Here is a 72,089-nt window from a genome sequence, read left to right on the forward strand (position 1 = left end):
TCAGCCCAGGCTACGGTTGGCCTTCTGGACTGCAGGCATACATTGTTGGCTCATGTTGAGCTCCCCATCCGGGGCGCTCCTTAGCGGAGTGGAGTGTGGATCGGCGGGGCGGGCGGTGGGGGAAGGTCTTAGTGGGGCGTGGCGCCGCTTAGAGGTGCAAAGCGGAGCAGGACGGGCGTGCCTTAGCGTGGTGGGGCGTGGATTAGCGCGGAGGAGCTCGCGGAGGGGGCGAGGCTGGCGGGGTGGAGCGATCGTGGCGGGGCGTGGCGGGCGCGGGGTTTTAGGGAGGCGCTGGCGGTTGCCGCTACGGGCCATGGAGGACGTGGCGTGGGTGGCGGCGCAGGCGGTTGCGGCGTGGGTGGCGCTGGTGCTCGCCCTCATCGTGGTACCCTCGGCGCTGGGCGTCTCCCTGGGCATCTCCGAGGCGTACATGTGGGTCCTGGTGAAGACGCTGGAGGTATGCGGGGCCGCCGCCCGTGCCGGGGCGGGGATCGGTCCTCTGTCCCGGCCCCAGGGCAGCGGGCGGGGATTCCGGGGTCCCAGTGCGAGGGGATGGGGGGGCCTCATCGCTGCTGGCAGCCGCCTCGTACGGGGAGGAGCAGCACCCGGTCCTTCTGGGGCTGGAAGGGAAGCCGGGTGAGGAGTGGCTGGAGTGGCTTGGTCTGTTGAGTCTGGAGAAAGGAGATCTCATCGCTGTTTGCAGTTTCCTTGCAAGGGGAGGGGCAGGACCTGATGCCTCATCCCTGGAGGTGTTCAAGACCGGGTTGGATGGGGCCCCGAGCAGCCTGACTTGGTGGGAGGTATCCCTGCCCGTGGCAGGGGTGTGGAACTGGGTGGTCTTTAAGGCCCCTTCCAATCCAGACCCTTCTAGGATTCTATTATATCTCTCTTGGGTTTAGAGGAGAAGCTGTATGAGGAGTGGCCGAAGTCACTTGGTCTGTTCAGCCTGGAGGAGACTGAGGGGAGACCTCACCGCAGTCTGCAGCTTCCTCACAAGGAAGGGACTGATCACTTCTCTCTGGTGACCATTGATAGGACCTGAGGGAACCGCAGGAAGATGTGCCACTGAAGGGTTAGGCTGGATATTAGGAAAAGGTTCTTCACCCTGAGGGTGGTGAAGCATGGGAACAGCTCCCCAGGGAAGCAGCCATGGCACCAAACCTGACAATATTCAAGCAGCTTTTGGACAAGGCCCTCAGACACAGTGTGAATGCTGGGATGTCCTGTGCAGGGACGGGAGCTGGATTTGATCCTTGTGGGTCCCTTCCAACACAAGACATTCTGTGATTCTGTGGCCTTTCCCGCCCCAGAGGCACTGCCTGGGGAAGCCTCTGTCCCCGTGGCCTGTCTGGGGAAGGGAGGGCGTTCTGTCCAGTCTGGTACCATCTGTAGGTTCGGGCTTCAAGCCCTTAGGCAGAAGCCTAAGAATGTGAGTTTAGTGGTACTGATACAAGTACTTACTGTTACGAGAAGTGGACTATTTTAAGCTGAAGTAGAGTTAAGTTCACCCAAGTAACTGTACTTTTTTGAAAGTTATACAAAATGTCTCTCTGATAGTGTGCTTTTTTTTAATACCATGTTTTTTCAAACAGTGTTTTCCCACACTTTATAATCCCCTCTGTTTGCAGTCTCTCCCCATCTCAAATGCAAGGTCAGACAGAGCTGGAGCCAGGACTGAATTAGCAAGAGTTTTGACTGTTGTGAAGTTCATAATAGTATTAGCATTAGTCCTTAGTAAGTAATAGAATATACATAAGACTTCTGGGGAAGACTTATACATATGCATGTAAGTGGGAAATATATTCTGTAACTAGCTTTTTTTTTTTGTACATCATTAATGCAGGTCACTTCACATTGCCCAGGCCTGATAAAGGATGCTTGCTTTCCAAAACTCCAAAATGAGTCTTGGAGAGTTTATTTGCTGGCGTTTTCGGTATCAATACTGTGGTCTCTGAATTGTGCTCCTTGAACCTGCAGTAGTGCAAGATAAACCTTGTTACCCGAGGCTGTACCATGTCCTGGGTGCGGTTGTCTCTGCTTAGTGCCAGCTGTTCCCCACCTGAGGGAAGTGGTGCGGGGTCATGCTCTGGGAGTGTGGAAATGCCTGGCAGCATGCCTGTCACCTGCAACGTCACGTGCAAGGAGTGCTGGTGCTCAGGGATGTGGGCTACCAATGTGTCCAATGTGTCCAGCACCTTGGCTGCCATCTTCCCCCAAATTCTATGGGAAGTTGATTTTCTCACAAAGGACCCACTTTCTGGACAGGACGTAGTTTGTGTGTGTGAAAATATTCTCTTTAAACCTCATAGTGGTGGTGAGGAAGAGTCTTTTGAAATGGCTGTTGGAAATGATCTAGTTTAAATCTTTATTATGTTTTTTCTGAAGAGGAGAGGAGCTACAGAATCACTGAATGTTTGGAGTTGGAGGGGACCCACAAGGATCATTGAGTCCAGCTCTTGTCCCTGCATAGATCAACCCCAGCATTCATACCATGTGTCTGAGGGCCTTGTCCAAATCCTTCTTGAATGATGTCAGTCTTGGTGCCATGACTACTTTCCTTGGGACTCTGTTCCGGTGCTCCGCCACCTTCTCAGTGAAGGACCATTTCCTAACATCCAACCTAAACCTCTCCTTGCCATTCCCTTGGGTCCTATCATTGGTCACCAGAGAGGAGAGATCAGTGCCTGCTCCTTCTCCTCCCCTTGTGAGGAAGTTGTAGACTGCGATGAGGTCTCTCCGTAGTCTTCTTCTCCAGGCTGAACAGCTGAAGTAATGTTAGCTGATCCTCATATGACTTCCCTCTAAAACCCTTCACCAACAAAACAGTTGTGAGGAGGAAAAGTAAAATAATACAAGACATAGTCTGTAGCAATGCAGTATACATCCGTATGTGACTATAGAAAGTAAGTCTTGTCTAATTTCATCTTGTTTTATGGGGTTTTCAGTCACACCTTGCTCGTGTACTTCATTGCCTTCAAGATCCTGGGTGCTTGGCTAATAAAAATGGCATCTGTTAATTACATCTTTAGTTAAAATATTTTAAGATGTTTGGTGAGAGTGAGCCCTCTTGAAGTACTTCCTAGGGCCTTGAATGGTATGAAGACAGCTGTTAAGAGTAGGAGATGTAGTTCTTGCTGGAAAGAAAGTTTTTGCATAGCAGAAGCTGAGGAGGTAAAGGTCACAGTGGCCAGAGGGAGAAATCCAGATGGCCTAGTAAGATAGTCTTGTTTGGATGAGTTGCCTTCATCTGTGATTAAGTGCAGCTTACATTCTTTATTCCTAGATTGTTAATCATCATTTTTAGTGTCATGAAATGTTGTGATAAGAAGTGACTCGAAATGTCTTGGGCAGAAGTATGGAGAAGCAGCTGATGGCATTTCATGCGTGGTGACTTGTTAGGCATCAGAAGACCTCTTACTCTTAGCCTAAGGGAGGAAATAATGACTTATTTTGAGACTTGCCATTACTTTTACATTAAATACTTTTTGGAATTATATGCCATTTGTTATGTTAAATATATATTATGTTGATACATAATTATATTACATATAAACATTATAGATGTGTAAGTAAAAGTCAGTGACAAATAGTGAAGTGTTATGAGAAGTCTGGTAAATTGGACTTGCTGCAGGAGAGTAGGGAAGCTCAAGCCACCAGGGTAATCCACTTATCTCAACTTGGACTTGCTTTGCCTGTGAATTCTTTATGCTCTCAGAATACCTGCATTGGGAGAATCTCTGAAAGAAAGTGTTTTGTTGTGAAATGTCTCCTGTTCCTTGGCTCACAAGTCTGTCTTGGCCAGTGGCCTGGCAGAGTCAGGCTAGTAGTCTGCTAGCGAGTTACGTCAGCAATGGAAAGAGCTAAATACATAGCTGCTAGCCTTGTGCCTGGAGTCTCAAACATCCTGGCCTGTTGAATTGAGTGTGCAGGCCTTCTGCTGAGAAGCAGTAGTCTGTTTCATGGCTAAGTTGAGTTATAGGGCACTGCAGTTTCTGATGGCTGAGACCTTTCCCAGCACTGTAGTTAATTCTAATGTCTTTCAGGCCTTGATCTCCCAGGCAGTTCCCCCTGTCACTTTGCAGGATGGCACTACTGCTTATGCTTTTTTTGCCTCTTTGATAGGCTAGATTGCAGTAACTGTCTGCAAAGTGGTGGCTGTTGATGCACCCCAGGTGAATACCAAGCTGCTCTCTGGCTTTGCCTGTTTATATGTCACAAGTTTACACAGTGAGGGAATACAATGACCATGTGGTTTGTTTTCTACCTAGCATATGTAGTAACATATGTAACATATGTGCTTATTAAAGCTAATCTCTTGTGAGGGTCCAAGTCTGTCAATTTGGGCACCCTAGTCAAGGACTAAGTAGATGAAGCATCTGCAGTTCTCTATGGCATGTGTGCTGGTTCACTGTCATGTCAGAAAAAACAAGGCATATAAAAACGAGTCTGTGGTCAGTTGTCGTCTAGGCTGCGACATGGAGAGAGAGAGTTGAGGATGATACTGGACTTCTACTTGAATTATTTCCTGCCAATAAAAATAAATCTGTTCCTGTTTGTTTCAGGAGGACAGAAGCTTGATCCCAGTGCTGCAAGCAAGGCCCAAGAAAAGGGAGGGAAAAATTTCTTTTAAGAACAAAGTGTTCTTGTACTTTGACTAGCAGACGTTACTGACAATGAAGATCAGTTGGTGCACAATAGCTTTTTCTCTATGCTGGGCTGCCTCAGCTAGGCACACACTTCTAAGCAAAAGGCAGGACGTGTGGACAGCGGTGGTGAGGATGTGATTCTGCTGTGTTGCGTTGTGGGTTACATTTGACCCTGAGGTACTGCACTGGGGATGACCAGCTGTACATATTTTTTCATATGTGATTGTATTTTTTTCCTATATGGTAAAGCAAAAACGAGCAGAAAAGCTTGAGCCAGCTATAGTAGTATGCAGTACAGCAGTCAGACTACTTGCTATTAGAAAACCTGCTCTAACCATCATATATGTATTCCTTGAAGTACATTTACCTCTGAATTGCTTTACCAAACTAAGCAAACTTTTAGGAAACGGCTCACTTTCTTCTGCCTGTGGCTTCCCTTTCTGTGTTAACAGAAGGATCTCTGCCCCATTCTGAGCGTGTATTTTTTAAATGTAGGATTACTGCTACAACAGCATTTCCAGCAGCTGTTTGCTCCTGTGAGCAGCTAGTCTGGGCTAGTGACCTGCCAGGCTATGCTTGTGAAATTACTTGCTACAGGTGTTTTTTGTATTCCTGAAATGGTGGGGACTGCTTCTTGTGATCATCAGCTTTTCTCCTTGTTTGTTTTTAAAAATTTAAACATTAAATGTTTAGATATTTAAACAGCTATGTTCTAGTTTTAAATTTAGTGTGTCTTTACCCCTTGGTCTCACTTTTCATCTGTCTTAAAGCTAATAAAAGAGGCAACAGACTACTGAGTTGGGGTTGATAAGGCAAGGCACCTGCAAGCATGCCCTTTGAGCTGTCTTGCCCAAGCAGTGGAGAAATCCGGCCTTGCAGAAAGTGGTTTATCTTTCATTAGGGCCCATAGAGCAGCCAGTACCACAGAGCAGTCTGTTTCTCTGTTTCCATCAGTTTGTAGAAAACCTGGAGGACTAGTTTAGACTGGATGCCTGGCAGTAGTGAGGAGCCCCTTGAGTGCTGATATCTGCCTGAAAAAATGTGGTTCACCTTGTTAAGATCTAGTTCCGATACTCTTTTTCAGTCTACTGTTTCATTTGGGAGGTGCTTAACTCAGACAATTGGGTTGTCTTGTCGGCAGCGCTCTGGCCTAGACTGCCACGCTTGCTCTTTATAATGGCGAAACTCTTCTTGTCTCTTTAAACTGTGTGCTGTGTGTTACTTGTGAAGTATTAAGAAATGACGTAACCTGAGGGAAGTGAAGTTATTGGGTCACACTTGTGTTAAGAAACAGCCTGGCTTCAAGATAACATTGCTTTATTGTGTATTTTGGGCTAATAGTTTGTTGATGGCTTCAGGCAGTTTGAATGCACACCATGTCCCCTGCCCCCCATCTCTTGAGACTCTTGTGGGGCCTGCAGTCAGAATGGAAAGCATTTCTTGTGTGGTTGGTTTTGTTGTTTGTGCTATAATGCACAGCAGATGCTTGAAGTCATAGGTGATTCTCCACATCCTGTAACTGATCCATCTGGGTTTAACAGCAGCCTCTTCTAATAGAAGCAATTTCTAACAGCTTATTATGCTCTCCTGCCAGGTGCATACTTTTGCTAGCCAAGGGTGTACATTATTTAGTAGCTAGGATGTGAAGCCAAAGGTACTTGTACTTCCTTTACAGATGATCCTGGCAATGTAAATGGACATGAACTTGCGAATATTATACCTGTGGGGGAAAAACAACCTTTCAGTGCTTGTGGTCAAACTGTAAGTGGTGGCTGGGCACAGTAGGTTGGATAGGCTATGATGTCCTGTCCCATGTACGCCGGGCTGCAGCTTCTTCCCATTAACCAGCATCAAGATTGCATGTGGTGCTGGATATAAGGGCAAGGAGGGCAAGAGGAGAATGTGTAAGCTAATAAATACGTGAATCATTGTGGGTTTCTGACTGTTTCTTCTTCCTTAACTTGCTGGCCTCTGAAGCCAGCTTTGCTGACCAATGTTGTTGCACAGAGTCAGTGAAGGATTCTGTGTAATTAGTATACTTCAACGACTGCTGGGCAGAGGGGAAATGGAAAGCTCTGAAGTGAGGGAGTAACTCTGAAGACTGCCAGCTCAGATGTTAACAAGAAGTATGTCTTGGAGATGTGACTGATGTTTATGATGCACCCTTGTTTACACGGCTTGGACTGGCTTTTGGAATAGTTTTTTTAGCAAATCTGCTGCAGTATCTTAAAGTAAAGCCCTGGGCTGTCTCAACCTAGATCCCAGTCCTGTCAAGGCCATTACAGATTTGATAATCAAGCTTCCTTGCACATCAGTAAGGTTGGGAGAGCTGAGGATTGCCCTCTGCTGGGATTGCATCACTGATTAATGCAGCATCTTTCTGGTCAACAGTCCTGATCTGAAACTTCTCTCAAATGAACAGCATACGAATACAGGGATTTCTGATACTGTTCATAAGCAAATGCTGTTTAAAAAATAATAAAAGTAGCTGTATTCTTAGCATACGTTAAAGTAACAGAGTGTGAAGCTGTTGTAAAAGAAGCTGTTTGGTATTTCTGTTACTGATGCCCTGGTGTTTCCCTGTAAAGCTTGCCTCCTTGTTCTTTTGGATACCTGTCCACCACAACTTGCATGCAGAAGAATTTGGAAAGCTGCTTGGAGGCAGTGACAAGGATGTTCTGTGAGAATGTGGAAAAGATGGCAGATCACAGAGGACCTTCTGACCTCACTTAGAAATGGTTGCTTGTCTTGGCCATAGTTTTTCTTCTCCTCTTCACACAAAACTCAGTCACTGGCATGCAGATTTTGCTGTGTTAAACAATGTAGTGTTGTGTGGGAGTTAGTATGAAATCTCACTGTGGTCGTTGAGGTTTGGAGGGCCTCCAAGGAGGAGTGCTCACAAACTAGCATATCAGCTTTTGCTCTGAACATGATCTGACAGTGCCCTTAAGTAGAGGAACACCAGTGATTTAGCACCATAAGACTGCATGCTTCAGTCATTGCCAGTAATTCTCTTTTGAATAATCATCGAGCATTGCAATTAAACCAGAGGTGCTCTAAAGGTGATAAACTGGGTGAAAAGCAAGCTTCATCATTTAGGGAAATGGGAAGTCCCTGGAGCATTCCTGATAACTCGTGAGTGATCCTAACAAAGTGTCTCTAGATTTGCTTTCATGAAGCAACATATCAAGCTTGGCTTTGAAGGTAGTTGCCTATCTGGAGATAAGATTTTTTTTTTTCTCATCTCTTGTAGTAATATGTGATTTTTGCTTCTGAGGTCCACCTGAATCCCAAGTACTGCATAAGTCCTGTCGATAGGGGAATCGCTTAGTAATGCATAAGCAAAATTGATCTTTTGGCCATTTTGTGTAGGCTGTTGACTCACTGTGTGTTTGATTTAAGTTGCTGATACATTAGAAGCCTTTCCTATGAGGATGAAAACCTTGGAGGAAAGTTCTCAAGTTTTCCTTGCCTAGTGAAGCGTGATATCTTCAGACTGTATCTTATGCAATTAAAGCTCCAAGTTACTTTGTCCTGAGCCATTTGAATACCAAAATTTCGAAGTCAGACGGGTAGTGGTGTTTATGTAATTTCTGTGGTTATGCTCTTTAGTAACTTTACGTATTGGTTCAGTGGGTAGCCCCTGCTACAGAACTGTTTTTAAGCTGTCCAGGAGTGTGGTGTTTTATACTCGTTCCCTAAAACTGCTTCAGGGATCCCTACTAAAGATTTAGGTCTGCACTAAGGTACTTGAGACTGCCTGCTCAGCACTGGCTCATGAGCTGGGAGAAACCACTTTCATTTGTGTCGCTGTTATTGATAAGTGATAAATCCAAAAGACCTGCCTATCTGCTTTTTGCTCATCTTGGGAGTACAATGGAGGCCATGGCTTATAATTTTGTGTATTAGCTATCAAAAAGCATGAAATAAACACAATATTTTCCCTTCTGTGGGATGGGTCAGCTTATATTGTGATAGCTCTTTGTAATATAAAGCTAATCTTTAGTGTAGGAATGGCAATAGATGATGCAAATCCTTAGCTAGCAGGAAGGGAAATTACTCACAGTGCTGCACGTAGTATCTCTTTGGTTTTTGAAACTAGATATAAATATGCTTTTCACTTAACAGAGTTCAAATTTTGGCTTTGATGATAGTGCCTTTATTTGAGGTGCCTGAGAATAGGCAGAAGGATTAGATTAAGTGTAATAAAAATGCCTTGTTGCTGGAACATATGTTTCCATTTTGGAAATAGGGATTGATGGGGGGAAAAAAAAAGCTGATGTAGAGGATTTAAAATTGGCTTGCTGTAGGACCCGGTAAGACATGGGCCCTTATGAATGCCCCAAAGGCTCATAACCAAGATGGAGGAGCAAGGAGGCAGAGCTGGTCTCTTCCTTGCTGGTTTTATGGAGCGTATTTAAATCTCCTGTGAGATCAGGCACCAAAAGTAAAACTGCCTCAACTATTGACTTGTGGAGCACAAGTCAGCTGTTCTCTGGAATGCTCTGTGCAACCTTTGCTATGCTGGTATCATACTTGTGGTGGTATTTCCATCTCCTGGAAACGTATGGGTAAAGGGTGAAGGGAACTATCCCTGTCTCTGTCTTCCAGGTGAGTTATTGCTGCTTTCTGGAGTTAGGTGAACCTGTGGATCAAAAGTCAGACTATGGAAGCAGGAAGGTACTTTTCTGAATACGATAGATAAATGCACCTAAGCAGTAGAAACTCACTTGGGCTATGTGACCTTGTAATTTCTCTGCTTTGAGAAGAGTCCACTGCCTCCTTTGCATAGCAAAATCATAGAATACTTTGGGTTGGAAGGGACCTTAAAGGTCATCTAGTTCCAAAATGTCAAAAGATACTTCGGTACAGTAGGATATTACAAGCTTTTGAGTGTTACGAAGGCATGTCTCAATAGCCTGTGTCCTCATGCCTTGTGCTGAGGCTCCAACTTTTTGACGCTGTCTAGCATGAACTTGTAACTCGGGGATTTCTTTAACAAGCGCAACAGGAAGGGAGCGTTGCATATTCTTTCTGAACACCAAACTATTATGGCAGGTTTTGCAAAGCAAAAGGTGGCAGTGCTAGGTTTTACACACACACAGAATCACCAGGTTGGAAAGGACCCATTGGATCATCGAGTCCAACCATTCCTAGCACTCCCTAAACCATGTCCCTCAGCACTTCATCCACCCGTTCCTTAAACACCTCCAGGGAAGGCGACTCTACTACCTCCCTGGGCAGCCTGTTCCAGTACCCAATGACTCTTACTGTGAAGAATTTTTTTCTGATATCCAACCTGAACCTCCCCTGACGGAGCTTCAGGCCATTCCCTCTTGTCCTGTCCCCTGTCACTTGGGAGAAGAGGCCACCTCCCTCCTCTCCACAACCTCCTTTCAGGTAGTTGTAGAGAGTAATAAGGTCTCCCCTCAGCCTCCTCTTCTCCAGGCTAAACAACCCCAGCTCTCTCAGCCGCTCCTCGTAAGACTTGTTCTCCAGCCCTCTCACCAGCTTTGTTGCTCTTCTCTGGACACGCTCCAGAGCCTCAACATCCTTCTTTGAGAAGATTTGGAAGGTGAAAACTTATTTTCTCAGCTAGTAGGTGTATGGCTGAGATTAGTAGCCAAGTATGTTCTTACTCTTCTATGTAATAAGTGACTTAAGTGCTTACAGAGATTTTAATTTGTTAAATATGGTGTTTCAAGTCTGATCAGAAAATGATTGTGACAATGTTTTTGCTAGTCTGTCTGTACCCCCAAATCCATTTAGTAGAAGAAATGTAGAAATTGAGGTGTTGTGAATGGTTTCTTCTTTGAGCAATGTTTCGTTTTAGTATTTCCCAGAGCATTTATGGCCTCAGCACTGCTGAGGATGATGCGTAGCCGGAAAGCACTGAGTTTCTCCTACAGGTAAAACTAGTTTCTGAAGTGGATATTGCCTTAGCAGCAAGCAGAACTGAGAAAACAAGTGAAAATATCGGCAGAATAGGTTGTGGTTCAGTGAGACCTGATACAGTAAGCTGTTGTGGCTGTTCCTGGGGAGTTATATGGTGGACATGATACTGTGAGTCAGGATACTCACCTTTCAAAAGGGAACTGTGCCTCAAAATGCCCCACTGCTCTGTTGGAGGGAAGAGATAGAAACTGCATAGTTTAGCATTGGTCTGGGTTCTTTCTGTGCAAACTAGTGACTGCCGTCTGTATGCTGTTAAAACAGAGTATACTTTGATACTGCTTAAGAACTAGAGAGTAAGTTGTTAGGGTTTGAACAGGATAATATCCTGATCTTTCGATATGAGCTCATTTCTACCAAGTTACCTGTCTTAGAAACACCTATTGTAACAGTCTTCCTAGAAATAGGATTAAGTCTCGTGAGGGAGGAATTAATGTGCAAAACAGGGAGCCACAAATTCAGTCCTCTTCTGCTGAGCTTTCCATCCCTTCACAAAATTGCCATATAGGGAAAGAAAGAATTCAGGCCAGAAAAGCTACACTGTCATCATTAGCAGACTTTGGGGTGACAAAGGGGTTGTTATCATTAACCCAGTAAAAATTAAGCCTGACATAGGAGGTAGAAGGGCTACTTAAAAGCACTGTGTGGAGCAGAGTCAGTTGAAGGTCAAGTAAGCCTTTTGGCCCAAGAACAGGTTAAACCGGCTCTGGTCCATCAGTGCTAGAACTGAGAGGAAGTCTTGTGATATCCCTGTGGTTCTGCCATGAGGGCTTGCAGGAGGCTGCTGGAAACCTTTGACACTTCTAGGGAAGCAGGACTAACTTTATCACTAGAAAAGAGCAGGTTAACCCCAGTGAGCTAGTAGCCCTTCTCAAGGGCAGAGTTCTCTGCAACTGTACACAAAAGCCCGTGATTTGGCCTGTTCCTTTGCTGCTCAGAGCTTTAAAGTACCACAAAACGAGCAGCTGCAGAAGCAAGGGAAATCTGTTTTGTTTGGCTTGGAAAAATCTTGGGCGCAGTCCTCTTTGGACTGAGACTGAACTTGAATGCGACTTCCCGTCACTGCCAGTGCTGTTTAGGTTTTTAGCAGAATGAGCTGTGTTTAGGCCTCAGTTTGACTTAACACAGTTAAGACTTTTTTTTTTTTTTTTTTCCTGTAGTATGATGAAACTGCTCTGAAAGAAGAAAAGCTGAGTTGTGGTGTGTCAGCTATGTGAAAACGTGTTATATGCTCAGTAGCTGCTGCCCAGCTCAGCTCCTGGACCTTTGTGTGGCCATGATTTGGTGGCTGGTTTGCAAGTAGCAGAGCTAACAGAGGCCTCTCAGGCTCTTGGTGTCTTCGTCTGAACTGGAACTCAAGCATTTGTGAAGCACCACTTCTGCTCTCCAGAGATTGGCAAGCAGTTGGGAAATACTGACTAGCACTGAATAGGGAGTTTTTGGTGATTAAATACACTGAGGCAGTGTTTCTTTAGAGGGAACTGTGTATGGGTTTGTGGACACATCTGAGGAAACATGGGTAATGATTCTATGGCAAAGATAGTCTTTGAAAATCACAGCCTGATAAACTGTTGCTTTTTAGGTAAATTTTTTGAAGTGAATACTATATTTATTAAATTAATATTTTCTTTCTCTTCAACAGTGGGCTACTATACGGATAGAAAAAGGTGTCAAAAAGCCACAGCCAGAGATCCTAAAGACTCCTGCTGCTAATGGTAAGAGCTTGGGGTAAAGTCAAATTTATGAGGCAAATTTTCTGAAGCAGAACTGAGTCCTTTTCAAATGGAGAAGTTAGATGTGTTCATGAGAGCACTGGGGAAGAGGTGGGGTGGTTACATGCTGACTGTTACATTTAATTGTTTTGCAATGTTGACACAAGAACTGTTTCTGCAGAATGAAATGCTTATTTTCTGGCTTGTCCTGAATGGTTGAAAAATCAGGGGATTAGGAAAGGAAGGATATGAAATTACTTTGTTTTGTTAAACATAATGTGGATCTTAAGATGAAGACTGTCCTCAGCTGAGGGCTGCTTTTGAGTTGCAATATGAGCTTGATTATTGTCTTGAAATTTGTCTTTAGGTCACTGCTTGCTGGGCTGCTAGCCAACTATCTCAGTCCTAACAGCCTCAGAGTATGCTTAATAATCTGAGGAGGTTTAGTGGACAGCACTTTTCTTTCCCAAACTCAGTGTTTTTTCTGTTATAGGACTGCTGGACAGAAATGTGTGGTGTCATACTTGTTCCCTTTTTTCAGTCTGCTCCTGTTCACCTCTTGCCCCTGGGGCTTACCTCAGTATTTGCTAGACAAATGTCTTGCACTCATCTGTAGAAAGACAGCTAAAGAGTTGCTTCATATTTCTTCCTTTAGCCTGATTTTGAAATTAATTCTTTTACTAAATCTTAACCCATAATGTGTGTGTGTCATGGTAGGCTGTACTAGGTCAGAGTTGGCTGTAAGACTTTGGAGCTGTAAACACAACGAGAGCAGTCTTAGTTTAGCCACAAAACAGAAGGCTGGTTTCTGACTGCCTCGGTGTTGCTATTGATTTGCTTGTGTTTGACAGTGACTGACAGCCGTAACAGCATTTTTTGTGTGCTCCCTCATTAGGCAGCACAGCTGGGAATGGGACCAGATTGCCAGTTCGTAGACAAGTCAGTTGTTACCTGATTCTACAAATTAGTTCATGATAACGTGATACAGTAAAAGTGACTGAACTGGTGCTGTTTCATCTCCCAAGGAGTATCCTTATTAATACTGTAAACACTTGCATTGTACTGTCTGCCGGCCAGATGTGAAACAGGCTCCAGGGGTAGCAGATAGTTTCAGTTAGCACCTGTAGTAGTAAACTGAAGGTACTGCACGGCAGCTCTTAAAACAAGTTAACGTTTTTCTTATTTCATTACTGACTTGTAAAGTGGCTGAGAAAGTATGTCCTGTATCACTCAGTGTCCTGAAAGTTGTGGGGTTTTTCTTGGGGGTGGGGCAAAGGCAAGGTAAGCAATCCTTCAAAATAGTATCAGTGCGCTGATATCTGTTTCGTAGGTTGTCAGTGATGCAGCAAGATATCCTTTTTCTTCCTGTAAGGGTGATAGTGTCTTATTACTTCATGGGTCAGTGAGAGGGCAAGCGATCCAACTGTGCTGCTTTAGCCACACAATAGGAGCTTTTGTCACCCTAGGCATCTGATTATTCTGGCATGTAGTTTTTTCTTTTCTAGAAAAGAAAGGTAAAGGGAGAGAGGACCCAGCTAGAAGATCATGTTCTATGAGCTATCTTTCCATACAACTATAAGCACCTATTCTCCCTCTACATGTGACTAAGGGGTGTATAGTGCTAATATGTGCTGCAGTTCAGAAGCTGCATTGATCTGGGTGCACTGCACTTTCTAGAGCATTAATGGTAGTAAAAATGGCCTGGGATAATTCATACAGATGATTGCATGCAGGCTGTGTTCAGGCTTTCTTGTGGATGGGGATACACATTGACAGTGGTAGCCTGAAGCAAACTCTTTAATGCCCTTTTGTGTTTGAAATTAAAATTGAGGCCATTCCCCACTGTAGGTGGCTCTTACTGCAGTAGACTGGAATCTAAGTATTTCTTACTTGAGAAGGTAAAAAGAGCAAGGAGATATGGAGTCTGCGGTGCCAAGCTGTGCTCTGTATGTTGCTCTTGGGAGTTTTTTAAGCATATGACTGACTGACCTGTGATCAGGAGTCTGAGTTCCTGTGTGTGGATGAAAGTACTTGAGGGTCAGGAAAGGTGCAGGTCTAACAGTAAAGCATATAAGTTGGCATCCCCTGACGTGACAAAACATGAGTAGATGGAGAGGTTCAATTGCATAACACAGTATTTACTGAGGGAGGAGAAATTCCTGGTGATAATGAATTAAGGAGTAGCTGATTAAACAGGGTAAAGGTAAGTGTCTTTTTGTGTGTATGCATATGCTTGTTAATTGCTGAAGGGGAATGTGTAGCACCTGTTCCATCTCTTCTGACCATAGAGTCCTCACTAGGAGGTGGGTCAGGTTGGAAGGGGGCATTGCAGACACACATGAAAGGGCAAGTTTTCCTGTTACCAGACAGAGTAAAAACGATCCTCCCCAAAGACTTTAAAATCCATTGTCCCTCAGTATGAGGAACAAGAGACCATGACTGAGGAGACACCACCTTTCTCTGCAATACTAAATCTGGTGTATTTCACATCTGTTGGCAGAAATGGCATCCAGTGCGCCTGTATTGATGGCACGATAACGAATAGTTACAAGAAAAATGTTACCTGGTTTAGTTGCTGTGTGGGAAATTACCTGATGCTGTCAACTCAGGGACCTCTGTGTTAGAGTACAGTGTGTTTATGTGCTGAGCCAGGTGGTACTTCTTGTTTGAATGGATGCTTGGAGTTTAGGTGTCTATATCACTGCAGCTGATTAACCAGAACTCAGCAGTGAGTGTGAATCTTCTTCAAGTTGGTGCGTTTAAAAAATACACAAAAATGCTGTTAAGTCAGAGTTTTGAAAGTCGCATCCACTAACAAAAAAGCTTATGCAAATAATGTGACTAAGTAGATAGTGTCAAATTTGAGTCAGGTGTAATTAGCTGACTAGAGTATGTGAGCTTGGAGGCTTGGGGCTTGTGCTGTCACACTGAGTAAAGCAGTGGCTACATCTTTTTTTGATTGAAAATGATATTTTCTTTACTCCTGCATAATGCTTCCTTTTAACTGTCTTTGGCAAACTCAGCTCTGCCCATGGCTGAGGGATTAAAGGCCATTAAATGTTACTTCTGACTAAAAGAAGGGTAAGTACATCACCTCAGCAGCATGTGTTTAATTTTGTTCCTAATACCATCAGGTGCTGCTGAACTCTTGGCTCAGAGTGACTTTTCCAAAGGCTACAAGACAGCTTGCACATGGGGGTGTCCTGTGATACTGATAGCGCAGGCTGGAGAGGCAAGACATTACAGTCGTGCTATCTCAGCTGTTCCAGCAGTGTGTTAAATGTGAATATAGGGCTGGTTTCAGCCAAGAAGCAAGAGCCAGGGTAGCCAAATGCTTGGCTGATGCTGAACTAGGGGTTGAGTAAGAAGGAAGTGTCCCTAGTTATTCTTGGAACTGGAGAGAAGAGTGGTACTTGTGTGATGGGTGTTGTGGAGAGTTCTCTTGGCTGGTTTCTTGGCTACAACCTGTCTCCCACCCCAGCAGCAGCATGGAGCAGGCAGGTTGGGCTGTAACTCATAGTCTTAAATGTCTTATAGTTTGGAGATTTAAGGGACTTTTCAAGAGAAAAATTGAACTGCAAACTAAAGCTCTAGTTTGGTTTAAAAATATGACACAAGTCCATCCTGCTAAAGGTTTGATGTGATGCACATTTTGTATAATGTAGATTTGGAATGGCATGTGAACGCTTTTGTGTGCCATGCTAATGATTTGTATCTATAGGCCAGTGATAAAACAATGCACTGAGATGATCTGCTGGTGGAATTGGAAGTTGTGGCTGCCAGATTCTAAGCTAAAGGTGTTAGTTGCAGTGCGACATCTCTTATATGTTCTTCTTTAGCATTTTCCCTGGTGGTTTGTGGAACTTGGATGTTGGAGCACTTGTGTTATCCCATATGTATGCTACAATGCAATACAAAGACTTTTCCATGTCACTTGTAATTTAAACGTTGCATATGATTTGCACAGAAAATATATTCACAGAGTTTTTCTGCTGGCAAGACTTCCTTGATGTGGATTTCCACACCGTGGGATGTGTATTTGTGGGAAAGTGCCTAGTAGATTGAAACAGTTGGATGCTTCCCACTTTCCCATTTTTTTATTTCAACATGGAAGCAGAAAGATTATGCAATTAGTCAGAGTGTCTGACAGAGTGGCAACCTGAACTTGGACCTCTGTAATCCTAGTTGAGTGTCTCAGGGGATGGTTGTTCTGGTTAAATTTTTATTCTGGATTTCTTTAGTCATCAGTTTCTGGAGCCAGACCTGTTTGTCAGAAAGCAGCTACTTGATGTTTATATTTAGCTTACGCAATTTTTGCTTGCATTTGAAAGCTCTAGTGAGAAATTGGTGCTTATCAGACCATAAGTATTAAAAATGCAAAGGGAGGAGAAGAGAGGATGCTTGCTATTTGTACTGCAATTCTGAACTCTCCAGGTTTCTTTTCTGTTGCCAAGCATTATGTGGGCAGAGTTCAAAGGAAAGAACTTCGTACTGAACTAAATTATATCAAGGCACTTTAGGCACAACTTTCTTTGACTGTTTTTTGGAGGGTTTTTGTTTGTTTGATTTAAACTAAAATAAAAGTGTGGTCCTGTCTGTCCTTATGCAAAATACTTGTGAAGGTTCAGAGCTGGTCCGTACACAGATATTGGGTAGCTGTTGCAGTCTGGGGCTTTGGAATCTGGCAGAAAAGCATGTCACAGCTGCATGTGGCTGTGGGACACCAGAACGTCTGACCAGAGACAAGCCTACGAAACAGGGAAGCCTCCATGGAGGAGACTGAATGCCCCAAAATACACAGAGTACCAGGAGAAAGGAATGGAAAGGCCAAGGTCTCACTTAGTTTCTTCTAGAAGTATAAGATGGTCTTGAATAAAGTTGCCAAGTTGAGGGCTTGTCAGACGGTGGGAAAGGTTTGGCTTCTTGCTCACCTTCAGTAGCCAACAGATGTTGATGTATTTGCTGCTCAATGTGTTTGTGAGGAAGGGGAGCTAGAACTGGCCTACTGAAGAATATGCTGTGTTCAACTACCCATCTCGTCTTGCTGTCACAGGAGGGGCTCTGACAGTAAATTTGTCTCCTCAAGTAATGGAGAGCAGTGAGTGATTTGGAATGTGACTTACTGTACAGAGTTATTTCCTTATATAGTTACCCTTTTCTTTCCAAGGTATCATTGTAAGAGATGAAACACCTATGGAGAAAGAAATTGCACGTTTGCATCGAGCGGACTTTGAATTCTCTGACATATTCTACTTCTGCAGAAAAGGGTTTGAGGCCATTGTGGAAGATGAAGTGACCCAAAGGTTTTCCTCTGAAGAGCTGGTCTCCTGGAATCTCCTCACAAGGACTAATGTGAACTTCCACTACATCAGCCTAAGGCTGACTATTGTATGGGTCATTGGGGTTATAGTGCGGTACTGCCTCCTGCTGCCCTTACGGTAAGCTCATGTGTGCTGAGGGATTTTGTCAGTCTGGGAACACGTAAATGTGTGTTTTCTTGGGAAACGTCATCTTGGCTTTTTAAAACCAAAAGCAGCATTAGCAGATACAGAAGATGAGCCTGCTTAAACTCTCCTTTCAGTGGTTAAGAAGACATTCAGATTATTTTTGTCTTGCCATTTATTATGGAGAGTTAGATTGGGGCAGTGGTCATGTTTTCTGTGAGTGCTTCCCCTAGGTTGTGCATTGGCGACATAAATGTGACATGGGTGAACTCTAAAACTCCGTAAGGCTATATGCATCAGTTTATCTGAATCTGCTGCCTTTGCTACACCATGATTTTGAGCAATGTGTCAGGAAGTCTCTCTTTCTTTGGAGATGTTAAAAATCTGGCTGGATGCATTCCTGTGCAACCAGCTGTAGGTGAACCTGCTTTAGCAGGGGAGTTGGACTAGGTTGTCTCCAGAGGTCCTTTCCACCGCCAACCATCCTGCAGTTCTGTGAATTACTGAGTTAGAGAAGCAGATATGTCAGGTATCTGAGGAGTAACTGAATTCCTGCAATCCTTTTCCATTTCAAAGGGGAAAGATATTAAAATGAACAAAGCCACTCATTTTTATTTAGTGTCTGTTTTGTCTGTAGCTTTACCCTCGCTGCCATTGGGATTACCTCGATGATTGTGGGGACAACAATGGTAGGACAGCTGCCAAACAGCAGGTAGGTACTGTGTAGTGTGTAAGAGACAAACTTGCCAAGTTGCATCTGTGCAAACAGCTCAAGATTAGGACTGGACAGATTTTACAAGTGATAAACTACTGGTAGTTTACCCACAAACTTGTGGCCTTGCTTTAGTGGCATTTTGAACTTGAGCTGAGGTGGGCTTCTTGCCAGCCTTGACCCTAAGGTTGGTGATTTTCTGATGGGCTCCTCTTGCTGTAATGATAGACTCAATGGGAGTGTTGTAGGGGAGACAACAGTGCTGGGATAAAAATTACCCAGTGAGGAAATGACAGCCTTGCCCAGGTAAGTGAGACCAAGGGTATGATGTCTTAGCTGAGCTGCTGTAGGAAGTGAGTGGCAGAGCTGGTAGTATTCCTCTGTGCTCCAGAGTACCAGGCTGTAGAAAGCATAGCCCTGAGTTGTGTTGAGTAGGCTGCAGAATATTGTGTGTGTGTGTCTAGCTGCTTTTCAGAATGCTGCAGATGCCTGTGATCTCTTTCAGTATGAAAAACTATCTGAGTGAAGTGGTCCACCTCACGTGCTCCCGCATCCTTGTCAGAGCTCTATCTGGTACCATCCATTACCATAATAAGTAAGTGAGCAGATGTTATGATAGCAAAAGCATGTGTATTCTTCTGCATATGTGAGTATCCCATTTGATACAGGGCAGCTTTTTCCTGACCTGCCTTTCAACCCAAACCATTTTATGATACTGTGATTCTATGTTGACTCTCCTGAAAGCTTTGTGGAACTGAAGTGTGTGTGTAACGTGGTGTTTAGTGCACTAGCAGTCTAACAACAAATTATGTAATTGCAGGGAGAACAAACCTCGGAAGGGAGGAATTTGTGTTGCCAACCACACATCACCAATAGATGCGATCATTTTGACAAATGATGGGTGCTATGCAATGGTATGAGGAGATCCACAATGACCACAGCAGAGGGAGAGAAGGAAAGGGAGAGGTTGTGGGGTATTGGTTGTGGAATTCAGTGCTCAACTTTTACAGCAGAGATGTCTGAGCACTAGTCAGTGGGGAGAAGTATAAACTGTGTTTAAGCTGGTCTACCATGCTAGGTTTTACATCTGGTGAAATACTTGAGGTATGCTTCCTTGCATGCATCTAGATCCTTTCAAGTGAATGTATTTTAATATGTTTTGTGGGCACTAGCCAATGCTGGTTTGCAGTTTCTAGTGCTTGGGAGTTTTTTGAGGGGGATGTGGAAGAGGAAGTTCTGCTTTTCGTGTGTCTCATATACTGATGTGCCTCACTCGGCTTGCAGGTTGGCCAGGTTCACGGTGGACTAATGGGAGTGATTCAGAGAGCCACAGTCAAGGCCTGTCCTCACGTGTGGTTTGAGCGCTCGGAAATGAAAGACCGCCATCTAGTGACTAAAAGGTGAGGTGTGGGTTGGAGCCGGGGATTGCAGCACTTTTGTAACTCTATACCCGCTGGTGCCTAAGAGGCCATGCTCGGGTAGGTAATCCCTGTAGAGTCATCGAACAGAGGCCCAGAGGAGGAGTTGAAGCTTTGGAAAGACAGAAGCCCAAGAAGCTGATGAGGTTGCATTGGAAAGGAGTGGGACTTGGAACCTTAGGATCTTGAAGGGGCCAAAAGCCTAACTTGTGAAAGCATTTTCTTTTAGCAGGTGCCATATCTAGTTGTCTTATTCCAAATGACTGCTGCTTATAAATGCTAATCACAGGAATGTGAGTGATCTGTGACTCCTTATTACTGTAGGCTGCAGTGATGCAGAGTATTGCGAAACAGTAGGAGTGGAAGCAATCAGGGGATAGTAGTGGCTCGAGAGCCACTTGGAGTGAGTTGGAGTAGCGGTGTGTGGCAAACTGGCTCACTGAGGATGACACGAATGTACTTGCTTGTATGGGCCTTGATACAGTAGGCTGCTCAAAATGTCAGACTCCCAGGTCACCACAAAAGGCCTGGAAAGCTTATACAGGGTGAGATGGTTCAGACCAAAGATTCTGGTAAGGTCCAGATTGCAGCAGACTGTCACAAAACATCTCACTGGGGTAGCCATTGGTATAATAACTAACGTCTGATGAATTAAGATATACATTTTGAAAGGGTATGAAGATACTTCAAATTCTGGGACTTTCTGTTGAAGAGAAATAAGGATTAAAAAAATGGGCTTTCTGTGACACAAACTGTCTTGACTTCATTTAAAATTGTGAGCCACTAGAAATAACAAGGCTTGCTTGTTTGTGTGAGGAGCAAAAAATATAAAAGTGGGCTGCTTACTAAGGTGGTTTTCTGCAGGATGTCACCAAAGGCATACCTGTGAACACACAAGTACAATGGTGGATATTCTTCCTAATTTTTAAAGGACTTTTGGGTTAATTTTGGCAGGTTAGCTTCTTTACTGCCTCACTGGCCTCTACAGCAGGAGAGCTTTGCCTAGGTGTTTGTTATTCAGATAGTGTGAGCTGTAGGCATTTAGGAGTCCTCTCTTAAGAAATCTGCTAAGCACAGTCAGGATTGACCACTGCACAAGACTGTTTAATCTTATGTGGGCAATTTCTTGCATGTTTTGTTGATCAGAGTTAATTGAACTGACTTAATGACCTACATTTGTGGCTTCCCTGACAGTCATTAGTAAAATAACATGTAGGGAAGATGCCTTAGTGTAAAGTATCAGGCAGCTCGGTGTGGCTTGTGCAAAGATTTAGTTCTGTCAGAAACAGAAGAGCGAGTACAAATGAGTGTCCAGTAAAAGGCTATGGTTTCAAACGAATATGTTGTATGTAAAGATATTTTTTATGCATCTGCCTAGGGAAAGAATAGTGGAAAGGAGCTGGTTTTTAAGCTTTTCTTCTGTTTCCACAGACTCAGGGAACACGTGGCGGATAAAAGCAAGCTCCCGATCTTAATTTTTCCAGAAGGTAAGAAGCTGAACTGCTCCTTATCTCTTTTCAGTGGAGATATCATCCCTGTTCTCTTTTCATGGCTCTGGTGCTCAAATACATCTTCATCTCTGGCTTAGATTTTTAAGGTGCTCCTATTTTTCACCTTAAATTTGAGATTACACAAGACAGCCTGGCACTGTCCTTGGTTGTTGCGTCTCCTGACAGAAGCTATAGGCAGAAGAATGGGAAAATTTTCTTTTGCCATTTGAATATCAATTCACTGTCCTACAGCTCTAACCTTAGCCTTGTGGCTTTTGTCTGGTGTTCTGACCTATGGGAGTCATTCACAAGACAAAGAATGAAAGAGCAAGCAGGGGAGAGATGCTTAACTCTCCCTTAAAGGGCCTGCATTTGCTCCTCATTGAGTGTAAGACCTGTAAGTTGATGTAGTGTTGCTAATGTGCTAAATGTGGTAGGCTGTGTGAAATAATGACTTTTAATTTCTCTTCTGGACAGGCACCTGCATAAACAATACATCTGTGATGATGTTCAAGAAGGGGAGCTTTGAAATAGGAGGGACAATCTATCCTGTTGCAATCAAAGTAAGTGGAAACAGCTGGCTAGTGAATTTCTAAGTTCTGCTGGTTTTTTTTTTTTTCCACTGTGGTAGGAAGCTGTCTCAGCTAGCCTTTCCCAGTGCTGAAGGGAAGTGTGCAGCTTGCAGCAGACTTAGCCTTTCTGGCTGTTCAGGCAAATGGGTGACATCTGCTGCTGGTTCTGTCATGTGCAAGCAGCGCTAATAAGAACAGGCTAGTTTTTCTACAGGCTCTTTCTAAGCAAACATATCAGTTGTGAATTTTCTCTTACTCTGACGTGTTACTGAAAGCATCCATTTCGGATCTGAGACAGGCTGTGATGGTCTGTGGGCAAAGTGGTTTATCATTTCTTCTTTGTGATCCCTTACAGTATGATCCTCAGTTTGGAGATGCATTCTGGAACAGCAGCAAATTCAACATTGTGAGTTATCTGCTGCGAATAATGACCAGCTGGGCCATTGTTTGCAATGTGTGGTACCTACCACCAATGGATAGAAAGGTAATCCGGGATCTAGCTGACTGATCATTATGTAAGAACCTTTCTGCAAGTGCCTATTTTTACTTTTATTTTTCCCTCCCAAGCCCTTACTCACTCCACGTTTCCAAATCAGAGTTTTATACTGGATTTTTGTTAGTATTTACTTTGTATGATTGGACTTGGCGTTTCCTCATGCAGCTTGGTACATCAACAGTGCGTCAAATCTACAAAGGATAGCAGTAAATATAACACTATTAACAGTAGCAATGCTTTTAATACTCCATCCTGTTGGAGCAAAATTTTCCCTTAATTTCAACATGTTAGGGCAAAAATGAGCTAAATTATCCCATTGAAACATCAAGTTGCATTGGCGGGGTAAGGAATGGGTCATTTGGCAGTGAGCTAATTAGATGAGACAACAAATGAAAAGTGTTATATCTGTTTCAAATTACTTCTCTCTGCTTCGATTATGTTGAATTTGACGCTTAAAGGAAGGTGAAGATGCTGTTCAGTTTGCCAACAGAGTGAAGTCGGCCATTGCTCGCCAAGGAGGACTGACTGAACTTCCCTGGTGAGTGATGCTATCCTTGTTAGACTTCATGCATCATTTGTTGTTAGATCGAGAGGTGTTTCCTTCCTTGCCTTGTGACAGATAACATGCAACATAACTTTATTCCATTCAGTGGAAAAGGAGAGAATAACTTCGCGTGCATGTAGGTGTATATGAAAGGAAAAATAAAGACAGTCTTTGGAGCATGTAGCTCTCATGCGGTGAGTTTCATGTAAAGACTTGATGCTTTTGAAGAGGGACCCTTCACATCTGGGACTTATGCTGAGATAAGGAGCAGAAGTGAAGTTATTTGGTGAAACTGATGAACAACAAAAAATAAAACATAGGCCTTGAGGCCTTCTGCTCTTTCTCATGTCCTAACTCTGTAAGAAGTACCATGGTGCCTAGATTACATTGGACTGACTGAAGCAGAGTGAGAGCAATATTCTGGTAGAGAATTAGCAGATTCAGTTATGGGGCCCAATTGGCCCTCTGAACGATGTAAGCAAGGGACAGCTATGCTGTTGCACAAGATTGATTGCCTCTACAGTCTAGGAAAATAGCATCCCAGGTTAGCAAAGGTTTCTTTGGTAGCGACTGTATACGCACTATGGCTGAAGATAAATGTTTCAAACCTCAGTGTAGAATTCCTGAAGAAAATCCTTAATAATCTTCTGTATTAAGACTCTAGAGTTAACTGAAATAGATAGTATAATCCACAGTTCGATAACAATAGAGGTAACAATCCTGATGAGTTACTTTTCTGTCTTGCTTTGTTCCAGGGATGGAGGTCTGAAGCGAGCAAAAGTCAAAGATACTTTCAAAGAAGAACAGCAGAAAAACTACAGCAAGATGTTAGTGAGAAATGGATCGATAGGAAGTTTGTCTACGGGAGCAGAGTCAGACTGAATGGTAGTTCTTGAAAACTAATTTTGCACAACCAGCCTTAGCAGGAATAATGCTCTTCAATTAAAAAAAACCAACAAAAACTGGAGCAACAAAATCCTCATCACATGTGTGCATATTCTCTGTATGGCTGGTGCAGAGCATGCCAAGGGTAGTGTCTTTGTGTTTCTCCCTCCCTTTTCACTCCTCTTGCTCCCCTGCCCCTTCCCATCTTCACATGATGATGCACTGCAGCTCCTGGTGTTCTGGGGCTGAATGTGTGGAGAGATAAGGGACAAAAGGCAAAAAGTACTGTTTTTTCCAAGTTTGTAGGGACAAAGGGAACTAGACTGAACGTGCTGTCAGGACACTGCTTGTGAAGATACCTCTTGTTCGTGGTACTTGGAAACTTTAGATGTAACAATTTTCTTTTTCCAGTTGCTCACAGACTTTTAGTTGTAGATGACTTAACGTGTTCTAGGATGTTGTTGGAACTGTAAGGCTGACTCTTGGTTGGCTTGTGCCTGAATGTGCAAGGGGGGAAGAAAAGCAAGGGCTGCAGAGCCTGAAGGATATGAAATGACCTACCCTGATAAAAGTACAGTTCAAAGACCATGAGAAATTTGGTGGCCTTATAACATGATATCGCCTTTACTGAGAACTGCTACTTGAGTGGAGATAAGGGGCTAGTCCTCAATCTCGCTTTCCATTGCTACTGTCAAAATGACTTTCTTGAGATCTGGAGTTGTAAAGATAAAAGAGTAAGCAGCTGGATAACATAGGCTGTGATGGATGAATTTTTATGAAGGGGGTTTTCAAGACTGTCTGCAAAAAATTACTGCTGATGGCTTAAAGATCTCAAGAGAGCTGCTCCGGAAACACATTTTCTGTTGATCTGGGCTAGCGATAGCTATCACAACTATAAACATAGGAACCATAAGTCACTTGTGATACAAGATGTGGCATGTTCAAATCTGCAATATATTGCTGTCTTAATGTAAAGAGAAATAAATTCTATATTTCTAATGGGTCTTGTGTGGCATTTATATTCTTCCCTAAATGTGTGTAAATAAAAGTTCCTGACAACTTAAAATTAGGGTCATGGAAACTTCAGTCACAGTAACATAAAGGACCAATTGTAGCTGAGCTTTGTGCAAGTTTGGCTGGGGTAGAATGAATTTTCTTAATAGTAGCTTGTATGGGGCTAAATGTTGGATATTTGCTATAAACAATGTTGATAAATACAGGGATATTTTCCTTACTGCTGAAGGGAGCTTACAGAGAGTCCAGGCCTTTTCTGCTCCTCACCCCGCCCCACCAGAGAGTGGGCCAAGGGTGCACAAGGCACTGGGAGGGGGGCATAGGCAGGACAGCTGACCCCAACTGACCAAAGAGATATTCTATACCATATGATGTCATGCTCAGCATATAGAGCTGGGGAAAGAAGAAAGGGGCTGATGTTCAGAGTTCTAGCATTTGTCGTCCCATGTAACCATTACGTGTAATGGAGCCCTGCTTTCCTGGAGATGGCTGAGCACCTGCCTGCTGTTGGGAAGTCAAGAGTAAGTTACTTGTTCTGCTTTGGTTGCAGGTGTGGTGTTTGCTTTGTTTATTAAGCTGTCTTTATCTCAACCCAGGGGTTTTATCACTTTTAGTCTTATAATTCTCTTCCCCCCTCCATCCCACTGTAGGGGAGTGAATGAGCAGCTGTGTGAAGCTTAGTTGCAAGATAGAGTTAAACCATGACAACCTGATTTATAAACTGACTTTTCTCCTTCCCTCCCCGGACTTTAAGGAACACCCATGGCTTAATGTTTCTCCTGTCTAGAGTAGGAGTTGACTCATCATGCAGACTGAACTTGAAATTGGAACATGAAGTTACATCAGGGAGTCTCAACTAATCTGTAAGTAACTGGAAAACAACCATGAGCATCTAAATTTTTAAGTTCATTTGTAAGTAGTCTTTTCCTGTAGCAAAGAGATTTTCAATTTAATGCTGAAAAAAAAAAATTACCGTTCCACAACTGATAACCAAGTTTAAACATCTGCTAGATGTTAGTCTCCTAAATGAGGATTCCTGATCTGTTTTCTGTTATCCCTCAGTACCTGCACTTACACAAGGACAAATACGTCTATTCATGGCATATTATATAGGCGTGCTGTGTATCATACTTTGTTCTGGAAACCTGCTTGTGAAGTGTGTTGCAGGTATGTGACTTTGGAAAAACAGTGGGAACGGGCCCTCCAGAAAAATGCACTCAGGTGTAGTATGGTGGGCCTTTAGGAACAGAATTGTTTGGTGTCGTAAGGTTAGAGTGGTAAGAGAAGCGAGACACAGCAAGGATTTGGGGGTTATTTTTGCCTAATGTGAATCTAGTTCAATTTTGACCTGAGTTATACCGTTACTGTTGAAGTGAGCTGGTCACGTGAGCTTTGGTCTACTGAATGTGTTTGTCACAATTTATGGATGTTACGGAGTTTGAGCTTTCCTGGCTTGCACTCATGACAGGAAGTTTTATGAGGAAAACTTCCCTTTTTAAAAACATGCCCACATGTGTGCACATGCATATGCAGGTAAAATATAACTCAGATAAAGCATTTAAAAAGACTATTATGTATAAGTATTGGGGTGTGTATGTATAAATATAAAATTCCTAAGGTATAGATTGTGAGGTATTCATCTATATATGGAATTGTTTTGGTGAAGGCTTAAATATATGAATTCTAGGAGAATCTTCACAGTCAGTTTATGTGCTGATGTCCATCTAGTTCCTTCCTGCTTTTGGAGCTGATCATCAGTAACTGAACTGCAGTGGGTTTTGAAATCTTATTGCACTTGCTGGAATGCCCTTGACCTGCCGGTGTTGACAGCAACAGAATTGTGAGCTTTAGGAAATGCGCCAAAGCGTGCAGTTTGCTTCTTGCTTAGAGCAAAACGGTTTTCAAGGCAAAAAGCCTGCTTAAGTCAAAACATGATGATAACATAAGATAGTGACGTTGTAATGAAATGCCTGGCAAGCAAAATGGAGTTTTGACTCCTTTAGAATCTGTGACTTTCAGATTCCTAAATGGCCTCTGCTGAACACCTTGTTAAACAAAATCTACCTTAATTTGGAGAGTTTGCCGGGAAGACATATAGATTAGCTGTTTGAGGGTCACTAAGGACTGTGTGAGTAGTTTGTGTGTTTGCCCATGAGAAAGGGTATCATTTTGTCAGCTCGTACTGCTGAGTAAGTGTAGAAGATGTGGGTGAATGAATAAACTGATGAGGTTTCTTGAACCTGCAGTTGCTCATACAACTTTCCAAAGTAAAATGTTGTCTTGCTTGTACTTTGACTCTATCTGTGGCAAGACTTGATATGTTTTTGGTGTTGGATCCCTAGACAACTTAAATATCAATGTAAATGTTGTGGTTAGGGAGGCTGTGCAAGTGAGTAGTGATCACCACTACCAGAGGGTTCTGGACCTTATCTGGAACTTGTTACAGATATGAGAACCACATTCTTTGAATGGTTTGGAAATGAGTCTATTGACTCTGGGCAGCATTGTATGCCACAATGGCAAATAACAGAAGGGCAGGGAATAGAAGATATAATTTTGCTCAATGCCACTTAAGCTTCCCTCTTCTTTCTCCTGCCTTTTTGTGCAATTCTTTAGTTTTCTGCTGACAGACCTGGGAATTGTTACCTCTAAATTGGGTTGGATCAGTGGAGGCAGCTGAAGAAATCCAGGCAGCAGTTCAGCTTGACGTCTTAGTATTTAGTGCTGGGGATGTAAGGATGTAAGTGCATGTTAGTTTTCTTTAGATTTAGAGGAAGACCTTTGAGTTTAGAAAAGGTGTGGCCCCTTCCAAACTCCAACAGACCAGATCTGTTCCTCACTGGCTTTGGGCAAAAGAACTGGTAGTTGGTTTTAAAGATGGTGATGGAATCCAATTCAGATGTCATCAATTCTTTGAAACCTACATGCTCTTTCTACCAGATGTTTGTATCCTGTTAAGTTGCTCTGCCTCTAATACCAATAGACAGGCTTTTGCTGTAGGGAACCCTTGCTTGACATGAGACTAATGGAAATCCTCAAAATGAGAGACTTTGGAAATGTGCTACAAAAAACTCAGTGTTGGTTCTGGCAGCTCCTGAACCAAAATCTAAATTATATTTTACCATGAGATTTAAGATACTTTAAAATGTCCTTGTCCTCTCTGCTAATGAATGGATTGACAGAGGCTTCTGACTATGATTTAAGTCTTTACACCCCTCCACCTCCCAGATTTATCCAATATAACTTGAGTTTAAACACTAGACTAGCAGTTGTGGTGAATGTATTCCTGCTCTTCATTGTTTTGACTAGTACTTCTCAAGAACTGGGCAGTTCAGATATTGTCCAATCTGCAAAATCTTGCTTGAGGGATGAAAAGGATTTTAAGCAGTACTGAGGTATTTAAGCAAAGAGCCAAAGAACACCCTAAAGACACATAACTAAGATGAAAGTGGACCTGGGCTATGAAACCTTGCCCAAGGTACTAGTACTAATGCCTTTGAAGGAGGTTCCTAGTTACTGATTTTTTTTGTGGATATTGGACATTAAGTAGCTGTTGGATAAACACAATTCCTATTAGTACTAGCACTAAGGAAGCCTAATTTTCATGTATTCGTGCCTCAACTTAGACTGCAAGCTCTAACTGAAGTTGTGTCACAATGTTGTGGATTCCCCTGTCTAATGTCTTTTTTATGGAAGCCTGAATAAAATTTGTCCTTCATCTGACTGTATTCACAAAACTGGTAGAACTGTATTGATCTCACAGACTGTTCTTTTAGAAATTTGTTGGAAAGTGATTGACAAGTACGAAGTTACTGGGGGGACACAGCCTGGCATGTAGCTGCCATGATGTTGCAAACCCAAAGCCCAAATAAATTTCTAGTGAAGAGCACCAGCTAGATAGCTCAGTGCTCAAGTGGTTAAGTTTCTATTCCCCCACCCCAAATCTCTTTTTCGCTGATCTCTACCTTAATTTCTGCAGAACTTCAGTTCTAGTAGGGAAGAGATACACCCTTCCACTACCTTGCTAGTAGTGCCTCTCTGGGGCAGATGGGAAGTAGGGGCGTGTGTCATCTTTGGACAGTGGAGGCGTAAAGCTATTTTTTCCCATTTCCTGAGCTGACTACCCATTCCGATTTCACCCCCTGGATTAAGTTGTCTTTGTTTGGAGGCATTTGGATTGTTAATGAAGACAAGTGAACCCTGCTGGCTTTCACTTCAATGATGTAGGAGGCTGTAGGCTGATGTCTTGCTAATCTTTATTGGGCTATATTTTATGTGGAGGGAGCAACTCCTGGCCAAATTCACATCATAGTTTCTGTCCTGCTGCATTTTTTTTTTTTCAGTGTTTCGTACTACACGCTAATTTGCCTTTCCAGACAATATTGCATTGAGAAAGCTTTGTGTAAATGTGAACTAATCATGTTCTTGAGCTTCTTTTGGGCAAGCCTGAATGGCCTCAGTTCTGTAGTTAAACAAATAGCTCTGTGTGAATTCTGATGAGCGGCAGGAGATTTGAAGGGCTCTAGTCTCTACCCTGACTTCAGGATGCTTGAGAGAAAAGCACTGAATTGCTCTAAGGCAGGAGGTACCAGGTGTAAGTGTAGTTGTTTTAAGTGAGGATGTAGATCATTATGTGCTGCAAGATACTGGTCATGTTCGTCTGTGGGTGAGCATACGCAGTTGGACTAGGAGGCTGCTAAAAAATCAGGAGGACTTTTAATATTGTTTTAGATAAGCTAGTTGTTCAAGCCTAACAGTGATGGTGAACTCTTCATTTTGTCACAGCTGTGCTGTTTGGCACTCCTGCTCCTGATGAATATCTGTGCCATTACCAGCTCTTGATTTGTTCCCATCCAGAATGTTTTGGTTTTTTTTTTTCCCTGAAATGAACATAATAAAAAAGGCAGGAATGTGACCTCAGGAGTCTGTATCTTGACTCCAATGATTGTTCACTGTCTCCATCTTTTTATTAGATTTTCTGAGGCTGTTTTTCCTCCTGATTTACTGGATAGAATCCATACAAATGAAATACAAGCGCAGTCAGTAAATAATAATGAAAAGGTAAATTCATTTTACAGAGAAGCCAGTGCATGTAAGTCACCATGTGGAATGATGGTGATTTTTTTTTTTTTTCTTGCACAGATCACAAAGCTATTGCAGTGTTTCAAAATTAATATCTGGCTTTTAGTCTCTGTAATGGTTTGTGTGACCTCTTCTTACCCTTTGGCTATTAAGAAAAATAATATTGTTTTTAAACACAAGGCACACGCAAGATGTGATGCAGTTCGATGGATAAGACTGCTATTTCTGTTAAATATAAGGTTGATGCAAAAATAATTGCTGTTTTTAACTGTCAAATATAAAGCTGTATATCTCAGGTTAGAATAGAATTTATTAATGGAAATAAGAACTATTAGAATCTATGCATTTTTTTCCCACAAGAAACAAGTATTTATTCCAGTAGCATAGAATCCTGGAGTCCTGGAACTGATGAATTCTTCGAAGATGTTTTGAGCTGCTGCTTACTTCTGGAAAACTTTCTCTTGCAGCAAGTTGTCAAAATGCTTGAAAATGGGGTAATCAGTGGGAGAGGTGTCTGGTGAGTGAGCTGGGTGAGGTAGTGTTTCGTAGCCCAGTTTGAGCAGCTTGTGAGTAGTCATTTGCAAGAAATATGATCAGGTGTTGTCATGGAGAACAACTGGTCCTTTCTGATTGACCAATGTTGGTCATAAACATTGCAGTTCTTGGTGCATTTGATGATTTCCTGGCAATATTTCTCTGCTGTGTTGATTTTGGCAGGATTCAAAAAGTTGTAGTGGATGATTCCACTTGCCAAGCACCAAACAGTGACCATAACCATTTTTGTTGCACCTTTGGTTTGGGGAAGTGTTTTGGTGCTGCACATCAGTCCAGCCCTGTGTAGAAGGTCATTGGTTGCTGTATAGAATCCATTTTTTGTTCCCTGACACAATGCGTTAAAAAAATGGATTGTTTCTGTTGCACAAAAGCAGTGCAGAACAGACTTCATAATGATGGTTTCTGAATTTTTGTTCAGCTGCTGCTTATTTTATTTTTCAGTTTGGTCCAAATGTCCAACAACTGTTGAATGGTCAGCGTTTAGTTCTGCTTCCATTGAGTTGTTTTGCATGGGTCTGCCTCAATACTGGCCCTCCATTGATTGTCTATTGCAGAAGGACATCTGCAACCCTCCTTATCTTCATGGCTCTCGTTTCTGTTATGAAATTTTTGGAACCAGTGTTTAGCTGTACATTCGTTGACAGTCCTCTGGCCAAATCCTTGGTTGATATTGCTGGCAGTTTCTGCTGCTTTACGTCTCCTTTTGAACTCATGACAAAATCACTTTAATTTGCTTTTTCCCCATTTTTAATTTGACAGGGTAACGTATTGAATAAACAGTGAAAACAAAGCCCTTAGCATAAATAAGTAGAGTGAATTTTGTGCTTTAGAATGGAATATTACATGAACGCAGTTAAATAAAGGTTTAATCCAAAATAAAAACTACATTTTACAATGACAAAATGCAATTATTTTTGCACCAACCATACCTAGCATGGGATGGGCAAGTGCATGGCTCAGTTTTCCGCATTGCAGGCTGGTGATGGGACCACATTTGGGGCAGAGGGCACGGAGTTGCCCCACAACGTAGTGATGTGGGGCACAGAAGTCTCCCTGGCCACTTCCTATCTCCCCTCTGTAGACCAGCATTGCACGGGGTGGAAACTCAGCTTTGTATGCTCGAGGTAGCCAGGTTGCAGCTTCTGCATCTCTGTAGTGAGAAGGGCCATCTGGTCTGGGCTTTGCACCACTGAAATTCAGGATGTTTCCAGCACTCCTATCAGCAGCATGTGATTCTGTTGCGTCCTTATGCTGTGGTATTGTACAACTCGTGGGCTGGACTGTACTCAGTTTTTTCTCACACACCAGATGACATTCTGTGTGCATAGCAGTCTTGGAGACATAACTTTGTAGGGGTTTTAAATTTCAGAGAGAGCACGAAAAGTTAATAACCTTTAATTTCTGTGAATTGCTCTGCCATGCGATGTCTCGACACTATTCCACCAGTGTAACTTCTTTCATTTTACTGGGATCGTGTCAGTTTAAAACAAGAAAGGATATGAGGAATGAGGTTTTCTGCTATACCTTGAATACATGTCCTATCTTAGTGAGTAAGTTTTTAAGTCCTGAGAAGTCCAGAGGTGTCTCATGTAAAAGCAAGTGACAGAATTCTAAAGGAAATGTGCTTTAGAATCTTGAAGCTGTTTCCGTAATCCAGGCGCGTACTGAATATATTCTTTGCAAGACAGAGACTTCCTTGCAAAGCAGACCTGCCCTTCAGCTGATGACTGCATGAAAGTTTGAGTTTTCATTTTTGTTTCTTTTCCCCCCTAAGTTACAACCTTGAGCAATGAATTGCCCAGGCAGGGGTTGGGGAGTGGGGGTGAGATGTGTGCACATAACCTTATCTTTTGCACAACAGTGGAAACATTCTTGCTTTGGGTGGAGAGCTTTTTGGATGAACTGGCACCGTGCTAGAAAGGAGACTTGTGGCTATTACAAGTCCTCCATGCTGCTCTTGGAATATTCAAGTAAAGGGAGTCCATCTCGGAGCACTGATATTTATTTCTTACCAGAGCACTTCCAATTGCAGTTTGGAGCCTTATTATCATCATTTTTATACAATAATTGGACTCTGGCATCACTAAATTTCTGTCAAAATAATTTTGGATCCTTTTAAACTGCATATAATCCTCATATTAGGTTCTTTAAGATACTATATCTTCCAGCAGGACATTGGCAGTGAGCATCTGGCATTCTTGTATATGTGTATATGTATTAAAATAAAAAAACTCTCTCATATATTATATACATATATATTTTTATCTATATATTTACTATATTGTCTGTAATACATATTTAATATATTTATATATACATATATAGGTTGCTATTCCCAGAAGTTAATCTCTGTATCATGTAGGCTGGAGTGGTTATGAACCCAAAGTACTGTCAGAATTCATCAGCAAAATCTCAGTCCATGAACTGTGTTGTGGTTTTACTGCTTTGATTCTTCCGTGTTTTGAGAAAAATGCATATTCCTTTGGCGTAAGTTCCATCATGTGCGTGGTGTTAAACAACCAGTCTCCATTTTCACATCTGCAAAAAGCTCCTGGGAACCTGCATTACCTCATGTTCTGATAGCACTCCTAGATCAAGAAAATTCCCAAGTCACTGGAAACATTGAGGTCTATTAGTAGCCCTTCAGCTTTTTAGATAGGCAAGTTTAGGGGACGTGATTAATTGGACATTTTCTTGAAAAGGAATAAAGCTTGTTCAAGTAATTTGGTAAAAATAGATCCACATGCTTGCTTACTTTATGGCCTCAGGTTTATGCTAATGACATTCACATTCCCAGTTTGCACTGGAGTCTCTTGAGGCTTCGGAGTAACAAAACCAACCAAACAAAAAGCCCAACCCCACCGCTGTGTGCACCAATTTAAAGAGGACAAAGGTGTAGGTAGTCTTGTAGAGAGAGAATCAGACAGAAAGGGAAATGGAGATTTTCATGATACTCTAAAGTTATTCAAACCTGTACATAGCGAATCAGACTTTGCTTTTCTGAAAGGCTCTGTGTGAGTGTTGGAGTTTTACAGTCTTTGCTGGTGGCAGCACCAGGAACTAGTAGCTGTACTCCTTTGGGGCTACTGCTGCTCTCACTTTGGGCTTTACTTTGCAGGAGCAAATAAAACCATTTGGCTCTTCCTGGCAGAAATACTCACCAGCTTCTCACATAGTTTGAGTTTGACCTGACTAAATCATAGTAAACTTATGCTATAGAAATCCAGTTTAGGGAGGCCATTAAGTACAGGCTTATGTCAAAAAGATAAAAATAATTTTTTTTTTGGTTAAACTTGTACTGCCAGCTTTGCAGTATTGAAATGGCTTAACAACTTAGGACCTGGAACGGGAGTAATCTTGCTTGAGTTAACTGTTTGCCTCGCTGCACCACCAACTGAAATGAAAATGGGCAGAAAATGGAATCTGTATAAATGCTGAGGATTTCATAGTGCTGTATTTTAGCAGTCCTACATAGACTTGCCTTTGTGACAGCAAGGTCATGTTTCTCCTGCCAGTTATCTGGGCTAGTTGCGGGCTTGTTGCTGTCCTTGGGATCTTTCATCAGTGAGCAGCCTTCCTCATCATTCTGCTGTTATTTTCTGGCTGTTTGTAGAGCATCTTTTCCTGTAGGCTTGAAAAAAAGAGATACACATAGTAAATAGATAAAGAGTGAGATTGCTTGTATATGTCAATGTGGTTTCCTTAAGAAGATGGACTCTGTAGGAGTAAAACTCCCAGCCATTAAGAAAATTTCTATTTGAATTGATTGTGACCCAGAGAGAAAGAAGAAATACGTCCTAGGATGCAATAGAATTGCTGTCAAAGGATACTCTTGATAGCCCTGTGCATGTGATGATAATTCCAGCTGACCTCATTTACAGCTTCCAGAATTCTCTTACTGTGGTGTCTCAGCCTTCTTCATGTCTTCATGTCTTCAGCATGCATTTCCATGTGTGTCCTGAAATTGAGAGTAGTTATTTCACACTATTCTCTTAGAAGAAAGGTTAAACAAAACTGTTTAGGATATAACTCCTCTTCAAGGAGGTATTACACGATTGACATCATGTTACTTTGCACAAGGGTTTGCTCATTGTTTTCAAACTGTCTGAAGAGAGTGCCTTTGATTGCATAGAGCTGCTTATGAACGATTAGCTTTTTTCCTTTTTTTTTTTTAAGTAAAAGGTGTACAGTACTTAGATAGGAAGAGGTTTTTTTTTTTATTTCACACAGTACAAAAATGCCTATGTCCAAATTTGGCATAGAAATCGGGTTTACCTGCGGATATGGAAAGGAAGGGAGGTTCAGCTCTCTTTTGAGCATTTGAACCTCCAGGTTTGGCTTGTCACATGTCTTAGGTATATGTCAAGATTTAGTGTTAACAGCAGTAATGATTTGACTTCCATGCTTCAAATACAGCATAATTACGTTCCTTTTCAAATTCTTGAAGTAAAACAATTATATGATTACCATAAAAATAACAGTGGGAGAAGAATCCTAAATACAAACTCCAAACTCCCACAACCCAAAAGCCTTGGCTATGCTGTGAGCATCAGGGTTTTCAACACCACACAAAACTGAAGGCAACCCTGTTCTTGCAGAAGTTACATACTTCATTTTAAGTCCTTCTGTAGCTATTGTTTACATAGCTCACTGCTAGTCTTGGCAGAGATTGCCAAGTGTGGCAGTGAAGTAAATATTAGACCAGTAATTTTCAGATAACCAAGAGAAAGATGAAGCTGTCTATCAAGATATCTATAAAGTCAAGGATAGAGTCCCACTGCATTGGCAGAAAGCACTGTGCAGGATGTTTTAGCCAAAAACATACTCCAGAGAACCAGGAAGCTTGATCCTGCAGGGATAGAGTAATCCTATCTGTTGTGAGCAAACTACGGTAAAATCGTCAGGATGAAAAGGATCCAGGAAGCCAGATTTTTGTGGGTGTGTGAAATAGGATCCCATGGTCTGGCATGCGAATGCTGACAAGGATTGTGTGCTGTCACCATGCACTATGTCAGTACTCCCCTGTGACTAGGGTATGGAGAGCTGTGGAGCATTGATAGGAAAAAAAAAAAAAAAGGTTTGCTCAAACCACTAGTTTTTGTTGCAGCCGCGTATCTCCAGACAGCTAAGAACATACATTGCATGTGTGAAAATTTGGAAAACTTTTCTTTAGTGTTTTTGAATTTTCACAGGGAATAGGACAAAGCTCCTGAAATGCTACAATTTTGGTTTTGGTTTGAAGGGGGATTTGGAAAGCGGGCTCAGAGTAGCAGGGTGGATGTGTATTACTGTCTGTGTTTGGTAATCAGAAATCTGTTCAGAGACTCAAAGCTCTCTGGTATCATTTGAAAGGACAAGATGTTTAATTGATGTAGGTGGCAGGTGGGTGACAATCATTTTCCTTGCAATGTAGTTATGTGCTTTTAAGAGCCTTTTCTTCTTAATGTAAGGTGATGAAAGGAAAGTAGGCTTGTTTACTTTTCTCTAGCTTCACATGCACCATTTCTTTTAACTGACCTTGAATCTACTTTGAGACACGTTTGGGCTTTCTGCTCTTAAATTATGAGCAGGAACCTGATGAAGAAGTGCTGCTGGGTGCTGTGGTCTCTACTTTTGCATTCCCTTCAAATAAACAGCTTCTTTCCAATTTACAGGACACGCAGCTAGGGGCCAGCACCAGCTCATGTTTGCGTTTTGTCTGTTCAGTGTCTTTCTCGGCTGTGCCCTGAGCAATAGAAGCTCGTCTACAATGGTGCACTATTTGCATACTCTAACGAGATGGGCTATAATTGGCTTCATTGATTTTGTTTTCATTGAGCTAAAATAGAGTCAGAGCCTCTTCTAGGCAAGAAGAGCTGATTGATTTGTGGTGGGTTTCCAGACTACTCAGTTGAAGAAATAATTATGTTCTTATTTAGTAATTGTCAGGTCTAAGTTTGCTCTTACCTTTCAAGTAGATGCTGTTGATTCTGTCTCTAGACTGAGACTCTCCTTTTAATGCTTGGATGAGGTGCCAATGCACAAAAGATGGTTCACAGGGCGCGCTCAACTTGTTTCATTCTCTACTCTTATTTATTTATAACTGCTTCTTTCCCCTCCCGCACTTCCTCCCTACTTATCCATAGGTTGCAGTCCTTCTCCTTAGTGTTAATTGATCAGCTTCATTCTCCTGCAATCTTCTGTTAAACGATTCCAAGGAAACATCATTTTAACAAGAAATTGGAAAACAAAAGAAAAATATTCATGCCCACTTAAGAAAAAGTGAATTGTAACATGCTGTTAAGATTTTTTGTTTTCTGATTTTTTTTAAAGTCAAGCTCTTGCCAAATTAAATGCTTTGTGTTGAGTGTGGATGTTGAACAAGTATGCCTGTGTAGCTCGAAGCTGAGGTGTGCTGATTGGTGTGCTATTATACACTCATAAAATTGAACAGTGGATATATTTGTGTGAGAGTGAGTTATAGTCTTACTGAAACTGGAAGAGTACTTGTCCTTCCTTGTACTTTTCTTATGAAGTATCCATTTAATTAAATGTTAGCACTGTGTCTGAGCAGACAGTGTTGTACAGCAGGGGCAGATTTTATGAGCTGTTTCAGTAGAGTTGAAAGGAAGGTTATAATGGCCACATGCAGCAAAGTTAGTATTGGCAGATATGTAACAGAGATGATGTCCAGTACATTTTTCTCCTGTTCTTAACTTTGTGCTTGCAGCATAAACATAGTGGCAATGTTTGCTAGTGGTTGTTAGGTGGTGGATCCTCTTACAACAATAGTGTTAAATAGTAATATATTGAGTCCAAATGCTTTTTGTGCTGCTGCAAGTAATGCGGAGCTCAGAAATTCCGTTGCACCAAGCAAGTAAATGACAAAAGCACTCCAACAACCAAATGCAAGAGATTGCTCTTTGTAACAAATTAGTTCTTAAATAGAAGATCTTCCACTGGCTTCTCTGGATGAATCCTCCTGACTCAATGAGTGTGCTGAAGTGAACACAACCCCTAAGTGACCTCAAGTCCTTCATAGTACGTGAGTTGTAGGGGTGGGAAAACTAGAAGATAAAATATTGAAAAATCGTAGGGGTTGAGGTTCTGTTGGTTGATGGCTCTGAGTGAAGGGCCTAGTCCAGCTTCGAGGGGAACCATCCAGCAGCTCTAATCTCTTCTGAGTGGGAGAAGCTAAAGTGCATAGGCTAACCCCTGCCCACCTGCTGCCCACTGTACTGGAAGAGAAATAGCACTGCTGTGGTTGCGGTCTCAGGCACACATAGGCAGTATTGGTGTTCAAATGAAGGAGGTGCCTGTATATACTTAGCCTGGGTGTGTTTGAGTAAATACACTTGGCTCCAGGAATGCTACCTCTTTGCATGAGAATTGGTGGAAATCTTATGGAAATTGTCATGGAACAACTGCAGAACTCTCATTGCTTTCCTTAAAAAAAAAAAAAAAAAAAAAACAACTATGAAAAGATAGAAAGGAATTAGGTTCTGAGGTTTTGTTGTTTGGTTGGTTTTTTTTTTTCATTTTGGAAGAAGAAAAGGGTTTTTTTTGCATGAAAGATCTCTTATTTAGAAAAGTTGGGCCATATTTCTTCAGTTTGAGGAATATCTTTCCTAGTCATTTGCCAGATGAGAGGGAGCTTCCTTGGTCCTGCTCTATGAAAGGATCTCCTCCAGAGAGAAGAAACCAACTGAAGGCCAAGTTCTTTAAGCTGATGTCTGAGCGGACTTTGAATGCCATCCCATATCTGAAATGTTTCCAAACTCATGGTGAAGTCACAGCTAGGTAATGGCTATGTAGGATCCAGAGCACTTAGGGAGCTGTGAAGGCTTTCCTGTGTATTGCTGGGGAGAGTAGCCATCTCTGGACATACAACCCTTTCTCCAAGCCCTACTGCACCTGCAGGTCGGTAAGCTGTCTGTGCTCTCCAACACTGAAAACTCTCTTGCTTCCTTGCTTGCAAACTCACTTTTTGGTTAGATCATCTGTTACTATAAGTGATGCTTATGCACTGCTCGTACACACAAACCAACCCCTGGCCTTGCTGTCTGACTTGCCTCAGCATGAAGAATTCTAGATGTTCTGGCTGTTTGGTGACCTGTGCAGCATCTTTCACGTTAGGATCTGTGCTTTCACTGTGATACTAGGTTATGTGGGAGGCCTTGGGGATTTGGGTCTGAAAGAAAGGAGGTAAAAGGAAGTAGGAGGAGACAGCTGTGTGATTTTATGGTGGTAAACCACAACCTGTGCTGACCATCATTCTCTTTTGAATTGGGCACTCCCCCCATTACATCATGTAAGTTGTTCTCTTTATAGTGGTGGCGTTTTTCTAAACAATGCTGTGCACTGGTTTTGGTCTATTTTGAGACCTTAAGGTGGTTTTGCCTTTTCCATAGAGTTGATTTTTGTCTTCTCTTTGTTACTGACCTGTTTTAAGAGGCAGGGATACATTGCATTACCTTTCTTTTTTCCTGCAGAATTTATCTTTGCAAAGCTGAGGTTCTTCATTGTAAAGTATCTTTTTGTTAAAAAGCCAACAGGTGCCTCATGCCCTGAAGCAACTAGCATCACTTTGAGTCTGGATGTTCTCTCACAGGTAATTAACTTGCATGTTTCTCCTGGGATTTCTGCCATTTATGCTGCCATCGTGCTATTTGTTCTGTGTCAGAGGTCAGAGGTCATTTCAGAGCAAGGAGAGCAGGAGCAAGCTGGGATATTTTGCACATGTGCTTTCTAGCTTTGGTACACCAGTAATCTGAAGGCAATTCTTGCCACCGTTCAGTTTATCAAGGCAGCTTTCTTCAGTGCATATGTATCTCTTGGTTGGATTCTTCTGTATTTCTGCCTTGGGACACAGGCAGTGCTTCGGGAGGACCAGTGCATTTGTAAAGGTTACATGGTTTTGGCAGTATTGTGAAATGAACCTGAATTCCTGGTACTCGGTAAGAGTTTTCCCTTTGCTTTCACTGAAAGCTGGATCAGGCCTTGAATCTGTTTTATCTTAAACATGTGTTTACAGGCCTCTCAAACACCGTATGTTTAAAGTGGACCACAGCTTCAAAGACTTTGTCATTTCTACTAGACTGATTGGCATGAAAAATTAAGAATTTCCTGTGCTGATATGCTCTGGATAACAAATGATCAGCCTAGGAGAAGATGAGCACCTTGGGGGCTATAAGGATTATTTGACTGCCTACCCTGGAGCTTCAGCTATTGCATTGTATAGATAATGAACGATTAATTGATCTCATACTTTGTACTTAACTTAATTGGAAGCAGTGCTTTGTCTGCATGGGCTGCTGTTGCAGCTTAGCTTTTGAGGATGTACTGATTCTGAGTCAAAAAGAAGATTAAAAAAACATGAAGGGGCATAGGAGGAGAAACGGAAAGTGCCTCCAATAAGATTGAGGAATCTTACTGAGGAATCTGGCCCATGTAATCATTGTGAATAAAATGAGAGTGAAGGAGAGAGCTGAGGAAGGCAGTAAAACAGGAATGCTCCCAGCCAGAGAGATGTTTCCTACTGTCTGGGGAGAAGAGCTTGCATTGCATCCCCCTCCCTTATCAGCTGAAACCTCGATTTTTCTCTTTTCAGAAGAATGCAGAACTATGTTAAATGTCTGAGACTGACCGGGGTTTCTCTCCTGGATATCCACTCCTTTGCAGATTGATTTATTGCAGCAAGCTCCAACTACAAGGGCTTCTTACCATTGCTGTGCTATTTCCTCTTCCTGGCACTAGTGCCTAGATGTTCTGTGTCCTTGGCAGATTAAGCCCTGTACTCTTGTGTTTCAAAAGGTGAGTTACAGAAATAAGTTGCTGTTAAACAAGGCAGATGGACACACTAAGTCCATGTCAGACATGAAGTTAGTTCCCGTTAGTGTTACCTTTGTCTTTGCAACCAGTACACCCTATTTTCCACCACTGTTCATGTGGTATGTAAAGTAACTTGTCAGGTCTAGAGGGAGCATTGGCAGCTGTGCAGGTCTAATCTTGTGTGCAACAAAGGAGAGTCACAATCACATTTTGTCTAACAGTCTGCCAGAAACCATCACACATTCATTTTGCAAAGTGGAAAGAAAAAGCTCTACACCTCCTCAATGTAAACCAGTGAACCACCTGTAGAACTATATTTTTTCTGCTCCTTCTTGATGAAAGGATGACTCACATCAGAATAATGTGCTGTAATAAATTCTTTCCAGGTTGTTCACCTGTCATCTTGCCAGGTGAATCTTCATCTTGATGGAGGTGGTAGTGACAGCATATAATCATTAGAGTTGTTCCTCTTGCTGAGATTTTCTACTAGTTTGGGAAAAGGCTGAGGTAGAGCTAGTGGAACTGCACTCGAAAATGAAAGTATGGACATTCTATTGAGGGTAAATAGGTGGATGGGTGGAGTGTGAACTTGTCAATACTTCTGCAGCAATCTTTATGACCAAGGTACTGACTTGGGCAAACCCCCCCGGGACAAAGAAGTACAGGCTACAACCAGATAGTTCAATTCAGAAAAGGGTAAACATCTGTCATTAGTGACCCAGAGATGTGAAATCCTGTTAGTGTGAAAAAAAATCTCGATTGTCTAATGTTCTGTTTCTGATATTGTAACTTAGAAATAATTGCCAATGTAAGAGTGGAAACAGATACAAAAGAGTGTACTATGGTATTAGCAAATGGAAGTTATGTTAATTTTGGTATGAGAAGTCCATATATGTTAATAATGATCAAATAAAATTGCTCATTAATAATGATCACAAGTAATATCGATATCCACAGCCTTTTCCAACCAGATGCTTCAAAATGTTTTATGAACCTTCGACAATCACAGGAAGACGAGGTAAGCAATTTTGCCTAACGTGTAGGCAGTGGCAGGGGGAAATTAAATCTGGGGTCATAATGACTTGGCTTTGTTCACTGAAAGTTTCAATTCCTCCTGGGCAGAACTGAGATTTCTTGATTTGGTCTGATGCGTGAAGATACATGTTCACTGACATTGCTAGAAAGTGGCTCTGTTCTGGCTTAACTGCAGTTGGGAATTGCAACAAAACTCAGTAAGTCTGTAAACTGCTTCTGCTGCTACAGTGCAACTTCTTAATACCATCTTTGGCACATAAGATGCCCTCACAAGATAGTGACTGTTATGTATTTCATAGCAATAACGTGTGAAAAATCTTTTAGGTTGGTTTTCTAATTTGCTTCTACTTGAATTAACTTTTAAAGCTGCATGTCTTGTCTCATAAAACGATGAGCTTTCCAATTTGTTGAAACAGTGTTTCTATGGAAGATATGCTTCAGCAACTCTTTGTACTGATACATCATCATCAACCTTAGTAATGAGAGACAGAGATAGGACTGGTCTTGGCTCCATTGAAAACATTTGTAGATTTTATCTGGAACAGATTTTATTAAAACTGCAACAAACTTTATAAAGCCCAATATATGCTTCATTAAGCAAACATTACCTTACAATTATGATTAATTAGATTAAACTTATGAAACTGTGTTATTTGTTCAAATCAAAAGGGTGGCAGGGAAGAATGATGGATGATGAAAGAGTATGATAAATGAAGAAAGCTGCTGAACTAAATTGAATGTGTATTCATCCGTTTTCACTTCATAACTAATGATAAATTGAGCATGTCACATTTAACAATACACGTCTGAGCTTAAGCACAGTCCCAGCTCCTGTACTCTAATGTCTTTTGTCAGGTAGCTATGTTGAGGGGATGTGATATTTTGTTTGGAGAAACCTACGCAGTTCATTATCTATCTCTCCCTGCAGCTAAAATCACAAGTGAAAGCCCTTGTGCTCTCTTGGAATAAAATCATGGAAGTCTCAATTAGAATAGAGCTGTCTAGGAAACAGAATCTGCCTGTGAAGTGTTAATTTGACTTGAAATCCAAGTGATGTATTGAAAATTGTGTGTTGTTGGCAAGAATACAGTTTGGGATAATTGCAAACTTAAACAAGCCTGTGAGGGTCAGAGTCCAACCTGTGGGCTCACAATCATTTGTTGTGCAGCCACTTGAGAAAGATGCTATTCAGCACCAACCGAAATTTCTGAATTTGGCCTGAGAGACTTGGGGACTTTGTGTGGGCAATACCTGGGTGCCACGGGATGGCTTCAAAGTCTTCTGAACTTGTACCACATTTTCTGCGGGGTTAACTGTTTTTTCCTTCTGCAGGTCAATCTAGAAGGCAGTGTTTCTGATGGTAATCAGCAGTTCTGCTCTGGTTTTGATTGTAATAGATGTGAATAGGGTGACAGTAATGAGAGGGTAAGGAGGACAAGCATCTTAATTTTGTTACCATCAAAACCAAAAAGAAAAACATTTTATTCTGGGGTCACCAAAAACTTTGGTCAATGTTTTGAACCAGAAATGGAGTTCTGTCTGACTTCATTGTTCCATTGCTGTTACAAAAATATTCAAACACATTAAGCCAAATTCAGTGACAAAGGATTACGCTGCTGAGCTACATTACAGATGAAATTTGGGTATGAGATATTTAGCATTTCCAGGGATGGTTCAGCTGTGATCCTACAAATCCTTGTGTGCTGTAGACCAAAGAGTGAGAAAAGGTGGTTATATAGTTTTAAGGAGTAATATGAAGCAACTGAATGCATGAAATAGCTACGGTACTCCAAAACCAAAATGGAAGAAAGTCCTGCATCCCTTAAGGTCATAAAGGGATATGTTGTAAACAGACAACAAATGCAACCAGGGAGCTAAGCATTGACATAAATGTCACATATAGTGTTAGACAAAGACTATGGGGAAAGAGCAATCTCTTGTCTTTCTCTGGTAATTAGGAGAGAGATCCTTGTTGGCTGCAAAATGTTGCATTAGTGCGGGATCAGAGACCCATTTTTCTTCCTGTGCCCTTCCTAAGATATTGTGTTCCCTGCTTGCAATCAAATTTCTTGACATGGGGACTATAGTCCGTGTCCCATCCCTATCCCTTGCTAGGGATAGCACTCCTGTGGAGTTTGAGTGATGGTTACATTTTTGAACTCTAAGTCAGGAGTAGACTGAACATCAGTTCTACACAGTGCCGCCTGTAAAACTGATATTAAACAGGTTCTGGACAACTAAAGTAATACAAGAAAGTCTGAGATTTAACTTTGCCAGCTTCTCTAAATTTATTGATAGGAGGAAAGGAGTTTGTATGTGTGAAAGTTGAGAAAAAAACCCTAAAGACTAACAAATAAAGGGCAGCAAACTGTAATGTTAAACTTTTCAACCCATGTTAATAATGACATTGTTCTCCCTCTGAACTACCACCAGTGTTTTAAGTGGCTGCAGAATTGTTAAGTACCAGCCTCACGTGGCTGACCACTTTGTGGCTATGTGCCAGACATCACACCTGGGATGGATGTTAGAGAACTTCTGTAAAGTCATCTCTGCTTTTCCTTTGTCTGTTTCCCAGGAATGCTGTAAATGGGTTTAGTCTATTTGACTGAGGGGTGCAATAGAGAATTTCTTGGTGTGTAAAGAAGTAATTTATTTAGACCTGTAACCACCACTCATAAAACTGGAACCTGACTGGCTTGAACTGTTAAGGTCTTATCCTTTGGGAAGGCTGTGATAATGCGTGGCATAGCCTTGTCTCTAGCAGTTGGGTTAATAGGAGTAGGATTCTGTTAAATAATGGGGTTTGTAGTGAAATTAATTCTGCAGTTCAGTTGTTTAGTTACTGGAAATAGAAGTCCAAGGAATTTAATGGAAGCCCTGTACAAATTGGTAGTTTTATTTATCCCATTGCTTGAATGTGGTTGTGTGGGTTTTGTATGCAATGGACACTTAAATTGCTAGCTTTGTACTTATACCTGGCTATTATTAGTGATGCCTCTCAAACAATAGTTTATGGTTGCCACAGAGATATTTCTGACCTGGTTGATTGAGGTGGCGTTTTTGAGAAATGTGAAGATAATTGAGAAATCTGTGAAGATATTCAAGACCCTAGCAGAAATAGAAGTTAAGTGGACCACATGAACTGTTTTAGCCATCTCAAGCTCCAGTATCTCAAGAACTGATTTTTACAAGTGAAACTAGATTTGGGTGAGAAAGGAGGATGTGAGGTGCTGGGGCTTCTTTTCAGAATATTCCCACAGGCCCTTTCGTGGTGCATCCTTAATCAAATGTACCTGCATCTCTGTATCGCTACCTCTGCAAGCCTCTTCCCTGTGGGTTCTGCTCAGCTTAAGCTGCTGCAGTCTCTTGTAGAAAAGAGTAAGTTGACTGAGCAAGATGAGCGATGACTTTTCTGGAGAAAATGCTGTGTTTTCTGGAGAAAATGTTTAGCCCCCTTGAGGAGATCATTCCTTTGGAGTGCCACTGTTTCAGGTGGCCCAGACGGAAGCTCTTGAAAGGAGATGGCTGTGAGTATTTCCTGGACTTCAGAATTCTCCAAGGCTTTGCACTGTGAGCTCTCATAAAACAGAGGTCCTGTAAGTGACTCCCTTCTTGAAAGGTAGCCTTTCATCTTTAAAAAGCTCTGTAGGCTGCCCTTCCTCCATGGCTCGGTAGAAGCAGAAGATGCAGAGGAGACACTGGTGTAGGAATCATTAAAGCGAAATGTGAGTCATGTTCATTAAAGGCAAGCTAGCAGAATGTCTTATATTAGTGGCTGCGTAATGATTAGAGCTTCCTGTAATAATGATGATGGCGATTCAACTATATGAATTGAACATTCATTCTAAGTTAATTCACATCCTTTTAACTAAGAAGTTATTTAAGGGAACAAAAAAAAATAACCAACCCTTTTTAGCTCATAATTTGAATAGACTGTTCAGAAGAATACTGAAATAGCAACCCTCCCTCTGTGTCAGGGAATTTCAAGCACTAGTTAGTATGTGTCTAAATTTTGTATTGAAGGCATGCTCATATTTATTTATTCATAATTTGTTGCATCTTTGCTAAATGCTAGACCTTCTTCCCCTTGGAACTCACATGTATACTCACTAGCAATATGTTCCTAGTCAAGGTGATAATAAAGAGCTTTATTTTGGTCTGAGATTATTTAAAGAGAACTTCACTTTGATTTTTGTTATTCTGAGATATGACAGGGAGATGAATGATTTACTGTTTGCCTTACAAACATTTCTATTTTAAGCAAGAAATCCTGGTCTAAAAATATTGCTTCTCATGAAAAAAAATGAAAAAGGGAGAAGAATAGTTCATCTTATATCAGAAATAAAAATTTAATATAGAAAGATGAAAAATAGAGCAAAATGTTTAGGTTAAATATTGAAGGAAGGCTTTGGTGATAGTAGCCATAGCTTTGCATTATTCTTAGGGGTTAACAAAAAGCATATAAACTACCCAAGCAAACTGGAAGATGGAGACACTAAGTTAACTGGTCTTCTGCATTTGCAGCTTTGGTCACTCTGGAGATCAGGACCCGTTAGCAAGTTAAGGACCTTAGAGGTTGTGTTCCCTTGATGTCAACTTCCACATGTTTACAATTTCAAAAGCTTTGAGTTGGTGAGGTGGGTTTTCTCATCATTTTATTCAATACCTTTGCCTTGCAGTCAGAATGGGTGTGCCAAAGACAAATTTTGGCATAGTTAGGTAGAAACATTGTACAGAATGCTGCAGTGCTGGAGTTGTGAATGCTACTTAGAAGTAACAACTGAATCCTTACGATGATTAAATCCTTTTGATTAAAGGATTATGTTTATTAAAATATTTCTTGCATTGCCATACATTTCAAGATTAAACTAGTGAAAAGCTCACCTCTGAACACTATCAAAGCTTGGAGGAATTCCAAATTATGTAAACAGGCTCAAAGTGAACTTCAGATTAGTATAACTTGCTATAAGCCTGGACAGTACCTTCTGATGCATTTGTACATTCAGGTTTGTTCAGATGAGTTCTAGCATATCATAGCTTTTACAGATTGGCTTATGCAGAACTGCAGACATGTAGGAATTGCAAATAACACATCAAAATGTACTCTTCAGGTTGTGCTCTTGTTTCTGACAAGAATCTTCAAAGCTCTCGGAATCAGTAATTACCTGCAATGACCCAAACAGAAGATATGTTTTCTTATGTATTTGTGACTTGACAATGAACATATGATTGAAAAGTAACGCTAATTAGTTTGGAGGCTGTTTCCATTTGGATATTGTAACATACTCCATGGCAGGAAGGCTGGCTGCCACCAGGTCTGTGGGCCGAAGGAGCTGTCCAGCATTGTTTTCTGGATGAGATTTGCAGTGGTGACTCTTACAGTGTTTTGTTTTCTTTCATTAAGATGAGAGCTTTCCTGTTTCCCTCTTCAGAACTACAAGCAAGTCTTTATTGCAGTCAGAGGTGCTCTGGAATAGCAGTGCTGGAATCCACAAACTACTGTAGATAAAATAGACTGAAACACTAGCACTGTACCATGCCATGATAGTGCAGGTCACATTCCCACTTTGGGGCTTAACTAACTTTAAATAATCTCTACAATGAGGCCCTCTCTCTTCATCCATAGCCATGAGAAAGAAATCACTTGGTATTTCTCATTGGTAGTAAGAAAGTAAATGCTGTTTTCTTTAGGGTTTGGGAATATGCTTCTGCTCACCAGCAAGTAATTTGGAGACAGAGACCTTGGGAGAGAAATGTTTTTTCCATATTAAAATTATTGTTGTTCAGCTGCTTCTTAAACCTGAGTTGCCTTTAGGCTCTGTCTTTATTTAGTTCTTCCTCCACGGCATCTAACGTAGGGGACAGTTCCTGGTAAGGTTCTAACTAAAGTAGTTTCTTAATGCCTCTGATAATCTAAACCACTAAGAAGTGATTTGCATATACTTGGTCATGGGTCTGGAATACATGATATATTGCACCAAAGCTTCAGCATAGCCAATAATCTTGACCTGAAATTTGGCAGACTTTTATAAATTTATTAGTGAATGGTGCAGTCTAAATCCTACAGGGCGAAATATAGTGATCTGGTATCATGTTCTGCAGTTTTGAACTTCTTGGTAGGCTCAAATGCTCTGATTTTAAGTCATATTACTCCCTCAGAACAGTTTGTGCTTTCATCGTCTTCACTGCTGACAATGTCCAGAGTTACGTACAATGATCTGAATAGTGATAGATTCTGGCTACTTTAATCCAAGACGTATATGAACTATAACACTTGAGAAGACCTAGTAGATCCTTCATGTTGCAGTGAAAGATAGCTGGATGTTAGGAAATAAATCAATTGTCAGGATGATAATGATCAAAAAGAATGTTGATGGACTGTAATTAGCAATCTTCTGGCTTTATTTTTTTGCCAACAAATATAATGTTCTGATGAAGTCGTAGTTTAATTAACCCCATCTGAACAGTATCCAAAAACCTATTCTTTGCTGGAATAAGTCATGGCCTGCTATCTGTCTACAGTGATGTTACTACCAGTGGTGTTTGCTGTAGTCTTCCTGTGTTGACTGAAAAATGCATCTGGCTTTACTGTGAAATTAATTAATAACTCTGCTTCTGAGCAACTCTCGCAACAACTTTTTATCCTTACAACCTGAACATTTGTATGTATTTACATTTAGCTCTGTGGAGAACCACTTGAAAGATGGGATCTGCTCCTCCCTCTCCTCTTACTTTCCTCCTTCCACTGCCTTTCCCAATGCTCTCCTTTACTTCCACCTCCCTTTCATAACCTAATCTAGATACCTATTAGCTCTCTCTTTCAATAACACTGCTCTGGCTTCAACGAAAGTGCTTTTTAATGTAGGAGATGTACTTCAGCCATAACACCAGGGTCACTTTCTGAGTAACATTTTATGGGATTAATTAAACTTTAACACCATAACTGTTGACTTTATAGGCCAAGGAAGACACACTGAGTGCTAAGCTCTGGATAATTTGAGCTTCACAATTTTTTAAAATAAAATAGAGATAAGAGTTTAATGTGTTTTGATAAAGCAACACTCATTTTTTTCCCCATTGTCTATTTTAAAAGACCTCCAATATTTAACAAGAAATAATGTCTTAAACGCTAATGAAGTAAAGTTATAGTAAATAACCATATATTAAAAAAAAAAAGATGTTTAGTCTTATGGAAAGAATATAAGAAAAGGTTTAATTTCCTCTCTACTTGGCTCCAAGTGTGAATATCTCGTATCTTTTTGTCATTGTTAGAAAGCGAATGAATGGGTGCTGTTGGCTCAGAGTTGGTGTTGCAGAAACATGTCGTTCCTTCTCACTGTGAATTCTCTCCTTGTGGTGACATTGTTGGGACAGAAAAAATGACAGTTTGCTAAATTAACAGAGAGCCTTCAGCTCTTAAACTGCTTCTTTCAGTGTACACAGGCATTGCTTCTGGGAAATTGCTGGACAGGAGCGCATCTCGCCAGGTGCTAAGAAGCCAGATGATCATGAAGAAAGGCTTGATGGCTGAATGTGACTGCAGACCTTGAGGACAGTTCACAGGTTAGTTACAGTCTCACATAACTTGAAGTATGTGAGAATGCAATGCAATCTCATCACCTCACCTGCCAAGTGGCCAACACAGTACTTATCTGCTAGGATCTCCCTATTATGTTTGCCTGTGGGTAACTTCTCTGTCTGGAGCTGACACACTGTTCCTAATTATACTGGTATATTTGCCCAGCAAAAACGATGTACAGTTGTACTTCTTTGTGGAGCCTAGTGAGCAAAATCCAACACATGATTTATGGGAAGACACCGAGTTTCACTTTCATCCTAGCTGCATGACTTAAGTGCAGGTTCCCTGGAGACCTTGGGGACATCCTTAGGCTGCTAGGATGTGCTGCAGCTTATGAGACTGGGACTTCCCTGCATGTTTTTACTCTGTTCAAGTGAGTTAGCACAGGGTTGTTGAGTAACACTGTGCAGATCTGTATTATGAGCATGAGCTCATAACCATTTGAGGTTTCTCAGATAATAAATGATAGTTAAAAGCTCTTCACAAATCCCTTGAAGTATTCAGCCTGTGTCATGGTGAAACCCAGGCGTGAGAAACTCAAGGTGAGAGACACCTTCCCAGTTTGAAAAGATGACTTGGTGGGGCCAGTGAGTGCAGTTATGGCCTGGCATCAGCAGATTTCCTGATGAAGTCACAGTAAGATTATTTTAGAAAATCAATAACATGGTTAATTGTCTTGTCCTAACATTTCTTGAGAAGGGTAATTGTGTAGTTTTAAAAAGAGCCAAATTTTAAAAGCCCTTGTGGCTTACCATTTGTGTTGAAACATTTTTAAATTGAAAGCTAGATCATGCTTGTATTGCTAACATTCAGAAAAGAGTTCACCTACTTGAACACCTCAGCCAATTTCCCCTCCTGAAACTCAAAGGAGTCATGTAGGAGTTCTCTCTCTTCCTTGACTGAACAAGAAGCCTGACCTCCTAGGAAGGCAAACATACTCAGAGGTGCTGGAAGGAGCTGACGAGCTCATTAGGTTATTGCCAATAAAGGCCAACCTCTCCACAAGCCCTTCACATGATTCCCCCCTCTGCCTGTTGCCATTGCCAGCAGCACTGTTCAACATCTATCTTAATGCCCTTCCCCAGGGATGGGTGGTAGTAGGAAGACTCAGGTATAACATTTTGCTAAGGACAGGTCTACAGAGCTGCTTGAAACTGTTAGTTCATCAAAAGTATAATTATGCTACTAAGGGGAATTGGATATTATGAGTGATACAGAAGAGGCAGCCTCTGGCTCAGGAGTTCCCTGAAACATTCATTGCTGGAACCTTGGTATTACACCTAGGAGAGCAAATGCCCTGATCTTGTGAGGTGTCCCAGGGAGACTACTACTCACAGCTTTCAGAGACAGGTGCAGTACTGAACGGATCTTTACGAAGTTCTTTGCTTTTGTGAAACTTAGTTCTTAATTAATAACTAAATAGTATGATAAAGGTTACTTCATTTTTATTCCTACAGTTAAGCTTATGAAATTGAGCAGACTTTTTATTTATTCAACTGTCTGAGTTGTTTTATCCTGGCCTCTGAGACTGAAAAAAAGATGAGAAAGGGTTTGTGGGTTTTTCCTTTTATTTGTTCGTTCACGGTTTGTTGGTTTTTTTTAAAACTGGTCAACCACAGTCTGTGAACTTTCTCTATTCATAAAGAGCTCCATATTCATAAGCCAAACTTGTATTTTTTTAAGACTATGGAATGCAGTCTGAGATCAGAAAAAGCAAAGTGTGTACGTTCTCTGGATTACTATGCTTTCTCAGCTGCAGCAGGACCCAAAGGTTGCTATTTCTGCACATAGGCTGAATCCAGGAAGTTCAGATTGCCTATGGAAACCAGGAGGGATCTCGGTCAGTGTTTCCCAGATGGAATTTCACAAGTTGAGTGTAAAGCTGCAGAAAGTGGAGCCTCTTGACTGTTGGAAATTCACTAAGTTGCCTGCTTTCTCTGCTACTTTGTCATTGGCCTTCACATGAATATTTTTTTTCTAAAATTTCTAAACTTCACCTTCCCAACTTTCCCAGGGCTTTTTCCTCTGCTTTCATCCTCTTTATGAGAAGAACCATGTTTCTTCTCATAGTTATTTATTTTGCCTCCTTAAACTTAATCTTTCTGTCTCAACAAAGGACTCTAGTAAACATTGGATGTCTTTTCCCTTCCACATTGATAAAATCTATATTTTCTCATGAAGTCAAATCTGTTTATTGGAAACAGCTAGCAAGAATTTTTTTCTCTCTGAATCCGTACAGGATTTGTTACTTGCAATTCCCCTTCAGTATTTGTTTGCTCTTGAGTCTCGTGTCCTTCAGTATGCCACTTAAGTTGATCGCTGAAGTCTCAAGAGAGCCTGGCAGGCACTCTTGCTGTTTTCTTATCTTGCCAACAGTAATATTTCTTCCAGGCAAGGCCCCTCATAATTCAAGTGAGGTCAGTCAGGCCCCAGGAGCTGAACCTGTCCTTCCGAATGAATCAGCAGTGGGATCGAAAGAATTTATGCAAACCATCAAAATGATTTTGTTTGTTCCCATGTTGGGGATAGGTCTCATAGTGTCACAAGTTTTTCCTTGTGAAGAGGAAGAGTGAAAAGCATAGGATCCATCAAAGATCAGCTCAAGCCCCCTTCATTCTAGATATGAACTAACTTTATAGTAACACTTTTTCACAAGCCTGCTTGTTTCTCATTAGAGTCACCACCACTCAGCTCCTGAGAACCCTGCCTCTCACTTAAGGGATTGTAGGTTTCCTCTTAGATGATAATTAATCATATCTTAGATGATAATTAATTGCTTTCTTGAATACAGGCACTAGTCTGGGAATTTGTCTCTTATTGTGCATCTGCTGCTGTTTAGAGACTCCCAGAAGATGGAGTCTCAGATGGAGGTGTCTTTCTTAGAGTGAGATGTACTTTCAAAATTAGGTCTTGTAATATAGTCCATCTACCTGCTAGAGTTATTTTATTGAAATTAGAGCCATTCCACACTCAGCAGCATGTATTTTGGTATCGCTTAACTTTTTAAAGGCTTTGAGATCTGATTCCTGGTCCAAACCTGAATTTCTGTTCTGGGCACTCATGTTGTAATGAGGTGGATCATAAGAGAAAGAAACGCACAACAGAGATGATTTGAATCCTCAGGAAAAGCTTCTCTGCACAGAAATGCTATGGAAAGAAAAAACTGACTGAGTAAAGGTGCAACCCTAGAACTGATCGGTAAAATCAGTCTATGCACACCCTCAGAAAAGCCTAATAGGTAAAGACGAAAGTTGCTTCTGGTGTGCTGCAAGCTGCCTAGACCCAAGTCTGCTCTTGGTGAAGCTCTTCCTTTGGTGCCATACTTCACCTAGTGGCTAGCTCACTGCTAATGTGCCTTTTTGAACAATGTATCTTTAAAGGTTAAGATAAAATACCTTCTACTGCTCATTCCAAAAGAGTTTGTGTACAGCCTACTACCACTGCTGAAATAGCACACTTCAGAAATTAAGCCAGCTCAATTTTTCTGAAAATTCTGAAAGTAGACATATTTAGATTGAGCTCTTGGAGATTTTGAAACCTCTTCTATACATAATTTTCTACTCTAAACACAGTTCACTTCATGCTAAAATAAATCAGAATCATCAGCAGTTGATCAGAAGAACAAATTGAACGCACTGCAGCTCTCTGTCTTTGAGCCACAGAGTTGATGCAGTCCAAATCCAGTTTCAAAAGGTGGGGAAGTGGTCTGTTTTTTCACTTCTTTACTCAAGGATAAGTCCTTTATCTATAGAAGTATACAAATGGTCTTAAAACTGAGATATTTGCCATTTAACTTTGCTCAGTTAAATGGCACCTTGGTTCCTAAGCAGTCTTGTCTTTGTTGGTGCTTACCAGATCAAGGTACTACCCATACAGCCTGCCTGTTGTCATCTACCCATGATGCATGAGCAACACAGAGCACTTTAAACTCACGCAGTAACTTTTTGAACAATTTTTTCCCTCGAGCATGCTGCCAAATCAGACATTAATCAGCTTTACTCTAGGAATTAGAATAGAAACTTACTTGTAAATGATGACCATTACATTTCCGGCTTAAATTTCCCTACTTCTTTAAGCTAATGTTTTAAAAGACTAACACTACCACTCTGGCAAGAGCCACATCTTGCCTTTTATATCCATTTGGCACACTCTCTCTGTCTTTTTTTTTTTTTTTATCTCTGTGAAATAACTTTCCTTCTTTAGTTGTTCAATTTGATTCAAGGATTTTTGATTAAGCGTTCAGGGGTTATGAATAAATAAGAACCAGCAGCCCAGTAATTGGTATATCATTACTCCCTTCTAGCACATTTAATCCTCAGCTTCACTGCACCATGTAACCTTTTCCTTCAGTCCTTCTCAATACTGCTTACAAAAAAAAGGAGGGGGAGGGGGGAAACAGAAGATACGTCACTGCTAGCTTCACAAGTTAGCATTAAAATGAATACTTTTTAATTTCTCTGGATGAGATGGGGCCCCGTGCTCTGGGACAATGCTGATGGATGATATTTTAATGCAGCCAAAATGTTATTTTTACTGAACCAGGGAAAACTATAAATTTTTCTTCATTGCCACTGATAGCTCTATGCATAAAACTATGGTGGCGCCCATTGCCCATGAATAATCACCTCAGCATGGCAGATGTTACTTCACAGGGAAAGCAATTCTTATGCCGAAGAATTGTGGAAAGATTAATTGTCTACAGCTGTTTCATGGCCCACAGCAATCTTGATACATTTATGATAAGTTTAAGAGCTCACTAGAGGCAGCTCCTATTCCCTGTTGTGAGAGAGGGAAGGGGGGGAGCTGAATGGCTTTATTTTGACACCTGGATTCATAGAATCTGTCAGCTCCATTACAGCCTTCATAGAAAGCTGGCTGTTGGCAGGTTTAGGATGATTGTGAGTGGGCTAAGATGCAGGAATTATCTAGACATAGATAAAGAAAAGGAGACTGAGAAGAATTATTCAAATTTGTGCAAATGAATTGCTTCCATTTTTCCTTCTTCTGCCAAGTGGAAATTGAACGTAACCTGCTCTGACCTTTCTCTATTAAGTGCTGCAAATTGCAGTAAATGCATAGTTCTGAGTGCCCTAATGAGACAAAGCTCTAGCAATGCCTCATTAATAAGGAAAGTTTGACCTTGCTGGTCAGCCCTTCATTCGATATTGAAAAGAAATAGGAAAAAAGAAGAGATGACCTGCTGTAAATTTTGAACAATACCCTTGATTTAGTTTGTATATACTCCCAAGCAGACACTTCACAACCTTTTTTTTTTTCCTTCAATTTTTGCTGTACAAGTGAAGAAGAGGTATTTACCTACTAAGTTCTTCTGTAAATTCATGAGGACAGTGGTGATTTGTGGTAGGGATGCACACAGGTATCAGATGAAGCTTTTTAAACCGTATTTTTAGTGTCCTACTATTGATGAAAGAATATTGTTACCTTCCATCCTATACAGGTTTGTTTTCCTTTTTTATCCTTCAGCCCATATTCATTATCACTGTACTGGAGTGCAAGCATGTATTCCTGCATTACTTTTAAAAGAGTACCACAAAGAAATTGTATTCTGCACTCAAATATACAGCCACTGGAGCAGGGGGTGCCTTTGAGAAGGTGATTGGAGATGTTTGCTCCCCACTGTAACAGACAAGCTCTCTGATTCCGGTAACTACATTGTCCCAATTGAGATATAACTTAAAGGGCACAGTACTTTATTCACTGGTATACACCAGTGAGACAGGCTAAACAGCTGTATTAGAAAATCCAAAACCTGTGAATGCATGGATATGAAGGAGAAAAAATATTGAATAACAATAAAAATTGAGAGAAAATTCAGAGTAAAAAAATACATTTATATAGTTTGAAACAAATACATTTATAGAGGTTGAATGGTTAAAAACTGAGGTATCCCGTGGCCAGTCTCACTCTTAGGAATCATAATGGGTCAAACATTGCAGAAGTACATTTCCCTTTTGAATGACTTGTTTGTGATGCACCTCCTTTTTGTGATGTATCTAGGGTCTAGCTTGATTCTTTGTTGTTAATGTTCTCTATTTGTATTTGGATAGATACTTGTGTTGTTATGTTTATTTTAGTTATATAAACAGTATTTTATATGATAATACATACATCCATATTTATATTCTATACTTGTTTCTTATGTTCTTTATTTGCGTTTATTGCTTCAAATGTTATAAGTCACACATTCAAGAAATTTAAATAAGCAGGGAGTCTTAGATGTTTTCCCTACTCGTTAGATCTTCAGTAGGGCTTCTTGCAATAGGACAAGGGGTAATGGGTTTAAACTAAAAGAGGGTATATTTCGACTAGATATAAAGAAGACATTTTTTACACTAAGCATGGTGGAACACTGACACAGGTTGCCTAGAGAGGTGGTACGTGCCCCATGCCTGGAAACATTCCAGGTCAGGCTGGATGGGGCTATGAGCAACCTGATCTAGTGCAAGATGTCCCTGTTCATTGCAGGGGGGCTGGACTAGATGACCTGTAAAGGTCCCTTTGAACCCAAACTATTCCCTGATTCTCTGACTACAAACAGTAAATGAATAGGTTAGATGAAGTTGGTTTCCAAGAGGTAGTCTGCTGTCCATGAGATCATAAGCGGTCTGTGGCAAGTCTGCAGACCTGTAACCTGGAGTAACATTTATGTAATAATGGTTTTCTAAGCAGCAATGCTGGTAGGGGAGAAAATATGGAGGGTGACAGCAATCATCAGTCTAAAATACCTGGGAATCTTTGTAGTAAAGGGACGTCAGCTATCTGGTCAAGTCCTTTACAGAGATTTCTATAAAGGAATCTAGATGGATGATGTATACAGTAAAATATTGTGTAATGGAAGGTATGAGCATATATAAGAAGGATTTTTTTAATGGATGGAATAGTTTTAGATCATTTTTTGACATGTTTTATATTTCAAACTTTGCCATCTCTCTGGGATTTTACTATTAGACCTGGAGTAACGAAGGTCATTGGCCGTATGAACAGAGTATACAAGAAAAGAATCTTAAACAACTAAAGTGACATGTATCAGCTTAGTAGTTTGCTTGCATCAGCATAAGTGCTGTAAAGAGTGGAAGCGCTACATAGGTAGTGACATTCACCATTTGTCACAAGCTTACCCATTATGTGTCATTTCAAGACAAATATTTTTTCTTTTAGTAAGTTACAGCTGGGAACATATAGGGTTTCATCAATATATTCAAAGTTATTCACTAAAATTCTTCAAATATATCTTAAAATGAATACAATTTGTAAGTGGCCTCTGACAGATACCACTTAAACATTCCAAAGTCAAGACAAGCCAGACAGCTTTCTTTGAATATGTAAGCCTCATGCCTCTGGATGTGTGTAACAGTTTGAATTCCAACAGTACATATTTATACTCAAGACTTAAAATGTTCATTTTGTATCAATATTTTCCATCATGAACTTAAAATGTGTTGTTTCTGCAAACATTCCTCCAGGAGTCACATGTTGGAACATGTTGAAAGCATATCAAAAAAGGTTGTCTGCACAGCTGGAATAATTGTGAATAAAAATTCTGATATGTTTGCCTACAGGTTGTATAATACTCGCTTTCCTTCATAAAGAGTGCTAGTTGAGCCTGATGAATAAGATTAATAATTCATTGCCAAATTCTCTATTCTTTAGGATGAGATCTTTGAGCTACGCTTAAAAATTGCAAATATTTAGTAAGACATTAATTATGTGAGAAACATATTTGCAGTCTACTGCCCCTTGTTAAAGCAGAGATGAGTCTTCTGTCTTACTTAGGTGGAAAAATACAATAGTATTTATTCAGAGGAGTAGAAAAAATACAAAAGCAGTTAAAATGATATTTTATGGGAGCTGTCACTAAACTAAAATGACACATGATTTCAACTGGATTTTTTTTCAGCTATAATTAACTTTGTCTTTTGACAACTCCTTCTGAGGCATGTATTAATTAAATATGGGATAAAGAATAGAGACAACTAGATCACCAGGGTATAAATCAATTGAGGGGTTCTGATGATACCATAAACTACAAGAATGGAGTATGTGCAGTTAATAATAACATCAAAAGACTGTGATTGATTTGGAACTTAGTGATCCTTCCACATTCATTATTATTTTATATAAAGCATAAAAATGAGAGGTGTTTTATGCAAAGACAAGACGATTTTTCTCCCCTGGGTTCTTTGATAATGGAGAAATTGTCGTTGTTCACTCTTAAAGAAGGGGGCTGTGCTTATCAGGTGAAGACAGATGTCAGAAGATTTTGGTCACAGAGAAGCGCTGAGACTAAAAACAGTTTCACTGTAGTTATTTATGTACTTTCTATAGAGAAACTGGAGCCAAATTTTCCAGTGGTTTAAAATGCTACTGCTGCTTGGAATCCACTTAAATTTTACTGTTTGCTTTTTTTTTTAACTTCAGTTCATGCCCTCTAAGGCCTTTTCCCTGTAAGTGACCTCATGCTCCTTTTAGCTATGCTGTGATGCTCTCAGAAGTGTGTATGAAAGGGTTTTTAGCATGGGGCATTGATCAAAGTCTTGTTATTATTTCTTGATGAACTTATCAAATGTAGGCAGTCATCTCTGGGCCATGCGGCTCTTTGGAAAAACAAAGCAAAACTAGAAGATAGCATAGATTGCATACCAAGCACAATGGTGGAATGTGATTTTGGTTATTTGATCAGATACAGCATTTAAGAATGAAGAGTCAGGTTTGAATCTGTTGGTTAAACCTGCTAGCATTACCGACTGAGGATAAATGCATTAAATTAAAGTCTCAGACCCCTGCTTCCTGACTCCTTACGCTAGGCTAGTTTGCAGAGCTCTCTGGCAGCTCTAGCATTTATGCTTTGCTCTTAACTTTTGAAGTTATTGATATTGATATTGATAAGTAGGACCCTGTAGTCCTGGAGGGGATGCGAGCCCTGGAAATTGTCTTTGCAGTCTGGCACTTGCTGCTCTTTTCAGCAGTGCTCATTTTGACACTGATGCTGGCACCTGAGAATCTGTCATGTTTCATATGTGTGAAGGTTAGAACCTAGATGCTGGGGGCAGAGCACAGAGAGGAGAAGCTTGGGCATGGGGAAGGGGAACTGCAGGGTGCAGGTTATGAGATAGCAGTCCATACTTGTGAGCTTCAGCTCCTTGCAGGCTGGTCTCAGAGACCACGAGGCAGCCACAGCAGGCCCTAGTGGCAAGCCTCATCTGCATGAGAGGCAGAGAACTTTTGGCACAGCAGGTGGCTTGAGGTTGCAAATCCCAATACATGCTCTGAGAAAGTTGTTTCTAAAGCTGGAAATGCACAGGAAGTAGAGAGAAGCTGTCAAATACACAACAAATGTTTATCCAGTAATATAAAATAGGGATCAGGGACTGGAGGGGCATTTTGGTTTATCTTCACTGCCTTCTGCTCTAAGTACATTTTAAAATCAAGTTCATTTTTATTCAACTTGCAGTTATTAATTGCATGCACCCATAATCAAGTACTGGTTGCTTCAGGTGCTTCTCTTCCTGCTCCGAGTCCTAAAAGAGCCTGACTGCAGTTGCTTGGGCTCAAAATCTTTTTATATCACCTTCAGTTGGCTTCCAAACACATGGGCAAACAAAACCACCAGTAATTTTTAAAAAACTCTATCTGTCCATCCAATTATTAAGTTTTGCTGGGCTAAAGGGGCACTGTGTATAAGTAAGCACATTTTTAAACATGAAATTCATTTATTGCTGATGCTTTGGGCACATTCTAATACTGTAATGCTAAGCATTTTAGAGTGTACTTTTTGTGAGTGCCCTCTAGAGAGCTGTCACGGATATGGCATAAACCGTATCAAATAACATTTACTTGTTATTAATCATTGTATGTCGTATTTCACTCTTGTTTTGCTACCATTCATAAACCATCAGACAATGTTGTTGCAATGTATAATATTAGCAGAGGCCTCCTTTGGGAGACATATAACGGGGTATTTAATATTCTAGCTGTTTCCTGGGCCATCTCTCCACAGGCACAGACGCTGCAGTGTGTTCAAAGTTCAATATAAAAAAATGAGCTGGCTGTGCAAAGATCACAGCATCTTGCAACATTCCTTGCACTAACTCACAAGGTGGTTGCTGCTGTCAAAATTCTGCTATGCTAGATAACAGTAAGTTAGTGAAATTGCCTGTAATTTTGGGAATGTTATTTTGCTCTTTTTAAATCTGACTCAATTTAGTCATGCTCAAAAAGCATTCACTAAATTCGCCCTCCTTCCGAGCCTTGGAGATAAGGCTGTTGCCCTGCAGCCCTCTTGTGGGGCTGCCTAAGTTACAGAGAAGACTCATGCTAAGGAAAACCAAACTGCAAACCCCAGAGTTATTTCAGTGTTGTATTAATTTGTGCTGAAGATCTGAGCCTTATGAATATTGTCCTTAATTGCTTGCAAAGTGAAACTGCTGTGACCTTTTCTTTTAATAAACAGTATACAAAATCTAACCATGCTTAAAATTGCACTCTTGAAAAACACAAAAACAAACAAAATTTTTGGCTAGTGAATATGGAAGAAACAGAAAGTATATAGGTGTGAAATCATTGTTGGATTAGTGGGTGGCTTAGCCAGTCAGAGAGGAAAGATGGGGAAAGCATTCCTGCTACCTGACCTCTACAGACGTAGCCACTCAAACGCTTCATTGACTCACATACCAAAACTTAAGGGCTGTTAGATGCCCCCAAATGGTGCTGCTACCCAGGCAGATCTGGGGCAGGGAGGGGGGGCTGCTGTCAGTAGCTTGGCCTTGTAAGGCCAGTCCTGACTACGCCGATAGGCCATGGGCCATGGGCTTTATTCCTCTAGTGTGCACCTATTTTTGTGTTGCTATTTCTCCTCTTGGATCCAGTCTTTTAACAATCCTGCCTCTGTTTGTGATGTATTCACCTTTCCTATCCCTATGCGGATTTTCTCCCAGCTCTTCCTCAGCACTCTGTCATGGTGAATGCAGATGGGACATAGCAGAGCTCAGCTCTGGGCCTCTGTGTACTGGCGCATGACCTCAGGAGGAGAGGAAGGAGATCATGCCAAGCAGACAGGTGTTCAGATAGAAACACGTATCTGTGACTCCATCACTTCATAGTTCTAGATGCACTTTTCTTTCCTTGCTGCCTGTCCTGCTTTTACGTTTTTCCACTGTGGGAAATAAAACCTTGCTGACATCAGTCAACAACAATAACATGCAAAAAGTCAGCATAAACTATTGGTTTCGAAGGCCCCTGTGCTGCCACCCCCACCCTGCTTGCCAGCCTCCTGGAGTCTTGCAGGGGCTCTGCTACCCATAAGGAGTGTACTACCACCACCTTCCCAATGCCCTCAGGAGAGCACTGTGGTCTTTACAGCAACTGATGCTTTTTTCCAGTCTTTCCTTCCTCACTTATTTCACATAAATCTTTATATGTAGTTTGCACTCATGCATTACTAGTTCCATGGCCTTGCTGGAACTGATTGTTTCCATCGTTTTTGAAATATAAACTTTTCTGTCTATTTCTGTGATCTTTGTCTTAGTCCATATTAAACCAGTGTAAAGAGTTATCCCAGTATGCATAAGCCCAGGAGAAAACCTTCCTTAACCTTTATCTTATATCAGAGAGGAGACTGCATTTTGAGGGCAGGCGGACTAAGAGGTTTTTCAAAGCTGCACACAGGACGAGAGGGCAGGTGTCGGATAAGCATATCCTCATCAAGGTCTAATCCAGTTCCCCAGTTCTTACACTGTCAATGCTGTAGAAGAATCTGAGTAATGGCAAAAAGTGGAAAAGCCATCTAAGAAGTGAAATGTTGAAAGAGTGTCGGTGAAATGATGTAGTGTGTGAAGGTGCGTCCTGTGATTTTTCTTGCATTCATTTCAATGCATGATTGCTACTGGTAAGCATCTGCTTCTTGAAAACACTAATAACCAGCAGACGAACCCATGGCAATCCACTATTACCTGCCATAGGTTCAGCTGAGTGCAATCGTGTCACCTCACGAAACATTCACAAGCCAGGCAACGATGCCATTTTGACCAGTGGTCAGAAGTGCAGGTGAAAGTCTGGAGTTAATGCTGTGTATGTCCTCTAATGTTCCTGCATACTTGCAGGCAGATAGGGCTAAAAAAACTCCAGATAAATTTTTAAAAGAGACTTAAAATATTTATTTAAAGTAGAGAACATTAACTGAATTATATACAAGATATAACTAAGTTCCAAAAGTAATTCTGGATTCCTTCTTAAAAGTTATAGGAAAAGAAGAATGCACAGTTTTAAAGATGATGTACATTACAGCTCCCTCACAGAAAACTAGCAATGAAATATAATGCCATGTCCAGGGGAAGATCCAAAAAGACAGTCTCCAGTTGCCTGTTGTGTTTCCTATGTACTAAGCCAGAACTGTATTTCATGGCAACAGACTCCTTTTAAGGAAGGTGTTCTGCCTAAGACTGGGCCCAAAACAAGGGCTAGAGGAACTAGCTACCAATGTGTCTCACTTTGATTTCTGCAGTTCAGTCACTAGATGTAGCTTGTCATTCTTACTGATGAATGACAAGCTTACATTGTCCATTCAACTGATGACACCGAAGTATTAAAGAAAAATGGGTAAGGTATTAAAGAAATACCCATTAATGGGTATTGGGTATTAAGAAAAATGGGTAAGGGTATAAGGAAAAGTGGATGGGGGCCTGTGTCTGTCTGTAACTCAGATATTTCTCTAAGACATAATAAACATCCTTCAGTACGCAGGTCGGTTGGGCTGTGCATATCTTGTTTTTTCAGCACAGCGTGAAACAGTTCAGTCATGTATTTTATCGAGAGTAACACTGTCCTCCTTCATGACCATTGCACAGATGTGATGCAGAAAATAAACCTCTGGTTTTCCCAGAAATTCTGTGTCAGGCTTGCAAGCTTGGGAATGCTGCACTGCTGTTACAGGTCAGTTGTTTATTATCACCTTTGTTTCTAAGGAAGACAGGAAATGTTACAGTACAGGAATAAGGCCCTTGGCTTAAAATGTTAAGACTGCTGGAATATCACAAGCATCCAGGATGACACAAGCATTCAGGTGTACCACTGAACTAAACATGGGAAGAGAGATCACATATTCCTCTTAAGCATCTGTGCAGTGACTGCACCATCTTTGCAGACTCTCACTGACCCAGGCTGTCATTTGTAGAAATCCCAGGGAAGTGTGCAGGCCTCACATTGTTCTTTGTGGTTATTACTTTATTTCAGCCCTTTCTTTTTCAATTTGGGGATTGACATGTGGCTCTGGTAGTGATATGCAGTGTCATAAATAGATACCCTGAGTGCAGACAGTTAGTAGCCTGGGAAATCAGGAAGTAAGCTCTTGCCCTTCATCTCCTCTCCCTTTGCCCTAGGTTATAAAGCTCAGAGAAAATGGTACAAGTCCTACTAAATAAAACTACTTATATATTTATTTTATTTATAAGAATGTTACATATATATTCTAACTTTTATATTTTAAAAATCATTAATACCTGAATGGTAAAATGTAATCAACATATTTGTTTTAGAGCTTTATGTAAAATGGTTACAAGATTAATCCATCTTCCTCCAAAAAAACAGTTCTCCAAGCTCTGATGAGCACCTTACTGAAAGCCCTTCAGTAGACACTGAACTTCTCTGGGACTCTTTGCCGAACTTTTTGGAAACAGTGAGCTAATTACCCACTTGGCTTCGCAACATCAACTGGGCCATGCATTCTCCCAGGAGTGGGGAAAAATGGGAACAGAGAGTGAGGAGAAAAGAGTAGTGAAATCAGCTCATTGAAGTCCACTCTTGGCTGCTACCTGTTGATAGTGGAGAGAAGATGAATCACCGGCTTAGGTCTGTGACAGGTTTCCTGAGATGAGAAAAAAGGGGTCCAGTAAATGCTTACAGCCTTCTCCCATCATCCCTTAAATAACCTGTAATATTGTAGCAGGATATTTTTGTCACAAGGAATCTGATTGATGGTCTTGGCTATAAGACATTACAAGTGTAGAGTAAATTGACCAAACACCTAAACATACAAATTATTAAAAGGAGGGGGAAGCGGGCTTGGGCCTCCTGGGGAAAGCAGGCAGGCTTTAGTTAAGATGATCCCATTTCCAAGTGCAATTTATAGTCTATTGACTTGCAGCAGTGTCTTTTCAGATGTGAGGAAATTGTCATACATTGCAAATGAGAAGCTGTTTTGACATCAGGATTGCAGAAAGTGCCAGGAAGAAATGATATCAATGCCTGGTCTGTTAAGGTTAAATGAAGTTGCATTGTTGCCAGCAGACAGGCATTCATTTCCTTTTCTTCCCTGCCTGTCCCTGTGTACAATTACTATGATTAGGATGAGTAACAATGTGCTTTTGACACCCATTGTATTGACAGCTCGCCTAGTTTTTTTCCACTCAAGTGGCACTAGTCATTACTTAAGCACTTGGGCATTTTGACAGGGAAGATCCATGCCTGCCAGTCAAGTGTATCAATGACAAGACAGGCTTAGCCCCTGGACACATAGCTCTCAATGAAAGCAGACAAAGCCATCACGGCTCGAATATGACAAAACTTTTTGGACATGGGACTCTGGCAAGCTCATAGATGTACTGATGCACTTCTATGTATTCTTTCCACCTTCCCCATGTATTACTGCTGCTCATGTGCTCGTTGTTTCCCATGTACACTGTGATCTTTTTTAGGAAATCATGATGGCAAAGTAAATTATTACAGATGAGAAAGGAGATGAAATGGTTGTGGGCTTTCCCCGTTGGGGGTAGTTTTAATTTGGACTGTCCTGGAAAAGAACATCAGTTAGAATGTGTGGGTCAGCCTGAGAGTTGAGCAGGCTAATGAAACGGGAAGATGTCTTGATTTTTGTACTCCTATGGCAGTTTTAGTGTTAATAGGTGTTGTTTACTTCCTGCAGTCTGCATTTTAAGTGCTGTAGTAGTTAGACCTGCTCTTGAAGGTATAGGAGTGCAAAGTAGCTGCATTTTACCTGTAGCTAATGGTGGCTACTAGCAGTTACAAGCAAGACTTCATTGGGCACTGAGGGCTACTTCCTTATGCAGTATGGTGTCGCTTTACGAGAAAGTGGCTGTCTTGCATACCTAGAAAGTATTTATATATAAAGTAATTGTAATGTGGACTTATGTGAATAGAGGGATATATATGTGTGAGACCAGAAGGCAGCCAACTGGCTCTCAATAATGCTTTGCAAAGAAATCCAACACCTTGCAGGCTGACACCACACCTAGCATCTTCCCATTGGTTTACAGAAAGTCTTAAGCTCTCTCAATGCCTGGAAAAGGCAACTGCTCTGAAAAGGACAGAAGAGAAGCAAGAGAGCAATTGAAATAACAAATTTTGCAGTCTGAATATATCACGTAGGAGAAGAGAGATTTTTGCCAGTGTGACCTATGTTATGATGTATATACCATATGTAAATTTTCCCATATAATGAGTTCTAATTACATGCAATACATGTGGCATTTGTTATATACTTTGGATTGTACACACTAACTGCCTCTATTGCATTCCCTGAGATCTTTTTCCAAGTTACATCTTTCATATGTTTCAAAACCAAATAAATGTACCAAGGTTCCTTGAACTTTTAATTATTTTCTTTAATTTATTTTTTACTGTTAGAAGGCTTTGATAGTTTGGGTTCAATTTGAGAAAAACTTGGGAGGAATAAAAATCAGCTTTGTGCGGAGGGATTCTGAAAATTGGAAAAATATTTGTCCTGAAGGTGAGAGGGTGAAGGGGTAAAACTAACATGCATAGAACAGGAAAAAAAATACCAGCTGTGAGTTTTAAACAGGTCTCATTCCAATGTCTTTAAGTACTTGAATAAGTGCTGGGGACACATCCAGTTGCTTAAGTTTTACTGTGCTTTCAAGGACCTTCAGGGCTTTGCAGATGTCCTTGTTTATTTGATTATATGAATGTGCACAAGCACACAAAGGATTTGACAGGTTATTCTCAGAGATACTAAACTAGAACTCTGCAATGCTGCTGGATTTTCATAACCTGCTTCTTTCCTCCCCCACCTCCCAGTGCTGGATGATAATAATAAAGAAAATGGTTTGCACATTTCTGTTGGAATCAGAAGGGAGTCTAAGCTTTACTGGAAAATCAATTATGTAATAGGGCAAAGTACCCTCATAATGCTCAGCAAAAAATATGCTAACATCTCCAGGTCAGTACATTGGAAAACACATTTATCATGATTTCCATGATAGCCTCAGCATAGTGCTTCACAGAGAGCAGCCTCTGAACTTTCTTGAGCAAAACAGTCAAGTGGGCAACTCTGCCTACTTAGGCATTTTAAACAAATTTGCTTGTCTTCTGAGCCCTTGAACTGGAAGCCTCATAAAATCGGCCCTTCAGTGTCCCTGAAGAGTTTTAAATAGACATTTCCTGTACAGGAGATTTTTTGATGCCTGACTTGTTTCTTTGACTCAGCTCTAAAAAGGGCTTCATATGAGTCTCCAAAATTCTTCTGCCGCTGATTTGCCTCAGGACATTGACTATTAAATGTAATTAAATGTAGGGAGCATTAAACCTATAAGCTATCAAAATTACACTTCTGGTAGTCACATAGGTTTCCTCTAAATAGTCGCTGCTTTACTAAACTTGATATTTCACATTTCTACTGCAGATTATCATGGAGAAGATAGTTATGGTCTTGGCAGTGTTGTAGCTAGGTGCTCTACAAATACCAAGGATGAGAGGTAGTTTGGCACAGTCCCTTTCAGTGAGCTATTGACAAACCCAGAAATGTGTTGCACACCTGAGCAAGTAGTTGTGCAGTGACTGCGTGAGAAAACTATAAATGTCTGCAGGTCAATCAAAACTAACCTTATATTTGCCCTGCTGCACTTTGGAGAGCTAACAGGTCTGCCGCAGCCTAGGGAATTGGAATACAAAGCAAATTTCCAATGAAAAAAAGAGTGAATCATGATACAGGGCTGTCTACGAAGAAGCTGTATCACAGCATTAAATATGGTGCGCAGAATGGGTTAATAGGTACCTCCCCATGAGTTCATAGGGCCAAATGCAAGGTCCTGTACCTGGGGTTGGGGCATCCCCAGTTTCAGTACATGATGGGGGGATGATGTGATTGAGAGCAGCCCTGCAGAGAAGGACTTGGGGGTGCTGGGTTGATGAGAAGCTCAACATGAGCCTGCATGTGCGCTCGCAGCCCAGAAGGCCAACCGTATCCCTGGGCTGCATCAAAAGAAGCGTGGCCAGCAGGTCAGGGAAGTAATTCTGCCCCTCTATCCCTCCCTTGTGAGACCTCACCTGAGTATTGTGTCCAGTTCTGGAATTGTCAATATAGGAAGATATGGAGCTGTTGGAATGGGTCCAGAGGAGGGGCTACAAAGGTGATCAGAAGGCTGGAGCACCTCCCATAATGAGGCAAGATGAGAGGGTTGGGGTTGTTTCAGCCTGGAGAAAGAGAAGGCTCAGAGGAGACCTTATAGCGACTTCCAGTACCTGAAGGGGGCATACAGAAAGTTGGAGAGGGACTGTTTACAAAGGCATTGTAGTGACAGGAGGAGGGGCAATGGGTATAAAAAACTGGAGAGGGGCAGATTTAGACTAGACATAAGGAAGAATTTCTTCACTGTGAGAGTGGTGAGGTACTGGCACAGGTTGCCCAGGGAAGTTTGTGGCTGCCCCATCCCTGGAGGTGTTCAAGGCCAGGTTGGATGGGGCCTTGAGCAGCCTGGTCCTGGTGGGACATGTCCCTACCCATGGCAGGGGGGTTGGAACTGGGTGATCTTTAAGGGTCCTTCTGACACAAACTATTCTATGATTGTCCCCTGGTGAAACAGTCCCTGCAGGCCTCTTCTTGGAACATGGCACTGCTGAAAAGAGACCCCGGGGTTTTCTCACCTAGCTGCCTGTGTCGCAGGGGTATATCCATCTACCTGATGTGTATCCACTCCCCACTTGTCTTTCTCTGCTTAAGCTGTAACAGAAATTATCTTTGCAAAGTAGCTATATTTTCCAGTAGAATATTGGAATTAAACTAGGGAGAGTGTTTGGTATCCAAATTTGAATGGCTTGTTTCTCTCACCTTAAATTATTAAATGTTTGTTAGGCCTTCCTAAACTTTATTCATAGTGTCATTTCCCTGCATAAAACTGGCATGGTACTAGGACATAGGTGCACTGCATGTTCCTTCACTAGAAGAGGCGGAGAATTTCCCCACTTTCACTGATGTGATTTTTACCCCAACCTCACTCCTGATCTGGCCACAGAAACCTGTAGAAAAATAAGGGAAAAAGGGGGCTAATTGAAAGCAAATCTTGCACATTTCTCTGCCCAAAGCAGGCTCAGAGTACTTCTGTCATTCCCAAGAGATGCCTATTCAGTTAGAGTTTAACGATGTCCCTTTCTGAAGGCTTTGTAGCCTGTGATCTGTGATCCAGGTGATCTGTTGAGGGCTTCATCATCCTTCCCATTACAAAGCTTGTACATGGCTAACCCTGTTTTCTCTACTCACAGTTTATGGCCATTTCCTCTTTTGCTTATCCACTGTGAATGCAGAGAACATTGACCATTTCTTGTTTGCAGCAAAAGTCCAATATATTTTATGACTGCTGGGTCCTACATCCGTTTAGCCCTCTGAAACAAACCCAATTCTTTTGAAGTTGACATCTTTCTATCATCTCTCTGTATATCTTGTGAGGCTTATTTATTCATCCATGTGATCTTTTTTTCCTGAGATGATGAAATTGGTTTGATAGGTTTGGGGGTTTTTTTGCCTACTTTTAATAATGTCTAAGAATGCAAAGGAAACAGTGTATCCTGATATCTTTGGAATCTTATAACTTTGTTCTTGATGGATGGAGATAGAGTATGCGTTGATGAAAGGAAAATACTTCAGATTTCTTATTGCTAATTGTGATCTTGAGAATATTCTGTAGCTGGAGGCAGGAAGGATTTGATGGAAATCTATACATTTTTCTTTTATTTGTGACCTAGATTGGGCTAATTTCTGTCCTGGTGGTGCAAGAATACAGCATCAGTCCTAGAAATAATCGACTTAAAATCAATTTGAAACAAACTTCAGGGCGGGGCAGGGAGGGAGAGGAACTGTGTTATTAAAATAATGCTGTTGCTGGTGTTTCTTTTCACACAGAGCCGGTGGTTAACACTTAAAAAACCGGCTTAACACTTAAAAAATAAAAGTGGGCTAAGGCTTAGTGAGCTCGGAGGAAAATGGAAACAGAAAAATCCATCTCTTTTTGCTTTGCGTAGTAGAAAGATGGTCTCTATTCAAAAATTTATTTTTAAAAGTTGGAAGAAGACACAGCATGGTGCTTGGTATTGGTGTGAGATGGCTGGAAGGTGACATCCAGGGTCTAACACACTTGCCATAAGACAAGCTAATCATGAGTGACAGGGCGTCAGACTCATGAAATATGTTATAGTTTTCCTGGGACATAATAAGAATATAGCTGTAAGGGGATAGCCCTCAGGCTTACCATCAAAGCTTATCTAAGGGACATCCTTCACCACTCTTGAAGATTGAAAGAAAGATGAGCAACAGGAATGGGTGGAAAATAAGTGTATTCTTTTGAATGGCAGTGTTAGTTCTGGGTGAGAAGCACAGAGATGTTGTCTTGCTGAAGTGAAGCTGTGGAGGTGGTGCTACTAGACTATTAGGGAAAATTTATTTTTTTTAATCTTGCAGTTTCTCATAGGGGGGGCTATTTTTTTTGTGTTATGTTGTAGTGCACTGCCCTTCAAATCTCTGAAGATTTTGGCATCTTTTACTCCGAGGTGTTATAATCCTCACATTGATTTGGTTGCTAATGTACTAAGCCCTGTCAAAAATTAGTAATGAAGCTTTGTCATTGCTCTCTTTTATATGATTGTATAAAAACGTGATTTTTTTTTTTTTCAGCTCAAATGTTGAGCTGAGACTTAAATCCTTCCCTGCTGGTCTGAAAGGAGATTGGATAAATATTTTTTTTTTTTTTTATAGTCAAAGTTAAGTACCAGCCAGTCTTTAGATTCTGCAGCACCTCTGACTGATAGGTTGTTTCCCAGACAGCCAGTAAACAAAGCTGCCTGGCAACACCCAGGGACATGAGCACTTTTAAGCATTCTTTACATGTCTAGGAAAAATGCTTGACTGTAGCAGTCACAGTCTTGGGGGAAATGCTAAGCATGGATATCTTCATTACTTTTCAATTAAGCAGCAAGCTTATGGATTACAAGACCCTTCAGGGATAAGTTGTGCCCTGAAAGTAGCTCTCGGGGATCACATTGGGGAGAGTATGGCCCTAGAAACAGTATACCTTTTGTGAAAGGCCCCCACATCCCAAAAGATATGATTTTATTGTCTTGAAGGTGTAGAGTGGCAAGAAACACTTTGAAAATTAGTATTGTCAGATGTTTTTGGTGGTTGATAGGAGCAGCCGAAGCAGAGAAACCAACCCCTAGATCTCTGTGTTATAATTTCTCACTTAGCTGTGAAGAAGTCACTATTTCTTTGAGTTTGTGATTCATTAACTCATGTTCTACTCCTCTCATCCATGTTTCTTAGTACCCAGTATTGCTCCATGGTTTTTAGAAACCTTTCAGCTTGTCTTCCTCCTTGAAGAGCATTTCCTTCAGGGATGTGTGGCATGACAGTGGCAAGACTTCCAGAAGCAAGGCTGGATACTCAAATAATTGTGGGGTGCCTCCTATAAAATTTGGGAGTTGATAATGCTCCAAGTTGGTTAGGAAGAATGGGTTAGGGAAATATTTACCATTACATCATCGTTTGTGGTAGGAGAGTGAGGGAGAACGTTTCTGAACCCCAGCATTGTCCATTGTAAGGTATAGATGTTGAGGGGTTTTTTGGGGAGCCTATCTGACTGACTTCTGAGGTCACCTTATGGTATTGGTGCAACCATAGCAGAGAATAAAGTTGCACCTTTGTAGAAAGCACTGAGAGTATATTCTGGCTGGCTAACCACTACTGACTGTTCCCAAGACCTGGTAACTGCCTGGAAGGCAAACTTGACTGCTTTCCTGTAAGGGTCTATTGCAGTAGTTTGTGAAAGAGGCACCTGGGTGATGCAGCTGCTGCCTGTGCCTTCTCTGATGATAAGGGGGGCGCTGGGTAGAATAGCAGGGTTGTACTCCGAGCTGAGGTGGGTTGTGATGGCCACAGAGGCAAAACTGAGTATTGTATACCCTGTTTTGCTCTAGGATGATTTCTCTACATTGTAGGGTGATATTGGAATAGGGGTTTAAAATCAATTCAGTCAGTTTTGCTGTAGCCAATTGGGGACAATGCTCTAGCATGTGTTTGGAATTAAACCACTGCATCTTCTGGATCAAGGAGTGGCAGTTGTCCTGCAGCTTCTGTGAGAGGTTACACTACATAAACTGAAGAGGGTAAAAATGGAGTAAACAGAGACCACACTTGGTATAATCTGTTAAGATTCAGAATGGGGGGATCTACATAGATGTACTGTGTGGCATAGAAGGACCGCAGAGGCACAGATAGGGAAAAGTTCAAAAATACAAAATACTACCTGTTCAGTTTCCTGATAAATAATATCTCAGATAGTGTTCTCTATGTAACAGGAAAAAGCTCACACGGACTTCATTGACCACAAAAAAATAAATGCCTTAAAGGTTAAGGAATAACTATTAAAAACATGAGGTATCTTCATTTATATTTCAGAACTTTATACCCATTATAAAACTGAAGACGTTTCATAATTATGCCAACAACAATTAATTAACTTAACATCAAGAACTCCAGAATGATTGAATTAACAGTAAAATCACAATAAGACTCCAGTTCATCTTTGAGTTTTAGCAAATAATTTATTACCCAGTATATGCTTAGACTTAATTACGTTTTAAGAGTAACTATTTTTCTCTCTTCCATTACATGAGTTTCTGTCCCAATCTTGCAGTTCAAGCTGAACTGGCATCTCTGCAGAGCTCTGCTGATTTCAGCAAGGCTCTGCTGGAGGCGCAGAGTCAGCTTGGGTGGAGCCAGTTTCAAAACTGAGCCTCTGACTGCAGGGGAAAAAAAAACCCCACATCTGTTTCTACATCATAAACTTTGCATAATATAATGCATGCTTAAAATGATGCTGTGCTAAACTACTCGGGACAAAAGCATTTCTGCAGCAATCTTGATGGTCCTCTGCTTGTCGGTTGAGATTGTTAGCACAATAATACTTATACTAAGAAGATGGAACATGGCATTAATGTGATAGGGTATCTTCTTCTGGATATAGCCAGAAAGCTGGAATGTACATGAAGAATTTTCTGTTGGACTGTTCTGATATTCTGTTTTTTTCTGATATCAACCGAAGTGCAGAAGTGTGTTGAAATGCAAATGGGGTCACCACCAGTGCAGTGGAAACCAGCCTAGCAATTATATACTTCCAAGTGAAAATGGGCTTGATCTATCCATCTCCTCACTATAACCACAGTTCTTCGGGTGTAGAAATCGTTTAGTGTTCCTACTGTCAGAATTGCAAGAGTGGAACAAGCAGTTCCTTTTACAGGGGAGCTGATAAAGTCTGGCTCTGTGTAGGTCTGTCTCTCAAGAATGTGCTTCTGTGTGGAATCTCTGAAAGGCATCCAAGAGAATTTGTGTCCCTGATGGTGAGTTTATATTGCAGCTTTGATCTCTACCAGGGCACTGAGAGAGGCTTGTGCTCTCTCTCTCTCTCTCTCTCTCTCTCTCTCTCTCTCTCTCTCTCTTCTCTCTGGCCACCCATTTTCCCAAGGCTGTGGGAATTCTATATCTTGAAGAGCTCTATCTGATCATCGCAGTTGGTCAGAATATGTACTTGGATTGAAAAGTTTTTGGGGAGGGACATCAAGACAGATATAATGACAGCAAATTCTGATTCTTCAGGAAACAAGTTAATTAAGTCATAATAAAAAATATTTTTTTGACAAAAAAGGTCTATAGTGCAAGCTTAAATACAAGAAAAGCGGTTCAAAATTACTTGTGTGGTAGTCACACAGAGAAGCCTTTATATTTAAATATATTTAAAATTTAAGTGCAGAATGTAAAGCTACAATATCATCCCAGTGTCTCCTTTTTTTGTTCTTTGCTGACTTCAGATATGATTTACATAATCATAAA

At 41.2% G+C, this 72,089-nt stretch overlaps 1 protein-coding gene across 1 annotated transcript; it reads left to right on the top strand.

The window, feature by feature from the left end:
- The first annotated feature begins 265 nt into the window (after nucleotides 1-265).
- Nucleotides 266-24,863, top strand: LOC104058075 (glycerol-3-phosphate acyltransferase 3). Its single transcript, XM_054066197.1, has 12 exons — nucleotides 266-457; nucleotides 12,241-12,313; nucleotides 17,478-17,748; nucleotides 18,392-18,466; nucleotides 18,972-19,061; nucleotides 19,287-19,380; nucleotides 19,751-19,866; nucleotides 21,316-21,371; nucleotides 21,852-21,937; nucleotides 22,302-22,430; nucleotides 22,901-22,980; nucleotides 23,742-24,863. The coding sequence occupies exons 1-12, from the start codon at nucleotides 314-316 to the stop codon at nucleotides 23,866-23,868; spliced, it is 1,341 nt and encodes a 446-aa protein (XP_053922172.1). The 5' UTR covers nucleotides 266-313; the 3' UTR covers nucleotides 23,869-24,863.
- The last annotated feature ends 47,226 nt before the right edge of the window (nucleotides 24,864-72,089 follow it).

The sequence above is a fragment of the Cuculus canorus genome, chromosome 4 (assembly GCF_017976375.1).
Source record: "Cuculus canorus isolate bCucCan1 chromosome 4, bCucCan1.pri, whole genome shotgun sequence".
NCBI lineage: Eukaryota > Metazoa > Chordata > Aves > Cuculiformes > Cuculidae > Cuculus > Cuculus canorus.

What these genes read in the sequence shown, in the direction of transcription:
- LOC104058075 (XM_054066197.1), top strand. Translation starts at nt 314, where the DNA reads ATGGAGGACGTGGCGTGGGTGGCGGCGCAGGCGGTTGCGGCGTGGGTG. An exon ending in GGACAGCTGCCAAACAGCAG is followed by an intron (nt 18,467 to 18,971) that starts GTAGGTACTGTG and finishes GATCTCTTTCAG; the next exon opens with TATGAAAAACTATCTGAGTG. An exon ending in TACCACCAATGGATAGAAAG is followed by an intron (nt 22,431 to 22,900) that starts GTAATCCGGGAT and finishes TGACGCTTAAAG; the next exon opens with GAAGGTGAAGATGCTGTTCA.